Source organism: Lathyrus oleraceus, chromosome 4, assembly GCF_024323335.1.
Source record: "Lathyrus oleraceus cultivar Zhongwan6 chromosome 4, CAAS_Psat_ZW6_1.0, whole genome shotgun sequence".
In the NCBI taxonomy this organism is placed as follows: domain Eukaryota; kingdom Viridiplantae; phylum Streptophyta; class Magnoliopsida; order Fabales; family Fabaceae; genus Lathyrus; species Lathyrus oleraceus.
In genome coordinates this window covers 67,192,717-67,264,805 of record NC_066582.1, presented here as the reverse complement: position 1 = coordinate 67,264,805, position 72,089 = coordinate 67,192,717, and the positions used below count along the sequence as shown (strand labels likewise).

Genomic DNA, 72,089 nt, shown 5'->3' with positions numbered 1-72,089 from the left:
GAGCTACATACAATGCGGGGAAGAGAGGTTCATTAACGAAAATGCAAATATTGTTGAGTCTTATTCATAAAGAGAAATATATGTGCTGGACAAGAAATAGGGAATACTCAAATGTTATTGCTGATATCTTCTGGGCACATCCTGATTTAGTAAAGTTGTTGAATATGTTTCATTTGGTGTTCATTTTTTATTGTACATATAAGACAAGTAGGTAATGTGAATCGTGATCATGCATTGATATCATTTCGACATACTTTGATTTATCAGACTTTTGATTATTTGCATCGTGATCATACACGTACCGACTACCACTGCTTGAGATTGTTGGTGTTACATCAATAAAATTGACTTTTTCGGTAGACTTTGCCTATTTGGAGCATGAAAGGGAGTAAAACTTCAAATGGGCACTGGAGAAGCTCAAAGAGTTGTTCTCTTCAGAGAAATTGCTACCAAATGTTGTCGTGACAGATCGAGAACTTGCATTGATGAGTGGAATTGAAATTGTGTTTCCAAATTTAACTCATCTGTTATGTTTGTTCCATATTTCAAAAAACGTTAGCATGAAATGTAAAAAGTATGTTAAATCAGAAATACATGAGCATGTCATGGATCTATGGAACAACATCATGTATGTGTAGTGGTAAATTTTTTGAGATTAAGCTATTGATTAACTTAACTCATAAAGCAAGAGTCGCCACTGCACTTTTATTATTTCCAAAGGAAAGGGAAAAAGGACGAACAAAACCCAAAAAAGTTTTAAAATAAAACTAATAAAAACAGAGATAAGGGTTTGGGGGTTGGTTATGTAAAAAGAAGATATTAGCACCCTAAACATCTATAATACTCTATAGGAACCTCTTTGAAAATCTGTGCATTTTGACTTTAAAATGGCGTTGTTTGCAAAAGATTGGGGATATGAGAAGATAAATATTTTTCATAATTTTGTGTTCGCCAAGACTTCCTAAGCCTAGTGCCTAGATACCCACAAAGTGTAGTGGAGGATCAAAACCTCGTAGTTTGTGGTAAAAATAACAAAAATGTTTGTTTGATTTATTTTTAATGAAAATACATTTTGTCATTTTAAGGAGAACACTCAACTAGCCACCCATAAGTATGAGAACTTTGCATCACCATGAAGAAGAGCTCCAACTTAGATAAAGATCAACAAGTAAGCCACTATCTCTCTTAGGTGGAAAAGGATTATCATCAATACTATGGGGATAGGAAAATTATATCTCAACTATGGAAATGACTCATGTCTAAACTTTGAGAAAAAGGTTTTAAAAGAAAAAGTGCACAAAGGGCACAAAATAGTTTGAATGAGTTATGTATTTTTTAAGTCTTTTGAAATTGGTTTGAATATGCTTAAGGTATATTAACATTTATTAAGAAAAGATTTTGAAAAACCACTTGTCGAAAGTCAAGGTTTATTGAGAAAGTGGTTCAAGTTTGAAAACAAAAAGGTTTTTGAAAAAAAAGAGAAGACTTTGAAAATTAAAGAAGGGGAAGAGATGAAGAGACTATCCTAGAACATAATGTATAAACTAGGGAGGAAATATCTAACCAAGAGATAGTAAGCTTTATGATATGAGTCAAGTAAGATTTCCCTCCTTTGGATTAAGCCTCAAGCAAGCCAAATAAGCAACGAATAATTTATGTGTCAGATGAAACTAAAGTAACTAAGCCACGTCTTCAAAAGAAGCCCAAAGTCAAAGGTACCAAATGAATCCCAAGGTCTCAAATCACAAACTCCCAAAGCAAGGGTCAAAATCCTAGTTCTAAGTCCATAACTCCACAACAATGCCAATGATAGTAACCTCAAGTCCATGAATTAAGAGAATAAATTTTTTAGGGGGTTTTTCCTTTATTAATATCTTTAAAAGAAAAAGAAGTCCAAATGGACAAAGGATAATAAAAAGAGCATAAACATAAACAAAGGTCCAAGTGGACAAAGAGCAAATATTGTAAGCACAAATAATATGATATGAGATGCTAAAATAAAAGCATAAAGTGAATAGTAAGAAATAAATGACAAAAAATAAAGAGTATAAGATAAATAACATTAAAATAAAGTTAATACAATAATATGTTAGTAAGTTATGTTAGTAATCAAAAATAGAAAGATAATTTGTCATTTTTGGGAGAACACTCAACTATTCACCCACAAGTATGAAAATATGGACCTCTATATCACCATGAGAAGGGCTCCAACTTGGATAAAATCAACAAGTATGCTGCTATCTCTCTTAGGTGAAAAGGAAACAATATTTTTCACACAATACCATGAGGAGTAGGAGACTTACAATCTCACTTGTGAAAATGACTTACTTTCCGAATCGGGACAAATTTAGTGCTATGTTAAGCAATCGTAATTTGACTTATGTAGAAGTCACAACTATCTGAGGCCGATCAATAATAATATTTGTGTTAATACATGCTAGAGAAATTATATATAAATCATTCTCCTAAAGCCATGTCACCCAAAAAAAAGGATGGATCAAACACAAAGGATAGGAAAGTGGTTTATTACATCAATCAATACTTCATGATACTTAGGACAAACTTATGCATCAATCTAAAGTACCTTAAATGATCCATGATCAATTAGGAGGTAGATTTGAAATGATGAAAGTTCATCAAGTACCAATTCGCACATCATGAACAAGATGGACATAAACCATCCAATTGATCAAGAGAAAAAAGGAAGACAGAGAGATGAAGAAGAAAAATACAAGAAAAACCAAACCCAGATTGGATCAAAGGATTGATCAAGTCATCATCAAAATCAATCATCCATCTTGGTGGATTAGGGTTTTCACCCCATCAACATACAAGATCCATTGAGTTTGACAAAACATGTGATCAAAATAGCTAAGATCCAAGGCCAACAGAAGTAAACAAAGGTCAAACAAGCATAAAATGCATCTAAAATATTTTTAAAATGAATTTTAAAAGGGAAATAAAAGAAAAAACCCATAAAGCCTTTCAAAACACCAAATAAATGGCCAAGAAAATTATGGAGGGTTGGAGATAAAATAAGAAACATAAAATAAAATTTTCAGAATTTATAAATGCATAAAAGTATTTTTTAACCAATTAAAAAAAAGAAAAAAAAAGAGGAAATTCAAGAAAAATAGAAAATCAAGAAAATATAATATGGAAAATAAAAATCAGACGAAGAAAAATAAAATAAATTTTTAGGAATTATTTTGGATAATAAATGAATTTTCTATGAATTTTTAAAGAAAATGCAATTTAAAATAAAAAAGAAAAGGAAATAAAAAATAGAAAAAACACATAGGTGTTGGATCTTGGCTCATTAATTGACGTGGGAGATCCAACAACTATCAGGCTAGGGCGCATGGTGGAAAATAGCCATAATAAAACATGGAATCACATTCAAAATGGACCAATCAAAACATTTCAAAATGCCAACATGGACAACCAACTCAGATGGCCTGAAACAACTCCGGTTATCTTCTCCGGTGATCCCTCACCGGAGTTCATCGTTTGGCAAAGTAAGAACATGAGATTACCATCAATGTGATCGTTTCCTCATCACGAGTTTAACCTCATGCTCAAAATTCATTTATCTAAACTGAGCATAGAGAATTTCAAAGAAGTTTCAGCAACAAGCAAATCACGAAAAGTAAAAAATTAAATGATGAACACTATCAATCTACACCAGATAAGTTAGGGGAAAGCATCAGAGAGTGATAAACTACATTTTGGTAACTTGTTTGAGTTCAAATGATGCTCAAAACTACCTTGTCCAAATGATGATCAAAGGTTGAAGAAGCTTAATCTGGTCAGGGCACTTCAGAAGGTCTTAGAGCTTGGGAATTGTTGCAAAAGCTTTAGAGAAAACCGAAGGTGATAATAGAATCAATAAATTGAATTGAAACAAGCTAGAAAGCAAAACACGATAGCTCAAATTTCTGGAAACATTTAAGAGTGAAGCAAAGGTTTTTTGGCTCTCTAAAGCTTGGGAATGAAGCAAATATGTTGCTCTATTTATAGGAAAGTGATTGGTGATCTCATACGTGCCAAATGATGCTCAATTCATGCAAAATAAATTTGCTCATGATGTGAGAAAAGTGTGACTTGCAAAACCATCAAAACTTAGCCAAGCGTTTATGAGTTATTTAACTCCTAGAGACTTGATTAATCATTTTTAGGTCCAAAATGTGTGGTAAATTGGCTTGTAATTGAGGATTAGTGAAGTTCAAAATTCTGATCATGATGATTTCTTCAGTTCTAAGTCACCATGTTTAACTCAATGGGGCATCTTGTTCATGAGGATTTTTGATCCCATTCTTCTTGAAATTTGTTGACATTATATCAAAGATCACAATGTGCCAAGAAAGGTTGAATTTGGATGCTTGAGCACAAAGTTTTGGCATGTTGAAGTTGGCACAAAAATCTGGTAATGCAACTTGGAAAATTCTAAGTCCCAAATGGCTCAAAATAACCTATAATGTCTCAAAGAATTATATGGACTTCCAAGCATAATTTGACTTTGATCCTTGAATAAAACTTGAGGGCATCACAAATGATATTGTGCAAAAAGAACCAGTCTCAATTGTTGAAAACTGAAGAAGTTATAATCCTTGAAAGTTGAGAAAAACTCACTTGAAAATAGGTCAAATTTCACCAAGTCCACAAATGACATATAATGTCTTCAAACTTTTGATGATCCTCCAAGAATAATTGGCTCTTTTCATATAAATATAAGTTGTAGAGGATATTGAGAAGAGTCATATTAAAAACTAAGCATTCAAAAATGTTGAGGATTGAAGAAGTTGTGATCCTTTGAACTTTGACTTCAAATGTTGACTTTTTTGTCAAACATCTTGGAGTAAACTTGTGTGCTTGGACTTTTCTTGTATTTCATGGTACATGGATGATCATATGAATTAAAATTAAGGTGTCCTTGATTGTATTTTGATTAAATTGCTCAAGGTAACTTGTTAAAGAAGGCATGGAAATAAACACACAAACCTTTGACTTTTCTTGAGAAATAAGGCACAAGACTTTGAGATACTCTTGATCAAAATAAGATGGAAAGATGCTTGAGAACCTTAGAGATCATGTTTGGAGAGATAATCCCCTTAAGAATCAATGGTTGAAAACACTTTAACTTGAGGAATAAAAAAACCCTAGTTGAGGAACCATGCTTGATGCTTTTGATGAAAAGCCCCACCTTGCACAATAAACTTAAAGAAAACAAGACATATTTTTGATATTTTGATTAGTGGTTAGATAAGAAATGAACATATAAACATAAAGGTAAAACACCAACAAAGATGTGCTTGACGAGCCTTGCAAAAGGCAAACCCAAAGATGAGAGGGAGATGACAAATATGTGACCTTATTTGTATGCAAGGATGCAAATGATATGTGGGATATTAGGATTAAAAATTAGGGTATGACAGTATGCTAATAGAGAAACTGAGTTTGTCACACAGTTGGAGCACTTTGAGACAGTTTGTGCTGGTATTCTGTTGTTTGTTAAGTATGTGATTGAAACATGGTTAACACCTTATAAAGAAAGGTTTGTTTCATCTTGGACTAACATAGCCACTCATTTAGGTAACACAATAATGAACAGGGTGAAGTCTGCTCATTGGAGACTAAAAAACATGTTGACTACAACTCGGGAGATTTATGCTGAAGTTGGGATGCTGTGAACACGATGTTGAAGTTGCAGCTTGGTTCAATTAGGGTCTCATTCCAAAAAAGTATTTCCGAAATTGAGCATCGGTATAACACTTCATTCTATACAGACTTACACGGTTTTGTTTTAAGGCAGTGTATACAACATATAGGGAATGGACTAGAAAGGGTAAAATTTGTTAGTACAAGCAAAAACGCATGTGGTTGCTTCCTGAATAACACACAGGTTACCTTGTGCGTGTCAACTTTCCGGTTTCCAAATACAAGGAAAACCTGTTCCTTTAGATCCAATTCATGTTTTTTGGAAGAAATTACACATTGAATGGTGTCAATCATGAAGATATTAGTACAAAGCTGATTTTAGGAGCAGAGTGTGAAGGGTTGAATACATATTTCAATTCATTGGATATTGTAGGCTAGAGGGTTTTGAATAAAAAGGTTAGGGAACTAACACATCCATCCACAACTTCGATGTGTCCACCTCCGGTGAAGTACAAGCCAAAGAGTGGAGTTAATAATAATAGAAAGGGTGAAGAGAGTGATGTCCATTATGATCCTTCACAGTGGGAGTATGGTGAGGGATCGCAAGGGAGTTAAACTATAAAGAGAGCATGCGTGAAACTAATAGGAAGTCAATGTTCAAGTATGTCAGGTCAAAGTCAACCTTCAAGTCTGCCAGGTCAAAGTCAACCGACCACTGCATCTTCAAGGAATCTTTACTTGTCTCAATTTCCTAATTCTTGCATCCATACATTGATGACATTGTTGATGTGGGTGATAATGGAAATCGTGGTTTTCGGGCTATTGCAACTTTACTTGGATGAGGCAAAGAGTCATGGTCGTTGGTTTGGACGCAGGTAGATACTCAAGTTCATCAACACCCTAAATTTGTTTTCCAATTTGTTTTATGACACGATCTTTGAAGTTAGAAATGCATTAAAATTAGAACACTCGGGTGTGCAGGGTTGAGAAAAATGGATGATGATTTTTGATATGGGTTACACTCGTGTCGTATTTGTCTCCTGCTAAAGAGACTTAACATTACCTTTTCCCCTCTTATATTAGCTCCACCTATGTATACGAGCAAGCATAAAATCATTGATGTTGGTTTTGTTAATGATAATCATTGAGTTCAGGTAAAATTGAAACCTGATAGTCCATTGCCACTGACCGTTGGAGACAGAACTGTACTAAAGATGCAAAAGCATGAGAATCAGCATATGCCAGATGGATTAGGCACTAGGAAGATGAAGTTAGGAAATCATTATAAGTAGTATTATAATCTTGTACGTAGAATAACTTTTGTGGCAAATTTGTATCTATAATATGTGATGACTTTTTAATCGAACCATTTATGCAGGCCGTTGCACCCAAAAAATTAAAATTTCTTGTTTTTGAGAATTCTGGGAGTATATAGGAAATTTGACATAATTTGAAATTTTTGGTATATCGGAAATTCAAAATTTCCAGGACTTTTAACCATTTTATGCAAAAGTCATGATTTCCAGTATAACTCTTCCGCAAATTTTGAAATTTCCAGTACATGTCTTTCGGAAATTTGAAATTTCTAGTACCTGTCTTAGAACAACGGTAATAACATGTAAATTCACAAAATTTCTGGTATCCGCTTAAAATTTTCTATACGAAGCTGGAAATTTCAAAATTTTCGGAATTTTTACAAGGGTATCATGGTCATTTCGCTCCAAACCGGGGGGTGGGCGATGTGCCAGGTTTAATTGGGGGGGGGGGGGTGTCAAGTTAAATGCTCCTACCTTAACGGATATGAAGTTGTCATTAGGTTCCATTGGAGGTTTAATACCAAATCCTTATGTTAAAATAGACTTTCTCACTTATGGGATATTTTTGTTAAGTAAGTGCTTTTATTTTAAGCTTTATGGTACTTCGAATTTGATGTGTTATCTAATCGGTTTTATGAAAGGATGATTAAGGGACGTGTGAGTTCTAGTACGAGAAACATAAACTACAATTGGGAGGAAAAGTAAATGTGCGGATTGTATAATCTTTATGGACCATTGGATTAAAGACTGTTGCGTAGGAATTCGTCTCGCAATAGTAAGGTTACTTTCTAATTATATTATATGTGATTGAGTGCGTATGCATTATTATGCATAATTGTGTGCCTATTTGGAGTTTTGTGATACATGTATGCATGATTGTGTTCCTAATGTTAGACGACATGCTATGATCTAGAGGAGGAATGGGGGGGGGGGGTGAATAGATCCCTAGTTAAAAACTTTACAAAAATTATGTTTTGGAAATTTAACGGCTAGCGGAAGTGACCCGGATCGAATCGTCTAAATCGAACCTCTATCGAAAAGCTCGGATATGCGTATATAGAATCGAGTTATGATAATGAGAACAAATTTGATCAAAATAACTTTAACCATAATCACTTGAATGCTACTCTAATAGTAAAGTCTATTTCCAATGACAAAATACATAAAAATACAATTGAGACAAATTATCGAACATCTTATGTGCAATCAATTTCGTTTAGAATTTTATATAGTTTTGTTGATTTGCAAATCCAAACACAATATAATAGATTGTGATCAACTCAACAAAAATGTTTTCAAAAGGTTATCAAAAAGTTTCACCAAACGTATTGATCGTGCAATCGACGAATTCAATAACTTACAAATGAGAAGTAAAAGAGATAGAGACAGAGAGAGAGTACACAAGGATTTGTTTAGGCAGTTCCCCACTCGGCCTCTCTATGGGTACGTCTTTCCTCAATTCGAACTCGAATCGAGATAATGAAAATTAACTTTACTTTGAAAAATTCGTTTACAAGAGAGATGTAGCAATGTAACCCTATAAACCCTATGTTTGGTGTTGATTATAACATTTTCTCTTCCTTTGATCCGAGCTTGATCAATTCACCCAACAATACCAATTTTATTCACTGTCTCACGTTACTCATTTGCAAGAAACCCCCTTTCTTTAAAGCTTTCACTTGACCAAATCCAAATTGTGAATTGTTGTAACTCAAGATTTACCAAGATGATCCATCTTCTCATGCTACTCATTTGCAAGAAACCCCCGTTATTCAAAGCTTTCACTCGATCGAATCCAACTTGCATAATCTTTTCCAAAATCTTTAAATCACCAATTGATCTTGAAGGAAAACCCCAACTTGGTTTTCTTATTTGAAACCCCAAAGATCCTTAACTCAATTTACAATTCAACAACCTAAATTGGACGTTATCAACATTGGTTCTAGATGACACCCTAACAAAGAATGATTTTGTGTAGTTTGTTTGTGTGTATGCATATAACGTAGGTTAAATATGAAGAGAACTCTTTGATTTCCTGGTTTTATGTATTGAAATGATGCACGTATGAAGTACATATATGTGTGCGTGCAAGTTGGAGGTAAAAGGAATACAAAAGGTTTGAAACAATCATGAATTTTTGGAAAAATGCGTTGCATGTATCGACCTATGTAAGTCATGTGTCGACACATTCGATGCATGTGTCGACCTGTATAGGTCGTGTGTCGATACATACATGTGGCACATCAAATAGAAGCTACAAACTTTAAAATTGACCTATATGCGTGGACTCATAAGTCATATGTGTCGACTCATAGAAGAATTTTTCTTCTATGTGCCGACCTGAAATGCTTTATATGTCGACTTATCAAGCAGAAGCTACAACCTTTAAAAATGATCCACATGTGTCGAATCATAAGTCGTACCTTTCGACACATTGACCTGTTTTTCACATGAAAACCTATTTTTAATGCATGAAACTTTTCTAAACCATGTCTAAAATGGTTTTATTATTCATAATGCTAAGATGCATATTAAGACTCAAAGGATACCGTCTAATATACATAAATTCTAAAGTATTCTAGTTTTGACATCATATAAAATACATCTAACGAGAAGTTGCACTAACATACTCCCCATTTTTGACGATGGCAAAACTTGAGACGATGCGTTTCTTGTTTTCATGAAGGCTTCCCCTGAATGTATGCATCCCAACTTCATCTTGCATATGCTTATCCCCCTTTGAGAACATCAAAAAGAGACAAAGCAATTCATGAGAAGATAAGATCATCAATAAAACAACACTCAAATAGAATGATGTAAATATTGGAAATGCCTAAACATAAATAAAAGCACTTAAAGCAAAAATATAACATGGTTGCCACAAACCATGCCAAATAACATTTACAATAAAAATGAAATATGAAGGATACAATGAAATCAAAAACTCTTGAGTTGCTTCAAAAGAGACACGTTTACGTGACATATACTTTTGGTGCTCCCAAATGCTGCGCACGTATGTGCTCTAGCAAGGTGATATTTAATTTTATCACCACTCAAGCCAAAAATGGAAATGTTATTATAACAATGATACACCACAATAATTCCATTAACATTATAATATTTTCAAACATATTTCATGTCGGAATAGATAAATAAAAATCTCACATATATCATGCAAGAGCTAATAATATATAACATGCTTATACACAAAGAACATGTTTCAAGTATTGAAGAAGAATAACATGAAGTCACTATAAGCATATAAATTGAAATGCATAAATTGAATTTTTTTGAAGTGAACATCCATGAAATGTTTCATACATCAAGCATATCAAGCATTTGGGACATAGACAACATGCAAAAGTAAAAGGCTTACTTTCAAAGAGAGAAAATGGAACAATACTACCTCGCATATGAATTGATGAAGGATGCACTTGTATGTGAATGAACTTCAAAGGAAAGTTAGAGCAAAAGTATATAAAGTGCCTACAACAAATCATATTTACGCAATATTTAATATATCAATTATGCTCAATTCCATTCGAATGTTGAAAAATGGTTCAGTCGCAAGAGGTTTTGTAAAGATATCCACAAGTTAATTTTTGCTATCAACATGCTCAATACGACATCTCCTTGTTCAACATGGTCATATAGGAGGTGGTGACGTATCTCAATATGTTTAGTGCGAGAGTGTAACACCGAATTTTTGGTTAGATTAATAGCACCAGTGTTATCGCACATGATAGGAATACATTGTAGTTTAGTATCAAAATCAAGTAGTTGTTGTTTAAGCCACAATATTTGAGCACAATAACTATCAGCCGCGACATATTCCACCTCAGCAGTTAACAAAACAACAAAAACCTATTTCTTGCCATGCCAACTTACTAAGGAGTTTGAAACATGTGGCAAGTTTGATAGTACTTTTCTTATCCGATTTGCAACTGACAAAATTGGAATCGATATAACCAACCAATTACAATTGTTTCTCTTGAAATACCAAATCCCATACTTATATGTACCATGGAGGTATCTAAGGATACACTTTACGACTTATAAATGCGATGCCTTAGGAGCCGATTGATAACAAACGCATATACACACGTTAAACATAATGTCTGGCCTAGATGAAGTAATATATAGAAGAGATCCAATCATATCTATATACTTCTTGACATCAACATCATTACCATTTTCATCTTTTTCCAAGTTTCCATTTATGGGCATTGGAGTGTCAATTAAATTTGCATCTTCCATACCAAATCTCTTTAGCATATCATTGCAATATTTTGTTTGACACACGAATATCCATTTATTGAGTTGCTTGATTTGAAGACCAAGGAAGTAGTTCAACTCCCCCATGAGACTCGTCTCAAACTCAATCTACATTAGCTTAGAAAACTCCTTGACTAATTGCATGTTAGTGGAACCAAATATGATATCATCGACATAAACTTGAACTAGAATAATATGTTTTACTTGAAGCTTAATGAAAAGTGTAGTGTCTACCTTCTCTCTAGAGTATCCTTGATTGATTAAAAACTTACTAAGTCGCTCATACCAAGTCCTAGAGGCTTGTTTGAGACCATACAAAGCTAGTTTTAGTTTATAAACATGATTAAGATACTCATTATTTTCAAAACTGAGAGGTTGTGAAACATATAATTCCTCATTAATATATCCATTAAGGAAAGAACTTTTCACGTCCATTTGAAGTAACTTGAAATTTTTGGAGCAAGTATAAGCTAGTAAAAGATGTAAAACCCCGAGGCGAGCAACCGAAGCATAAGTTTCATCATAATAAATGCCCTCTTCTTGGTTATAACCTTGAGCCACTAGCCAGGCTTTGTTCCTAGTTATCACTCTGTTTTTGTTGAGCTTATTTCTAAAAACCCATTTAGTGTCAATAACTTGATGATCTTGAGGATGAGGGACAAGGTCCCAAACATCATTTCTTTTAAACTGGTTTAATTCATCTTGCATGGCAATAAACCAATGCTCATCAAGTAAGGCATCTTTGGCGGTTTTAGGTTCAACTTGTGAAACGAAGGCAAAGTGATAACAAAAATTACTTATCTTGCAGCGTGATGTCACGCCTTTGGTGATGTCTCTAAGTATGTTGTCGATTGGATGATCCTTGGATGTTTGATGCGTACTTTTCGCAAGTATACGAAATACGTCAGAGTAAAATAAAAGATTATCGATCCCATAGAGACCAATGTCAATCTATCGATCACTATCGTTACAGTCTTTATCTAATGCTAATCAAATAGGTGTATAGAGTGCACATGAATTAAAGATAATGAAGAATAAATTCAGAGAAAATGATACAGGAATATAATTCACATTGATTAAATAGTACTCTTATTGTTTCTAAATAGAATTACCTATGAGGCAATATTTTCTTCCTTGAAAAGGAGTTAATAAAAAAGGAACCATCACGTTAGCGTAATCGGAACCAGACCTAACCTCTAATTTATACCAGCCGCTCATGCTGCACTGGTCGCGTATTGCATTAAAGTGAAAAAATACTTTTTTATATAATTACCTCTAAGGCTCAATTGAAAAGTGCTTTTTCTTGGAAACTTTTAACATAAAAGGTTTTCCGGCATATGCTCTGCCAACCGGATCCTAAACATATAAACGCGTCCGAAAATAGTTTTAAAATCACTATTAAAATCTCCTAATTAATTTAACAAAGCGCTCTCGATATTTTTATCAATTAAAAACTAACCAAGTTTTATCTTAAATGTCAGACGACTTTCGATCTTACCCGACTTGATCATGGATCTACTTTTGTAGTAACCGATCAAATTAAACACATAAAACTGTATTAAAATAAAAAACAACCCCTAAAGTATTCATACAGATACAAAATGCAGAGTACTGTCGAAACGACGATCCTCACATTCCAGCACTAAGGATTTAGCTGGACATGCTTATGTTAAACAACATAGCATATAATTGATTCATGGAATAAGTCATTTAAGGAAATAAAGTGCTAAGTGTGCAAATGGTTTTAAAAGTGAACAACGGGAATGATACGTTCATATCATGGTTGGAAAATAAATCTGATAAAATAAATCTGACAAGTAATCATGCAAGGAAAATAAACAAATTAAAGGCAGTGCAATGAAATAAACAAATTAAAGGCAGTGCAAGGAAATAAACAATTTAAAAGCGAAGTGAGAAATAGATAATAATAATGCGAATTGTATTAAAAACCTGCTCTAAATTAGAGACTTGAATCTGGTACAAACTTGAAATAAATATGACTTTAAAGTAAAATGACGACAAGATTAACTTCTACTCTATGATGCTCCAAACTCGATTATAACAATGTTGCAATAATCCTCCGATGTGAAGAATTATTGCTTTAACGGTGTGATTCTATGGTCTATCCTGCAACTAGACTTGGATACCTACAACTAAAGATCTAAATCCTATTTATAGTGTAACAGTGCCTTGGAAGTTACTAAAGATCTAAATCCTACTTATAGTGTAACATGTCCACTTTCTACAACCGCCCTTGGTTGGGCGTTAAATGGGAAGATGGCGCCCGCCATCTAGGCATGGCGTCCTCCATGTGTACAAGGGGTGGAAGACATGGTCTTGTGACCGTTGGAACGTGGGTGAGTGCTTACACATCATGGATATCCCCATGGCCAACGCCATGTGTGCATTTTCCACTAAAATTCTCTGATTCTTGCTCTTTTTGCTTCCTTTTTCCGTGAAAGGCTTTATTTAGGCAATGTACCTGAAAACAAGATAAAAGACAAGCATAACACAATAAAATAACAATAAAACTATAATGATCATGTGCAATCCGAGACAAATACGTAGTATATTTTAGTGTTATCAAATTCTCCCACATCGGTACAACGAGAACAAGGTAAAACAACACTCAGGATAGCCATATTATGAACCATGAGGTGATATCCTCCCTCTTTCCTTACCTTGCATAATCGCACGACTCTTAAATTTTTTAAATTAATTATGCGGTGCGGTAATGGTTCTAATGTAGCTAGCTCAGTGTCTAGCTCTAAAGCTCGTGCAATGGATGTAATCAATCCTCCAAATGATATGGTCCCCTTCTTTTTCACTACAACACACATGTGTGCTATCATAAACCTTCTTTGTGTGAGGGAAGCCTGTAAAAAGATAAATTCTTTGGCATTTAATTTATTTGAATTCTCCCGGCCAAAAATAGTGCATACCAACAAAAGTCGAAAAATACGTATGACCGAGTTGTGGATATCTGAGGCCAAGTTTCCTTCGAAGGAAACAATGTTGTGGCCTATCAGATTTCTCCACAGTTGGAATGCCTCAGTCGACCAATTGGAATTAACCGGTGCCTCACAAATAACACCTTTCCCATGAGGGAATCTTAACAGACCTACAAGGTAGTCGGTAGTGTACTCATATTCCAAATTAAACATTCTAAATTGCACCGTACCGACAATACTAGTAGTGTTAGGACTAATATTATAAATTAGGGAACTCAAGAATTCCCAGGCCAGCCTCTCATAGATAGGTTCTTTACGCTAAAAAATATCATGCAATCCTAAGTTATCAAGCATGTAGAAAACACTATGGTAAATACCTAAGTTATACAGACAGTTTTCATCGATATACCTCGTAGCAAAAATTCCGCGTGTCTGCAACTCTTCAAACTATCGCCTCTGCCTATTCCCACCTTTTCCCTCGCGAAAAATAACTTCTCCATCTCCAATTTCTGCCATTGTTGATGTTTGTTGAAGAAAAATGGAAGTTTTAGTGAGAGATGGTGAAATGGGGTTTTCGTGGATTTTGGGTGAAATGTGAGGTTTTGATTGATGGAAGGTGAGTGGGGTAGTGGGGATGGTAATGGGTTAGTGAGGTTGAGTGTTAATGAGGTTGAGTGAGTTTTGAAGTAGGTTAATTGTGGAGGAAATGGGGTTTGGAGAGGTTGAAGATGAAAGGAATTGGGGAAAAATGGTGTTTTTTGAATCTGTCCCGAAATTAGGCTCCAGACCCCATGGCGTTCGCCAAGAGGTAGATGGCATACGCCATCTTCACAAAATGGCTATTGGTCCATATTCTTCTTACGGATTTTGAGCTTTGGCTTGATTTGGTTTCTTATCCGGGGGTGTATGTAGCATCTTCTAAAGTTCTTCTTTGTATTGGTACATGCATGAAACATCAATGCCATTTTAACAAAATAAAAATGATATTTAATATAAATAATGACACATAATTTTTTAAAATTTTCACCGATAAATGCATAATACTAATATAATTTCATAATAAGTGTATTATATGCAAAGTACTGAGATAACTGCATGAATAAGTGTATCTAATATTGAATGCGGGAAATTAAATCTAATTTGCTGGAATAAATAAATCTAATCATAATAATGGAAATATGTCTATAATGGTAAATAAGATAATAGTAATAAAACAATAAATCTCCCCCACACGTAATGTGAGTAGTGTCATCAATGCTTCCAGTAACTCCTCTAAAGTGATCTGCGTCGGGTACCCTGTGCCTTTGCTAGCTGGCGTCGAAGACTATAGATTTCCTGATAAAGTTAATCTGTCTCTGTGGAATGTGTAGCATCTGAGACCTCCATCTGTAAAGTCAGTTCAGTAAGATCTTCTCATAGGGAAACCATCTCTTTGTGCATAGTGTTGAGCTCAGAGTCAACATCGCGCCGCTGCAAATTAACATTAGTGGAATAAACCGTGGTCCTTTCTGGGAGAGGTGTAGGGTAGTATTCAGGAACAGGAGGGGTCTTGGGTTTATCAGGTGTCTCATCCCGAGCTTCTAAGGTATATGTCCAATTTTCTTTGTTATGGACATTTGTTCTTGTTGGGTGCGGTAAACCAAAGTAGTGGATAGTTTCATTGTCTATCAGGAGCTTATAATGGATGGGACTGAAAAAGACTCCCCTCACTAGGCCATGGTCCAAGCAATGGTTCAGGTCAATTAAGGTACAACCACAATAGGCAGTCATGTGAGATAGTTTACTAATGAGACCTAACGCATATGCTATGTGGGTCATTGTTCCTCCTACATGTATAAGTCCCTCAGAGGATCTGGAAGTAAGGTTAAGGTTATCAATTAGGAAATTTCCAGAGGCTATAGGACGTGACTGTGTGGTACAACAAAGCATAAGTATCTCCTCAGCACTAACATGGTGATCGGTATCACTCTTCCCAAAGAAGGTCTGGGCTAAGATCATTTGGAAGTATCTAAAAGTTGGGTTATAGATACAGTTTGAAAGATAGGTGGATGGGTCAGGGCTTCCCCTACTTGTGATATCACTCCAAAACTTATTAAGTTTGTCTTGCATGACATCACCAGCAAGGAGTTCATGCATAACATCAAGGCCACACTGAAATCCTAGCAGGTTAGCAAAATCCTTATGGTTGAAGGTGTACTCATTTCCAAACAGTCTGAAGTTAATACGACCTCTTTTGAATCCTCTACCAATGTAAGGTTCATAGACGAGTGAGCTAAGAAATTCTAGGGTAAGGTGTTTGTAGGTAACATTTATGGCATAAGAATATTCCTCCCATTAAAGTTAGTGGCAAAGGTATCTCACACTTGCTTCAAGACCTAAGGCTTCTAGGCAATTGGGTTCAGGATATCTTCTTGGTAACAATGGTCACTAAGAAAGGACCACATATTGTTTCCTCTGAGTATCATCTCTTAACACAACATGCATATCGTCGAAGCTTCGCATCCTGAAAAATATGGTTAGTGGAGAATATACTATGGAGAGGGATGAATCTTAAACCTGAAACATAAACATCATATAAGTCAGTCCTGTTAAGCAAATAATAAATTAAATAATTCACCTTTTGAAAATAATGGATGTTGGTTCTAGGTGTTGGCAGCAATTTTGGTAAAACCTAGAGTGTTCACAAGTTGTCACAAGTGTTGTCTTGACATAAGATAACATGTACCTGCAGGATGTTTAAAATGTGAATATGCAGGATTTTACTGAGATGTCAGACCCGATGTCATGACATCTGTATACAGAACATCCAGTCTGAATGTTATGTATTGTGTGATTGTGTTTTTAATGCTAATCTATGTATGATTGGAGAGATGATTAAACGCGTTATTCAATCATTAATTATAACCAGATTGACTTATTTTCCAACAAGATATAATCAGCTGTCATGAGAAGATATGAATGGAAAATAGTTTTAGGGTTTTATGATGTCCAAGCCCAGCCAATTGCTTCTATATAAAGGACATGGAAAACCTGGTTTTATACATAAGAAATAACGAGCGAAATATTGAGAGAGAATAAGGGTTTGAGTCTTGTGTGGTTGTGTGAATTGTAAGCCATTCATTCATCCATAGATGATTGAATTGGACTGATTTTTGAGTTGTAATTTGTCCACTCTAAGCTTTTAAGCATGAGTGCGTGTTTACTTGATTGAAGCTTTTAAGCAAGATCAAGTATGTGTCTTTAAAGAGTGTCTTCTTTTCATTGTAATTCTTGTTTTATATCACTGCTGTGATTGAGGGGGAGTGAGTAGGATCTCATATCTAAGAGTTCTTAGGTAGAAGTCACACGGGTAGAGATTAGGTGAAAAGACTGTAATTTGAAGTTGTTTACTGAGAGTCTTTGAACTGATTCTGTTTAGTGGATTTCCTTCCTGGCTTGGTAGCCCCCAAACGTAGGTGAGTTTGCACCGAACTGGGTTAACAATTGCTTGTGTCTCTTGCATTACTGTTCTTTATCTTTAATCCTGTTTGTATTGTTCAGATATTAGTGTAGTGACATTACCTTCGACATCTCATATCTGATACCAGAATTTCAATTGGTATCAGAGCAGACATCCTGCTCTGGTTCTGGGTGAGATCTAGGGACGTTACTTTCTGGTACTATGGATAGAGACGGAGGATCTGTTCACAGACTATTTTGGATGGATCCAACTATGACTATTGGAAACCTGGAATGGTAGCCTATCTAAAATCTTTGGATAATAAGGCTTGGAAGGCTGTCTTAACAGGCTGGGAACATCCAGTTGTTACTAAGGAAGGATAAGCTACAACTGACAATAAGGCTGAGGAACAATGGACCAAGGAGGAGGATGATCTAGCCCTTGGGAACTCTAAAGAATTGAATGCTATATTCAATGGAGTAGATAAGAACATCTTCAGATTGGTAAACAACTGTGAGGTGGCTAAAGATGCTTGGAACATTCTCAAAACCACTCATGAAGGCACCTCTAGAGTGAAAATGTCTAGACTGCAGCTGCTCACTACCAAGTTTGAAAATTTAAGAATGAAAGAAGATGAAAATATTCATGAATTTCATATGAATATCCTTGAAATTGCTAATGCCTCAGGAGCCCTGGGTGAGAAGATGTCAGATGAAAAACTAGTGAGGAAAATACTCAGGTCACTCCCTAAGAGATTTGCCATGAAAGTGACAGCCATAGAAGAGTCTCAAGACATTTCCAATATGAGAGTTGATGAGCTAATTGGATCCCTCCAAACATTTGAGATGGGAATGTGTGATGGATCTGAAAAGAAAGTCAAAAGCATAGCCTTCATGTTAAACACTGAAGAGAAAGAGGAAGAAAGTGGTCAAGATAGTGATGAAGATCTGGCAAATGATGTAGCATTATTGGGAAGACAGTTCAACAAATTTCTGAAAAATATGGATGTAAGGTCTAAGTCTAATGTCAAGAACATCTCATCTGACATCAGTAAGTCCAATAATGCTGGAAGAAGAACAAGATCTGATGAAAAGTCCAAAGAAGGAAAAGGAGTTCAGTGCCATGAATGTGATGGGTATGGACACATTAGAGCTGAATGAGGAACCTACCTCAAGAAACAGAAGAAGAGTCTTGCTACTACTTGGTCTGATGAAAGTGAAACAGAAGAGTCTGCAAATCTTGTGACTGCCTTGACTGGAAGATGGGGTTCTGATGAAGACTCAAGTGATGATGAAGTAACCTTTTATGAGTTAGCCACTACCTACAGAAAGTTGTGTCACAGAAGTGAAGAAGTGTGTCAACAAGTTCAAAGTCAAAAGAAAGTGATAACACACCTGGAGAATGAGAAGGTAGAACACTTGGAAACCATCTCTAAGTTAAAAACTGAAGCAGTGTTCTTGAATTCCAAACTAGATGAGATGACAAAGTATGTCAGAATGCTAAACAATGGATCTGACACCTTAGACAAAATTCTCTAGACTGGACAAATGACAGGAGACAAGTCTGGCATTGGGTTCAATGAATCCAAACATGAGTGCAATCACACTGGTAGCAAACCAAAATCCAAACCTGAGTGCAGTCACACTGGTAGCAAACCAAAGATGTCACATCATATGTGTAAGACCCCAATTTTGACCCTAAGATCCCTCATGGCATCATAACATAGCATTTGCATTGCCTCAAGGATCATAAGCATCTTGGGTCCCCTTACCTTTGGGTGGGACCTCTTGTGAGTGGTTTGAGATCACCAAGCATGTTTGAATTGTATACCATTGCTTTTCTTATTTTGTTTACTAACCAAAAGCACAAAAATATGTCAGTAACATCTTTTGTTTGTAGCTTGAGCAATCACAAGGTCAAAAGCCTCTAGGAGATCATAAGTACAAAGATATGGCCAAGAGGAGATGAAAGCAAGCATGGTAATGGTTCCCAAAGCTCTCATCCATCAAATATGCCTCCCTAGCATCTCAATTCATCATTTTTGATCAAATCAAGTCAAAGAGTTTGAGGTTTATTTCCAAAGGAAACCCTAATTCATCTGTGTACCACAATGCTTTGCTTTTGAAGCAACCTCAGCCCATGATCAAATACAATCAAGGGAAGTTATTTAACTCATCATTTCATGCATATTTGAACTTATTTGAGTGTCCTCAATCATCAATTTATCAAGATATGAGTCCTGGACTTGAGAAGTTGATCAGTCAATTCATCTGACTATTTTGAAATGCACTGAGACCTAACTTTTTATGTGTTGGTCAAACTGAGATGATCCCAAAAGAAACAATGTTCTTAAGAACAATATGAACAACTTTCATGTTCATCAAAAATTTATTTGAAGCTTGGAAGTTCATCATCCATTCCAAGACATTATAGGTCATTTTGACTGAAACCCTAATTTTGGGTCAACTTCCCAAGAACATAACTCATTCATTTTTTTTCTGATTTTGAGGTGGAACCATATGAATTGGAAAGCTTAAGATGTCTACTTCAAATGTTATGTTGAACAAAATTTCAAAATCTCAAAGGAAATACATGTGATAATGCAAAACATTATAGGTCACTTTGGACCAAATGCATTGAAAGTCACAAAAGTCCAACTTCAAGTGCCCATAACTCTTTCATAAAAAATCCAAATGATGCAAAATTTAAGTCCATTTTTATTGTCTTGAAAATATCTACAACTTTGATGTTGGAGGTTTTTTCATTTGGGACTTGCATCATCAAAACAAAAGGGATTGAACATTGGCTAAATTTGGAAACCTTGCCTTTGCATGTTTTGTACATCACACTTTAAACTCAAAATTCACTAATTTACACACTTCAAATGGATTTTTGCCCAACATAAAATTTGTTCCTTACATCAAGACCTCTCCAACCATTACTCACATGCTCATGTTTGGATTTGGCAAATGGCATTTTCGAAGAGGAGAAGTTTTAGGCATAATTATGCATAACATGTTGGAACTTATTATACAAGCTTGTGCATTGCCAATTACACGTCCATTTCAGCTCAATTATGTCTTAGATTGCATTTGGCATTGAATTTGGGCCTTTTGAATGATCATGCAAGCCCATGCAAAGAGTATCCATTTGCCATGCACACAGATTGGATCACACTTGCCTTGCCTCTCCATCTATAAATAAGAGCTTCATTACATTCAATTTGGATCCATGAATCAACCTGAAGTGCTGCAGAAATCAAAACCGAGCCACACCTAAAGGAACTAAGTTCAATTCGCTTCAAATTTTCAGATCTAAAATTCAACAAAATCTGGTTGAATATTTAGATCTAAAGTTCCTAGACCTTCATTATCCAATCCATAGAACTTCTGTTTGGCCAAAGGAGGCAAGGGAATCAACTCAAATCTTCACAATTCAAAGGTGGTTCTCAACTGGTTTTTTCTTCGAAACTCACTAATCCTTGGTCCATTTGCTTGGCTGTTATGTTGTCTGAAGTCCTCTCTATAGAGGCATCATTACTGTGCATTTAATTTTTGAAATTAAGCAAGTTCATGATGAACACCATCATGCTTCCATCTCTGATTTCTCCATTTATAGGAATCTAGAGTGGAAGTGAGTGGTATAGGAGTGATGTACATCACTTCCTCTTTCGAACGGTACCTAGATCGCCCGTTTTGGTGAGCATTTGCGTTTTTGCAATTTTTGAATCTCACCGGAGAAGACGGTGGCTCCGGTCACCGTCCCTTTGCCAGATGGATTGTGGACCATTGGATCTGATCTCCAGTTTGTATCCCAACCTTTGGATCTTATGACCTTTAATAATTGTTTGTGTGACGCATTGACCTGAAGCCTACCATGAGCGCGCACTTCTGGAGCGTTTGATCAGCCACGTCAATTAATGAGACTTGATCAGACGCTCCTTGTTTTTTTGAATTTTTTAATTTCTGTTTTAATTTCTTTTATTTCCATTATTTTCAAAAATTCATATCTTCTTCATTTTAATTCCAAAAAATATGGGACCAATTGCATTCTTCTTCAAATAATTCCTAGTTTCTAATTTTGATTTTTAATATTTTTTATTTTATCATTTGATATTTTTTGTGAATTTTCTCTTTTCTGGTTATTTTTAATTCATTTTAAATAGTTTTTGATATTCAAAAAATACAAAAAATATTTTCCTAACCTATTTGAATGATGATGGATCTATGAAAAATATTCTCATCAATTTTTTAATTGATTTGAGATTTATTTGAGATTTTAGTTCAATTAGGTTATTTTTATTCATTTTTAATTGATTAAAAATAGTTTCTGACTTTTAAAAATGCTGAAATTTTTTGTCAAACTTTGTTTGACCTTGTTGAACTTGGGGTAAATCACTTGGACCTTTCAAGGTTGATTTGAAGTGGTCTTGAAGTTTGACCTTTCTTTTATCTTTTAATTCAAGTTTATTTTAATATTAAAAAGGCCAAAAAATATTTTGCTTATTGTTTGACCTCCAATCTTCATCCCATTTCTGGTTTCTCATTGTTTGACTTTGACTCTCAATGTCACTAGGTCAACATACATGGATTAGTACATTTTATTCCACCTTATGCATTTTAATCTTTCCATTCCCTTTCCATTATTCATCTCTTTCTTCTTCTCCTTCTTTTTCTTTTTTGATCAATGAGTTGAAGGTTGATAAGTTAGTATTGATTAGGGAGGTTTAATCTTCCTTGATTCAAATCTAATTCATCTTGATCAATTGATCAAGTGAATGGCTTTGCATTAAGGATAGGTTGCTTCTTAAATCATCTTGATCAATTGATCAAGTGAATGGCTTTGCATTAAGGATAGGTTGCTTCTTAAATCATGCAAAAGACTTAAACCAATACAAGATCAATTCTTTTCTTCTTTTTGGCATGGCAAGTTGTTGGAACTTGGTTCACTAATCAAGACTTCTAACTTGTGTTGTTGCCTACATTATTATTGACCGGGCTCAGATAGTTGTGACTTCTACATAACTCCAATTACGATTTCTTAACATAGCGCTAAATTTGCCTTATGGCACACTAACTACTAACACTAACCATTAACAATTAACATTTACTTTTGCTCTTTACTTTTATGCAATTTACTATTCTTGCACATATTATTCATTTGCTTTTCCCTTTGCTCACTTGAGCACATGTTTATGTTAATGCAATTTGCCTTTTGCTCATTTAAGCACATAATTGTGTATATACTATTGTGCTTGTGTTTTGTTTTGATTATTGTGAACCAAGTGCAAAGAAATGGACAAATGGACTTAGTTTCTAGGACATTCCCTATGCAAAAATTGGAGTAAAAGGACCTTAATGTTGAAGATGATCATGAAGGACCAAATCTCTGAACTCACTCTCGTCCATTCTTGATTTGCTTCATATAACTCTTTGATGTGTGTGTTCTTGTGCTAGGGATTCCACCTTGATTCAAATTTGAGGAACCATTGCCATGAGCTTCTAAGAGAAAGAGTTACAAGATGCCTTGAAGAGCCTTCCAAGAGTTCTTTTGATTGATGATTGCTTGAGTTTATGCTTATGTGATTGCTTATTCCAAAGGATGGGAGCTACTTGAATCATCCATATGATCTCAAGACAGGAACTCCTTTTGTGGTTTTGTTTCTTATCCCTCATCTCTTGTATGCTTAGGATCTTAGCCCTTCTTCTTCTTCTCTCCACTCTAACCCAAGCCAAAACTTTTTGTGCAAACATTTAATACTTATTTTCAACATTAGAAACCTAAGCCTTATGCTTTTGATTTTCAAACTTTCTTTTCTTAATACTCATTTTGAATTGAATCTCTAAGTTAACTTTGACCATATTTTGTACATACTTTTCATTGGTAAATGTAACCTATTCAAATGTCTTTTTTTTGTGGTTTCAATGACCACTCTCTTAACCAAATTTTTCATAACCTTTAGCTATTAGGTTTGAGTTATCCTTGAGGTAGGTGTAATACTCACCTATATCCTTAGTGATGGACAATGAGTCTTCCATGCTTATTATATGGTTAACCCCTCACTAGCATGTTGAAGCTATCCTCACATGGCGGATTTATGGTTTTAGGTTGAGTTTTCTCCCTTGGATAACAAAAGACCTTAAGGCTTTTGGACCAATCAATTCACCAACTCATCTTGAGATTTTTACCCCGAACTACGAGGTTTTGATCCTAATCTTTTTTAAGATGGTACGTAGGCAATGGGTTTATCCATCCAAACACAAAATGTAAATAAACTTGTATATTCTCTTCTCATCTCTTCAATCATGTTTGCACAAACAAATTTTCACAAAAACAACAACTTTACAACAAGTATGAAAAGGGCTCCCTAGGAGTACCTAGGATGTTTTGGGTGCCTAACACCTTCCCATTGCATAATCAACCCCCTTACCCAGATCTCTGACTCTCTTTTACTAGTTTTTGATTCGATAAAACTTTTAGGTTTTTGTTCGCTTTCTAACCATTCCTTTGGATAAATAGAAGTGCGGTGGCGACTCGACTTGTATGATTTACCTTGGATTTAGTCAATATCTCTAATGGTAACGAATACCCCGCTACAGAAAAGTGGCGACTCTTCTGGGGAAAATTTGCCTAGTGGGTTTTGCCTACTTTTCACATTTGTTGTATTGTATTGTATTATTGTTTTGTGATATATTTTTGTGCAATTTGGGATTACTGTATTGTATGTAATAATTGAATTACTTGAATATTAATTCTTTGTATGCTTGGTGATCTTTGTGAGATGAGTTCTATACCCGGACTCGAGTGCACTTAGGATAGGAGAATGGCATAGTCTTGTTGACTTGTGTGGAGTTATTCCTTAGCAAGTTGACATGCAAGTTCATTCACTTGGTGGAGGTCGTGTTGGGATCAATAATGTCACACAAGTAGTTGTGGTTAGACATTAATCTTTCCAATATAGACCTTAGAAGCCAAGGACCTTAGTTTACCAAGTCCATCTTGGCCTATTCTTAGGATGTAGTACGAAAGTTGTTCAAGTGTAAGATTTGATACGACTGTTACGCGATACTACACTTATAAGAATCTCTCTTGAGAATATTTTTGGAATACGAGTAGTCGTCTATCCGATAATATCCGAAAGATGGGATAATGACTATGGGAACCGCTTGTAGAACATGTTTGGCAGGTTAAACCCTAGTACACTCCCTTTGGGTGGTTCTTAACCGAAACTCCATGCTCGTGACTTGCAACAAACCCTTGATTCATGGTTGATCCGTTCATGTATCCTTAATATCAATGGAACTTGGGTGTTGATAAGGTGTAAACCATAATCCACCAAAATGGATGATTGATATTAAGGATAACATGATCCATCCCATGACCTTTGTTTGGTGTGCTTTGCTTGATCCTTGAGTGTGTTTGTTGCATTCATGCATTCATGCACCCATTTGCATCCATATCATCAATAATGAAGAAAATTTTCAAGGAACTTAAGAGGTCTATTTGCAAATTTTCAGACATGGAAAGACAAAGAAGGAATACAAAGAAGTACAGTTTCAGACAACCAGATTTGAAAGAGCTAAGGAATTTGACATCCTATGTACTAGATCCTTTGGGTTTCAAGGCTCGTTTTGGGAAGCTTCTTCCTCTTCTAACTACTCAGGTGGATGAAGGGTTGATGAGTGTATTGGTGCAGTTTTATGATCCTTTGTACCATTGCTTCACATTTCCGGATTTTCAGCTTTTGCCCACGCTCGAGGAGTATGCCTATCTTGTGGGTATACCTATTCTAGACCAGTTGTCGTTCAGTGGCTTGGAGAGTATTCCTACTTCTCAAGAGATAGCAGACACGTTGCATATAGATGAATCTCTGGTTGGTGCTCATATGACTACCAAAGGTGTAATTCAAGGTCTCCCTTCTGAGTTCCTCATTGCTCAAGCTACTATGTATGGGAAGGCCATGAGTGAGGACGCCTTTGAAACCATATTTGTACTTCTCATCTATGGGTTAGTGTTATTCCCCAACATCGACAAGTTTGTGGATGTAAACGCTATTAGGATCTTCTCTACTCTTAATCCCGTTCCAACTCTGTTGGGTGACACTTATTTTTCTTTGCATATGAGGAATGCAAAGGGTGGTGGTGCCATTGTGTGCTGTTTGCCTCTATTGTATAAGTGGTTTATTTCTCACTTACCGCAGACGGTCGCCTTCAAAGAGAACAAGGGATGTCTACGGTGGTCCACGAGACTTATGTCTCTCACTAATGATGATACTTCTTGGTACAACCGTGTGTATGATGGTGTGCAGATTATCGACTCTTGTGGTGAATTCTCTAATGTACCTCTTCTTGGTACATGTGGTGGGATTAACTACAACCCTGTTTTGGCACGTCGTCAGCTTGGGTTCCCCCTAAAGGATAAACCTAATAACATTCTGTTAGAGGGTGTGTTCTTTCAGGAGGGTAAAGATCCCCAAGGCTTGAAAGCTAGGATGATCCGCGCTTGGCGTAAGATTCATAGGAGTGGAAGGAATGAGTTGGGTCCTAAGAACTGTGTCGCTTTGGAGCCTTACACTGCTTGGGTTAGGAAGAGAGCGTTTGAGTATGTCATGCCGTACGAGTATCCGAGACCTACACCTTTGGTTATGGTTGGGCCTTCAACCCTCCCTGACCAAGGAGTAGAGTAGTTGAGAGACAAAGACCGTTCACGTGCCTGGATCCGCGAACAAGAAGAGTTGCTTCAGCAGATCAAGCAAAAGGATGCTTTGATCGAGTTCCTCGAGCATCATGTTATTGATGATCCTAATGATGCATGGACTTCTCCACTTCCTCACTCTTCTAAGTTCTGGAAGAGGAAGTACGATCGGCTCGCCAAGGAGAAGGCAGATATGGAGGCAGCCTATGAGGAAGAGGTGAAGAGGCTTCGCGCTTCTTATCTTCCTGTGTCCCGAGCTTTAGATGATTGTTTCTAGGGATCCACGGGATGATCATTTTCCTTCTCTCTTGTATTTTTGTCTAGCTACCCATGCTGTACTTCTTTGATGTAAAACTATTTTCTAGATATTAGTGACAAGATACTTTCATATATGATAAATGTTTAATACTTCCAAATATTTGCAAATAGAACTCAAAAATTCCTCTGAAATAAAAACAAATCATATGCACAAGCATTGCATGCATCATGTGCATAAGCAGGTTTTGTTCCCAGCTCCTTGTCCTTTGGTCTAACTCTGTGTTCTTCATTTATTTTGAAGACAAGCTGACTCACCGGTACTACACCAGAGCCAATTCTTCGAGACTGATGGATCATCTAGAACAAGAGAACTGCGAGCTGAAGGAAGAAGTAGCCAGGTTGACTGCCTTGATGGAGTCATTCTTGGCCGCTCAGAGCCAATCTTCTCCAACGCCATCAACTCCTCCCCAGAGGACGGTCATTTCTGAGATCGTGACTTCTACTGTGCCTGCTGCAACGACTCATTTTGCACCATCTATGCCAGCTGGGTTCCCTTGGGGAATGCCCCCCAACTTTGTACCAGAGGGTTTCGCCCCAACTCTTGCTTCTTTCCCGGCATCTAGCCCGGTCCTTTCAGTGCCACCTCCTGTTGTGCACACGTTACCAAGGGTTGAAGACACCATCTATCATTCTGAGCCATCTAAGGGCCCAAACGTTTATGAGAAGATGGATGATATGAAAGACCAATTCCTTGAGCTTCGCAAGGAATTGAAAAATTTGAGGGGGAAAGACCTCTTTGGTAAAAGTGCTGCTGAGTTGTGCCTTGTGCCCAATGTGAATATCCCTATTAAACTCAAAGTGCCTGACTTTGAGAAGTATAAGGGAAACACATGTCCTCTCAGCCATCTTGTGATGTATGCTCGCAAGATGTTAACGCAAACTGACAACGACCAACTGCTCATCCATTATTTCCAGGACAGTCTGTCCGGTGCCGCTCTCCGGTGGTACATGGGTTTGGAGAGTTTGAACATCCGCTCTTTCAATGATCTTGGCGAGGCCTTCGTCAAACAATATAAATACAATGTGAATATGGCTCCTGATAGGGACCAGTTGAGAGCAATGTCGCAGAAGGATAAGGAGGCCTTCAAAGAGTACGCCCAGAGGTGGCGCGAATTGGCAGCTCAGATAGTGTCTCCCCTAGAGGAAAAAGAGATGACCAAGATCTTCTTGAAGACCTTGAGCTCGTTTTACTACGAAAGGATGATAGCCAGTGCTCCCTCAGACTTCACCGAGATGGTGAATATGGGGATGAGATTGGAAGAAGGGGTCCGTGAAGGACGCTTAACCCGAGACGAAGGCTCTTCAGCAAAGAGATATGGAAACTTTGCGAAGAAGAAGGAGGGAGAGGAACATGCCGTGTCTTCCCATATCAAAAGAAGACCCTCTGTGAAGAGGAAGATTGCTCGCCCGGTCAACAATCAGCATCAGGTGGCTCATATAGCACCTATTTTCAGGGAAGCTCAACACTATTAGCAACCGCAAACTCAGCAATATCAATAACAACAACGTCCACAACAGCAGGCCTATCAGCCTCGAAATAACAACAATGCCAACACCAACTATGAGAGGAAGAGGGTCACCTTTGATCCAATTCCGATGACTTAAGCCGAACTCTATCCGTCGTTGATCGATAGAAAGTTGATCACGCCGCGAGACCCTCCTGCTGTACCTGCCAACCCTCAGTGGTGGTACAAGCCTGAGCTTCATTGCGTGTATCATTCCGGTGCTCCCGGACACGACATAGAGAACTGTTATCCCTTGAAGACCAAGGTGCAAGACCTTGTGAGAAGCGGGATTTTATTTTTCGAGGATGTCGGTCCAAACGTGAAGAAGAACCCATTGCCCGAGCATGGGAAGTCTGTCAATATGGTCCAGGGCTGCCCTGGCAAGTACAAGGTTAAATATTTCAGTCATATCCGACAATCACTGGTTGAGATACATAGATTGCTATGTGACTATAGCCATTATGAGCATGACCATGATAGATGCAGAGTCTGTTCCGTCAATCAGAGAGGATGTCGCCAGGTGCACAAAGATGTGCAAGAGATGTTGGACGAAAGAGTCATTGAGATCCTTCAAAATAGAAATGTTGACAAAGATGAGCTCGAAGTCAATGTGATTTCCCCGGTATTCCGGATACCTGAGCCTGTTGTCATCAAGTATTAGGGTAGCAAGCAGAAGGCTTCTCTTGCTCTCGTCATCAAACCAGCCGGACCTGGACCATACTCCTCCGAGAAAGCGGTTCGATATCGCTACAACGCTGTGGCAGTAGAAAATGGTAAAGAGGTGTCATTGCCCTCTTCATCTGTTGTTAACATTACTGATGTTAGTGGTTTGACCCGTAGCGGTCGTGTATTTTCAGCACCGTCGAAGCCTCAAGCTGATGTTCGAGGAAGTGTTGATGCTAATTTTGTTGAGCGCCCGATTGGGAATGCCGTGAGCACTCCGAATCCGGCACTTGTTGTTAAGCCCCCCTCTACGTTAAGAACTCCTGCTTCTGCTGGCTTGAGTGGCGATACGAAAGAAGACTGTGATGAGATGCTGAGGCTCATCAAGAGAAACGAGTACAACGTTGTAGACTAGCTTCTACAAACGCCATCCAAAATATCTGTGTTATAATTGCTTTTGAATTCAGAACCACACCGAAAAGCTCTACAGAAGGTTTTGGATGTGGCGTACGTGGATCACGATGTCACGATAGAACAATTTGATAGCATTGTTGCAAACATTACCGCTTGTAACAACTTGAGTTTTTGTGACTCTGATCTCCCCGAGGAGGGAAGAGACCACAACTTGGCATTACATATATCTATGGGTTGCAAAGATGACGCTGTAAGACCCCAATTTTGTCCCTAAGATCCCTCATGGCATCATATCATATCATTGCATTGCCTCAAGGATCATTGGACACCTTGCTTCCTTCCCTGTGGGTGGGTTATCTTTTTGAGAGTGATTCCTTATCACCAAGCATTCCTTGCATTTGTATGTCATTGCTTTTCTTTTAATCACTAACCAAAAGTACAAAAATATGTCATCTAACCTTTGTCTTGCAGATGAAGCAATCACAGGTCAAGACAGTCAAAGGCAGTCATTGAGCAATTGATGGTGGCCATTCTTGGGAATTTGGACCCCACAATCATTCACAAGAGTTCATATGAGCTATGATGTCATTTTGAAGCAAAATCCCAAGTGGTAAAGGCTTGAATTTCATCAGAACATTTCCCAGTCAACTGAAGGCCTAGAAAGTCAACTGCAAAGTCAACTGTGGATTTGGAAGTGGGAAGTGATTAGAAATACTTCATTCATGTTCAAACAAGTCTCATTTGACATTTCAAACACTCACCTTGAAGAATTTAAAGTCAGGTCAAAACTTTCCAAAAATAGAAAGTGACCTATAATTTGAATTTGCCAAAAATGGAAAGGTTTTAGTTCAACTTCAACTTCAAATTACATCATGAAGAAAGCTTCAAATTAAATTTTGTTGAACATGAAAGTTGTAGATCTTTCTCTCCCATTTCCAAAAAGTCCAAGATCATCAATTTCTCATGTGTGGTTAAGGAGATATGATCAAAACATGGCAAACTATGCATGGAACTTCAAATGGGCATAACTTTCAAACCAAAGCTTCAAAATGGGTGGCTCTTTTTGCATTATTCTTCTCTTGACCTCTATTTTCCAAATCATGCATCACATTACATAAATTTTCATCACATGATCATTTGGTAATTCATTGGTTTTTTTGGAGGGAAATTTTAAAATTCAAAATTGGTGCATTATTTGAACATTTTGCTATTGCCATTAGCTCCAAAATGGGATTTTAAGTGAAATTAAAAGGATTTCGTGCACTGTTCACACATGCATTTCATGCATAAGGGTGAAAGACCAATTTGCACTTACACTCCATAACTTGCTAATTTCATTTGCATTTGATCTAAACCTGATTAGAGCATGATTAGCATTGCATATATAAACTAAAACCTAACTGTTTTCAGCATTAACAACAACTTTCAGATCTAGATCCAAAACTCTCAAAAAAATTTCTCTCAAATTTTCTTCAAATTTCTTCACATCAAAGCCATTTCCATTGCTTGATTCTTGATCCTGAGGTATTATTGAGCAACTTTGCACGTGGAACCAAGAGAAGCAGTGCAAGATTGAAGCATACACAAAGCTTCAAGCAACAATGGTGATTCCAAATTTTGGTAGATTCGCGCATAATTGAGCCTCAATCTCTATTCCAATCATCCATACAAGCATCATAGAAGAGATTTGGAGCATCACAAGGCCTGGATAACACGATTCAACAGTTCTTCTCTTCAAGAGGTCATGACTCGATCTCTTTATTTCTCAAAATTATTATGATGATGTTGTAGATCTTGTTACGCTGGTTATCCTGAGCTTTGAACCATGAATTTTGGTGCAAAATTAAATGAGTTAGGTTGATTTAAAGTTTCATGCATGATTTTTCCATTGCTCGATTCTCTTTGTATGCGTTGATTCAAGCTTAGCTATGCATGTATTTGTGATCTAGGATGAAGGATCTACATATTAGTGTATTCAATTTTGATTTCTAGAACAAATGTTCTTGAGGCGTGGTACTGTTCATGAGAAGCACGATGAAGAAGATGATGTTCTTGCTTTGGCAACGGTTTTGATCCATAGGCCACGCTTTTCTGTTGCTGTATGTGTTATTTTAGGGTTTGTTCATGCATTGGTACACGTAGGCGCTCGCTTGGCTTATTGATTCGCTCAGATGCGTTTGACCATGCACACGCAAGCATTAACCGGCCAGGTCAATTAATGAAACGCAGAGTTTCATCCTTGGCGCGCTGGACAATTTAAATTGCGCCTGGCTTCGATTCCCCGTTGCAACATTATTTCAAAATGCTTCATTATTTTTCTCATTTCCCTCCTTTGCCATGTACCATGCTTCACATGTTTGTTTTAATTTTTTTTCTCATCTTAGAAAAATCATATCTAATTGAAAAATCATCCAAAAATTACCAGGTTTTTTGCATTGTGTTTCTTTTTCTGTTTATTATTTTTTGATCATTAATTTCAAAGTTGTGCTTGGCTGGATAATTTTTTGTGCTAGAATGTTTGAACATGTATGCTTATTTGACCTTGCCATGCTTATACATTTGTGAAATACTGGTCTTTGATCCAATGATTCTGAAAATTTGCATGATAAAACTAGACAAATTGCTTGACATTTTGGTGTTGATTTGGTATTTTTACCATTTATCATTTCTGTTTTATGATCATGTTAAGTTGGTGTGACAATTTGTGTCACACCTTTTGATGTTCAACTTATATGATGTGTTTGCCATGTCAAATGATCTTCAATTGTCCTGATTTTTTGTGTGATGCATATTATGAGTGTTGTGAATGAGCATGAATTTTGTTAGAATTATTTGAATCATTTCTGATTTATTTGAGATTTTTCATTCTGGTTGATCACATTTGAGCTTTTAAATTGCCTTGAACTTCAATTGATCATGAAATGCTTTTGGTTAATGATATTGATGTGAGACCTTTTGGAGTGTTTCAAGATGTGTTTGAAGTTGATTCATGTTAAATTTCAGCTTCTGTTTTGAATTTTTTCTCCATCTTTGACCCTAGGCTTTGACCTAGTGGTTTTCCTCTCACATTTGAGCTTTGATTTCAGGTTGAACATCCAAGTTCCATAGTTGTTGATGCTTCATCATTTGAGCATTGATGTTTGCCTTTGATTACTAACCTTTGTGTGTTTTGTAGGTTGATGTTAACTCATTTGAGTTTGACTTTTGGCTTACACATTTTGTACATTGGGATTGTTGGTTGCTTATTGACTGTTGTTTGATTGTCTGAATATTGTACTGATTTGTTTGATGTTTCCACAGGTACATAAGTTGCTTTAAGTTCACTTGAACTTTGCTTTTGCTTGGTTGCTTAACCACTTAGGTATAACCTTTAATCTTCATGTAGTCTGGAAGACCTGTCCTGTTATGTGGGCAGGCACCTGTCTGAAGTCCTCCTTAAGAGGCAATGCTTGTGTTTGTTTATCTTTGTGCCAAGCAGGAAAAGTCCTCTTATGAGGCAATTGGCAGATAAAAGAGATGTGTAATCCATCTCCTGCTACTCAGTGTGTCATCCACTTTGCTCACACAATCTATTGATGCATTGTGGATAATAACCCAAGATCTTATAGAGTCTACTTGTGGAGAAGAGTTCCTACTTTCTGAACTCCCACACTTTCCATTGTTTAAAGCTCTCCCTGACCAGGGATAAGAGCTATGAGGCACACCCCTCATCTCCATTTCATCTGCTTCACCCTAACTCTCAATGTTAGGGTTAAGAGCTCAAAATACCCCATTCCAGTTGGCTGTAAAGCCTAACCTTGCTTGAGCCTAATTGATTGTATATAGTGTGTGCTAATTGACTTGTTTGTCTGCTTACTTGATTCATCTGTGCATATTTGCTTGAGTGTGCCTTGGTGCATTTATCCTCATCACTTGTATATCATTTCATGACTTTGCTTTGTAGCATTTTGCTTTGTCCATGGAGGAGACAAACATAAGTCCATTAATTGGCAGTTGTTTCCCATGATATGGTAGGAGACTAGTATAAGTCCATTGATTGGCATCTGGTATCCATGTTTCTTTTTGTTTTAGGAGATTGGAATAAGTCCATTGATTGGCATCCGGTATCCATTTTGTTTTGTGAGATTAGTGTAAGTCCATTGATTGGCATCTGGTATCATTATTTCTTTGTTTTAGGAGATTGGAATAAGTCCATTGATTGGCATCCGATATCCATTTTGTTTTGTGAGATTAGTGTAAGTCCATTGATTGGCATCTGGTATCATTGTTTCTTTGTTTTAGGAGATTGGTGTAAGTCCATTGGTTGGCATCCGGTATCCATGTTTTGTTTTGTTTTAGGAGATTGGAATAATTCCATTGATTGGCATCCGGTATCCATTTACTTTGTGTATCTGTTATTTGCATTGTTGCCTATTCCAAAGGAATCACTTGGATCATCTACATATGATCTCAAGAGGTGAACATCTAAGAAGTTTTACTTCCTCACCCTCCCACCTTTTTGTTTCTTTAAACCTCCATTTGCATGTCAACTCAAACCAGAAAAATATTGTGCAAACATTTTCATTTCTTTTCAAATTAGAAACCTAGGCCTTAAGCCTTTGATTTTTCAAACTTCATTTTCATAATACTTCTTTTGAATTGAATTCTAATCATACTTTGACCACTTTTGTGAATAAATCATAATTGGTTAATTTCACTCATTCAATTGTTTTGTGGCTTTGTCCATTCTTGATAATTTTTCATACATTAGCCATAGGTTTGATTTATCCGAGTTGGTTGATGTTAATCTCACCTTTTGTCCTTAGTGATTGAATTGTAAGACTTCCTTGCTTATTATAGGGTTAACCCCTCACTAGCAAGTTGAAGCTTTTCTCATATGGTGGACTTGTTGTTTGTATAAGGTTGAGTTTTCTCCCGTGGATAACGAAAGACCTTAGGGCTTTTGTTTTAAAATCAATCCACTCATATTTTGGAAATCTTTTAGCCGAACTACGGTGTTTTGATCCTTACCTTCCATGGAAAGGTACGTAGGCAACGGGTTCATCCGTTCAAACACAAAAATAATAACTTGTATATTCTTTTCTCATCCCTTCAATCCATGTTTGCACAATAAATATTTCATAAACAAATAACATTTCGTACAACAAGTGTGAAAAGGGCTCCCTAGGAGTACCTAAGACGTTTTGGGTGCCTAACACCTTCCCATTGCGTAATTAACCCCTTACTCAGATCTCTGATCTTTTCATTAGTTTTCTATGTGTAAAACTTCTTAGGCTTTTGTTCGCTTTTTAGCCATTCCTTTGGATAAATAAAAGTGCGGTGGCGACTCGATTCTTTGTATGCTTTGCTTTTGATTTAATCAATAAATCATAAAGTGACGAATACACCGCTACAGACGCCATGTCCAATGTTCTGGTGGACACTGGGTCATCATTAAACGTATTGCCAAAATCCACTCTTGTGAAGCTGTCATATCAAGGGCCTCCCATGAGGCAGAGTGGAGTAGTTGTGAAGGCTTTTGATGGGTCTCGAAAAACTATGATCGGCGAGGTTGATCTCCCAGTCAAAATCGGACCAAGTGATTTTCAGATTACCTTCCAGGTTATGGATATTCTCCCATCGTATAGCTATCTTTTGGGCAGACCATGGATTCATGAGGCGGGCGCCGTGACATCCACCCTACACCAGAAATTGAAATTTGTAAAGAATAAGAAGCTGGTGGTGGTAGGGGGAAAAAAGGCTCTCCTGGTTAGCCATTTGTCTTCCTTCTCTTATATAGATGCTGATGATGAAGTTGGAACCTTGTTCCAAGCTTTATCTATTGCTGAGCCTATTAAGAAGGGAACTTCTTCATTTGCTTCCTACAAAGATGCGAAGTTGGCCATTGAGCATGGCGCAACTGCTGGTTTGGGGCAAATGATCGAGTTAAAAGACAACAAGTCCCGGGCTGGCATAGGTTATTCTTCTGGGGTTTCCAATACGCAAGGGCTGTTCAAGAGTGGTGGATTCATCCACACCAGTCAAGACGAGGAGGCTGCTGCCATCTTGGAAGAGGACGAAGAGGATTCTGGCAACTTCGTCATCCCTGGAGGGATCTGCAATAATTGGGTCGCTGTGGATATTCCAACAGTTATCCATGAGTCAAAGTAATGTTCATTGTGTTTAAAAACCCTCTTCCCATGCCAAAGGGAGGAGTGATGACATTGTTGGCGCATAAATACAATGATATTTTCATTCAATAGATTCATGTTAAATGTTTGTTTTTCCAATTATTTTCCCTTTTCGCTTTTGCATGAAATTGGTGATCACATAAAACCTCAAAAAATAGAATAAAATCAATCTTTTCATCTGCATAATGATTTGCCTTGTTTGAATTCTAAAAGCTCTTCATATCCAAAAACATTATGCAGGTTGATTAAACCCATTGAACATAATGATCCAACACCATCTCCCAACTTTGAATTCCCTGTATTTGAGGCGGAAGAAGATGATGATGAAGAGATTCCTGACGAGATTCCTGACGAGATTACCCATCTACTTGAGCATGAAGAGAAAATCATTCAGCCGCATCTTGAGAATCTGGAAACAGTCAACTTGGGGTCTGAGGATTGTGTGCGAGAAGTGAAGATTGGGGCACTCCTGGAAGAGTCTGTTAAGAAGGGGTTGATTGAGTTGCTACGAGAATACGTCGATGTATTTGCCTGGTCATATGAAGACATGCCTAGTCTAGATACTGATATTGTACAACATTTCCTACCTTTGAAACCTGAGTGCGTGCCTGTGAAATAGAAGCTCAGAAGAACTCATCCTGATATGGCAGTAAAGATCAAAGAGGAAGTTCAGAAGCAAATTGATGCGGGGTTTCTGGTGACTTCTACATATCCTCAGTGGGTGGCCAATATTGTGCCATTGCCTAAGAAAGATGGAAAAGTCCGGATGTGTATGGACTATAGAGACTTGAATAAAGCTAGTCCGAAAGATGATTTCCCTCTACCACACATTGATATGTTAGTAGATAATACAACTAAATTCAATGTCTTCTCATTTATGGATGGTTTTTCCGGATATAATCAGATTAAAATGGCACCCGAGGATATAGAGAAGACAACATTCATCACACCTTGGGGAACATTCTGTTATCGAGTGATGCCTTTCGGTTTGAAGAACGCCGGAGCCACGTATCAACGAGCTATGACCACCTTGTTTCATGATATGATGCATAAGGAGATCTAGGTATATGTTGACGATATGATTGCTAAGTCGAGAACGAAAGTTGAGCATGTAGGGCACCTGTTGAGGCTTTTTCAGCGTTTGAGAAAGTATCAGCTTCGTCTGAATCCCAACAAGTGTACATTTGGAGTCCGTTCCGGTAAGTTATTGGGCTTTATTGTCAGTGAAAGAGGTATTGAGGTTGATCCTGCAAAGGTCAAAGCAATACAAGAGATGCATGCGCCCAGAACTGAGAAGCAAGTCCGAGGTTTTCTTGTCCGCTTGAATTACATTTCCAGATTCATATCCCACATGACTGCCACATGTGCACCGATATTCAAGCTCCTCCGGAAAGATCAGTCTCATGATTGGACCGAGGATTGCCAGAAAGCTTTTGATAGTATTAAGGAGTATTTGTCTGAGCCTCCGATCCTGTCTCCGCCTGTGGAAGGGAGACCCTTGATTATGCATCTGACTGTTCTTGAAGACTCAATGGGTTGTGTCCTTGGTCAGCAAGACGAATCAGGGAAGAAAGAGTATGCTATCTACTATTTGAGCAAGAAGTTCACTGATTGTGAGTCTCGATACTCAATGCTTGAGAAGACATGCTGTGCTTTGGCTTGGGCCGCTAAGCGCTTACGCCAGTATATGTTAAATCATACGACTTGGTTAATATCCAGAATGGATCCAATCAAGTATATCTTCGAGAAGCCTGCTTTAACAGGGAGGATTGCCCGTTGGCAGATGTTGTTATCTGAGTATGATATTGAGTATCGAGCTCAGAAGGCTATTAAAGGTAGTATCTTGGCTGATCACCTGGCACATCAGCCGATTGAGGATTATCAGTCAGTTCAGTATGACTTTCTGGATGAGGAGATTCTATATATGAAAATGAAAGATTATGATGAGCCTACGCTCGATGAAGGGCCAGAGCCTGGTTCCCGTTGGAGCATGGTATTTGATGGCGTAGTAAATCAATATGGAAATGGTATTGGGGCAGTGATTATTACTCCTCAGGGCACACATTTCCCTTTCACAGCAAGGCTAACTTTCAAATGCACGAATAATATGGCTGAGTATGAGGCCTGTATTATGGGGTTGGAGGAGTGCATTGATCTAAGGATCAAGCATTTTGATGTATATGGTGATTCGGCCCTCATTGTTAATCAGATTAAGGGTGAATGGGAAACGAATCAGCCTGGCCTCATTCCATATAGGGATTATGCGAGGAGGATTTCAACATTCTTTACTGAGATTGACTTCCATCATATTCCTCGAGATGAGAATCGGATGGCAGATGCTCTTGCTACACTTGCTTCGATGATTATGGTTAGACTCTGGAATGAAGTTCCCAATATCACTGTGATGCGCTTGGATAGACCAACTCATGTATTTGCAGTAGAAGAAGTAAAAGCTGATAAGCCATGGTACTATGACATCAAGCATTTCCTTCAGAGCCAGATTTACCCGCCTGGGGCATCTGTGAAAGATAGGAAGACTCTGAGGAGATTATCAGGAAGTTTTTACCTCAATGGTGATGTACTCTACAAGAGAAACTTTGACATGGTTCTGCTTAGATACGTGGATAGACACGAAGCAGACCTGTTGATGGCTGAGGTCCATGAGGGTTCATTTGGTAGTCATTTCAATGGACACGCCATGGCTAGAAAGATGTTGAGAGCAGGTTACTATTGGCTGACAATGGAGTCGGACTGTTGCAAATATGTGAAGAAATGCCATAAGTGTCAAATTTATGCGGATAAGATTCATATTCCCCCGACACTTCTGAATGTGATTTCATCACCATGGCCTTTCTCCATGTGGGGAATCGACATGATTGGCATGATAGAGCCAAAAGCGTCCAATGGACAAAGAATTATTCTCGTAGCAATTGATTACTTCACAAAGTGGGTTGAAGCGGCATCATATGCTAATGTGACCAGGCAGGTGGTTGTGAAGTTTATCAAGAATCAACTCATATGCCGTTATGGTGTGCCAGATAAGATCATTACTGATAATGGATCTAACCTGAACAACAAGATGATGAAAGAGCTGTGTAGCGAGTTCAAGATCACGCATCATAATTCTTCTCCTTATAGACCCAAGATCAATGGGGCTGTTGAAGCTGCTAATAAGAATATCAAGAAGATTATCCAGAAGATGGTCATCACGTATAAAGATTGGCATGAGATGTTGCCGTTTGCTTTACATGGATATCGTACCTCTGTTCGTACTTCAACAGGGGCAACCCCTTTCTCTCTCGTTTATGGCATGGAGGTCGTACTTCCAGTAGAGGTGGAGATCCCATCAATGAGAGTCTTGATGGAAGCCAAGTTGACTGATGATGAATGGGTTCAGAGTCGTTATGACCAGCTGAATTTGATAGAAGAAAAGAGATTGACTGCCATGTGCCATGGTCAATTATATCAGCAAAGAATGAAGGAAGCCTTTGATAAGAAGGTCAAGCCTCGTGTGTTCCGAGAAGGTGACCTTGTGCTCAAGAAAGTCTTGTCTTTCGCGCCCAATTCCAGGGGCAAGTGGACTCCAAACTATGAAGGTCCATATGTTGTTAAGAGAGCCTTTTCAGGCGGTGCTTTGATACTCATAACTATGGATGGGGAGGATTTCACTCGTCTTGTGAATTCATATGCAGTCAAGAAATACTTCGCATAAAAATAAAAACAGAATAGCTCCCTAAGTTGAAAACCCGAAAGGGCGGCTTAGGCAAAAATGAGCGTCTCGGTGGATTGAAAACCCGAAAGGGCGATCCAGGAAAAAGTTAGAGACATATAAAAATGAATGTATGTATCCCGCTAGATTGAGTACCTCACCCTGGGGAAATCTAGGCAAAAAATAGGGATTTGGCAAGTAACTGCGTCCTGACAAGACTTTGTTCTACAACCGTCTTCCGTCAGAGATTCTCACTCATTCATCATCAACCAAAGCTTCAAATACATCGGATTCAGAATTGATGGAGAAATGGTCATTATGTTCAATGTAGCCCTTTTCCAATATATATCACCAATTTCAAATTCGTAAAGATCTATGGAGTCTTGCCATTTGCAGACTACCATTCCATCAAATAAACTTGAGCCTTTATCCAATTATTTGCACTCTTATTTGTTTCTATTCAAAAAATGTTTTGCATGTTTTAATTGAAAAAAAATGTCATTGTTTTAAATAATCAAATTTTTCATAATTTATTTTTAAACAAAGTGAACATTCACAATGACATAAGGATACCGGGAATGCCTTCTGTGCTCTCCCAAGGATGGTAAGATTCTTGATAGAGTAAGGCAGTTGTTCATATTCCTGGCATGTTGGTGTCCTCTTCCTCCTGAGCCTTTTGTGGTTTCTCCCCCTAGCAGAGTGTTGGGAAGATTTATTCCTCCCTCATTCTTTCAGCAGAATAGTGATTCTTCCTCCTCGGAAGATGTGATTTCATTATTTGGGACAGTGTTTGATGACCTTTGGAAATTTCTGATTTGGTGGTTGTTCCCCGCAGAGTTCTATGATCCCCTCTGATGATTTCCCCAGTAGAGTGTTTCCATGGCGGATTTTTGATGATCTTTGCCCCAGTTGGAATGACTGATGCTCATCCCCTGCGGAGATCTTTGTTATCCTGACTTTCTCTCTTGAGATGTAGTACCGGATGTTTGTACTTGTTCGATGGACTTGTTGGTGTTAGAGATGCGTGTTTGTCAGCATTCATCATACATAAACTACGCATGTGTGCATATAGTTTTCAAACATTCGGATATTCATGATTGCATTCTTTGCCATATATCTTTGTTTGCGATCCCCTGCTAGTTGGTAATACATTTCCCCAAGCAGATGTCGGTGTCTGAACTCCCCATATAGAGTCTGCCCCTTAAGCAGAAAGTGTTTAACTTTCCTTCCATATTCCCCACCGAGTTATATCCTCGTGGATGATGGTTGTTTCTGTTTCCTCCCCAACACATATATTGGGATGGGAGTCCCCATTGAGTTATATCCTCACCGGGACGAGTCTTGATTCAACTTGCCTCTTTAGTTTGATCCTAGATTGGCTTCTTGTGACTGTTTCCTGCGCTTCCCTATGGTATAAATGAATAATTGCTCAGTAATCAGTAATCATTCATCTTATCCCCGACGGAGTCTGTGGTTTTCTACCCTCATACCGGTAGTTGTAAACCCTATTTCATCCCCGTGCAGAGTTAACCTTTTGTTCATCCTAATCGATGATGGTTACCTTTCCGTGGTCTTCTACCCAGTATCCGGTAGATATAATCCCCTCCTTGACGGTTATCATTATCCAATATTCGGTATTGATAAGTCCTTCACCCCCGGTGATATATCTCTTGGATAATTGCTTTGATCAAGTAATTTATCCCCAGCAAGCCAGCTTTCATTTACCGATTGCCGGTAATGGTTGTTGCTCCCCTTGAATGTTCATCATTTTATACCTAGCTTCGGTATCCCGATGCCTTCCTTTGTCGGTTGATTTATCCTTTATTAACCCAGTAACCGGTTGTGGATAATCTTCCATGCGAGTATATTATCTACGTTCTGACGGTAATAGATAATATATCTCATGCACTCTTTGGTCGAAGCATTTTGTTTTTCCCCAGTTGAGTAGGATTCGTATTCCCTTTTTGGAATCGAATGTCCATCCTATAATCGAGTTTGCTTTTAGCCCTCTTTCAGATGATGAGTGTCTTGGGAATATTCCCCAACTCACGTTTTGGTTGGTCACCTATTATATGCCCAGTAACCGGTATCCTTGGTGTTCCTTCCTACTGCTCCCTATTATGACCTTATGTCCCCCTGCGGAGTCAGATTTTCCTGAGCTGAAGGGTACCTTTCTTTAGGTCTTCCTCAGATGACCTCGGATGTTTGATATCTCTCACCCTTATATTGGTGTTCGAATCACATGTCTCCTTGAGCTTATTACTCAGTAACTGATAATACCTCATCCTGGTGTTTCCCTAGTGGAGTCCCGTAGTGGATTTTCCCCACCTGAGTCCGGATTTTCATCCGAAGTATCCGAAGTGGATAAATTTTTGCTGTATTGGCATATTCCCCAATACATGCATCTTCGAGTCAGCTCGAGTCTTTCCATGGATTTACTCCTTTTGGAATTCTGTTCCCCAAGCTTTGAAGTCGTGACCTGCTCACACATTTTATTCCTTTCTTATCCCCATGAGAGTCCCAAAGTCTCTGTCCCATGGAGTAAATTACCCATATGGATTATCAGTTTCCCCTGATTTCTTTTCCTTCTTTGTGGACACATATCTCCACAAAGTGTTACCTTTTGCATACATACATTTGCATCATGAGGTCTCTTAGGGACCAAAATTCGTCTCTTTGTTATTATTTAAGCCCATTCTACCTCGTCGAGACGAAGATTTTAACCTTCACTTTTCCGGCTAGAATGACCTTAAATAGGGGCATCTGTAAGACCCCAATTTTGACCCTAAGATCCCTCATGGCATCATAACATTGCATTTGCATTGCCTCAAGGATCATAAGCATCTTGGTTCCCCTTAACTTTGGGTGGGACCTCTTGTGAGTGGTTTGAGATCACCAAGCATGTTTGAATTGTATATCATTGCTTTTCTTATTTTTTTTTACTAACCAAACGCACAAAAATATGTCACTAACATCTTTTGTTTGTAGCTTGAGCAATCACAAGGTCAAAAGCCTCTAGGAGATCATAAGTACAAAGATGTGGCCAAGAGGAGATGAAAGCAAGCATGGCAATGGTTCCCAAAGCTCTCATCCACCAAATATGCCTCCCTAGCATCTCAATTCATCATTTTTGATCAAAGCAAGTCAAAGAGTTTAAGGTTTGTTTCCAAAGGAAACCCTAATTCATTTGTGTACCACAATGCTTTGCTTTTGAAGCAACCTCAGCCCATGATCAAATACAATCAAGGGAAGTTATTTAACTCATCATTTCATGCATATTTGAACTTATTTGAGTGTCCTCAATCATCAATTTATCAAGATATGAGTCCTGGACTTGAGAAGTTGATCAGTCAATTCATCTGACTATTTTGAAATGCACTGAGACCTAACGTTTTATGTGTCTGTCAAACGGAGATGATCCCACAAGCAAAAATGTTCTTAAGGACAATATGAACAACTTTCATGTTCATCAAAAATTGATTTGAATCTTGGAAGGTCATCATCCATTCCCAGACATTATAGGTCATTTTGACTGAAACCCTAATTTTGGGTCAACTTCCCAAGAACATAACTCATTCATTTTTTTCTGATTTTGAGGTGGAATCAAATGCATTTGAAAGCTTAATATGTATACTTCAAATGTTATGTTGAACAAAATTTCAAAATCTCAAAGGAAATACATGTGATAATGCAAAACATTATAGGTCACTTTGGACCAAATGCATTGAAAGTCAAAAAAGTCCAACTTCAAGTGCCCATAACTCTTTCATCAAAAATCCAAATGATGCAAAATTTAAGTCCATTTTGATTTTCTTGAAAATATATACAACTTTGATGTTGGAGGTGTTTTCATTTGGGGCTTTCATCATCAAAATAGAAGGGATTGAACATTGGCTAAATTTGGAAACCTTGCCTTTGCATGTTTTGCACATCACACTTTAAACTCAAAATTCACTAATTTCCACACTTCAAATGGATTTTTTCCCAACATAACATTTGTTCCTTACATCAAGACCTTTCCAACCATTACTCACATGCTCATGTTTGGATTTGGCAAATGGCATTTTCGAAGAGGAGAAGTTTTAGGCATAATTATGCATAACATGTTGGAACTTATTATACAAGCTTGTGCATTGCCAATTACACGTCCATTTCAGCTCAATTATGTCTCAGATTGAATTTGGCATTGAATTTGGGCCTTTTGAATGATCATGCAAGCCCATGCAAAGAGTATCCATTTGCCATGCACACGGATTGGATCACACTTGCCTTGCCTCTCCATCTATAAATAAGAGCTTCATTCCATTCAATTTGGATCCACGAATCAACCTGAAGTACTGCAGAAATCAAAACCGAGCCACACCTAAAGGAACTAAGTTCAATTCTCTTCAAATTTTCAGATCTAAAATTCAACAAAATCTGGTTGAATCTTTAGATCTAAAGTTCCTAGGCCTTCATTATCCAATCCATAGAACTTCTGTTTGGCCAAAGGAGGCAAGGGAATCAACTCAAATCTTCACAATTCAAAGGTGGTTCTCAACTGGTTTTTTCTTCGAAACTCACTAATCCTTGGTCCATTTGCTTGGCTGTTGTGTTGTCTGAAGTCCTCTCTATAGAGGCATCATTACTGTGCATTTAATTTTTGAAATTAAGCAAGTTCATGATGAACACCATCATGCTTCCATCTCTGATTTCTCCATTTATAGGAATCTAGAGTGGAAGTGAGTGGTATAGGAGTGATGTACATCACTTCCTCTTTCGAACGGTACCTAGATCGCCCGTTTTGGTGAGCATTTGCGTTTCTGCAATTTTTGAATCTAACCGGAGAAGACGGTGGCTCCGGTCACCGTCCCTTTGCCAGATGGATTGTGGACCATTGGATCTGATCTCCAGTTTGTATCCCAGCCTTTGGATCTTATGACTTTTAATAATTGTTTGTGTGACGCATTGACTTGAAGCCTACCATGAGCGCACACTTTTGGAGCGTTTGATCAGCCACGTCAATTAATGAGACTTGATCAGACGCTCCTTGTTTTTTTGAATTTTTGAATTTCTGTTTTAATTTCTTTTATTTCCATTATTTTCAAAAATTCATATCTTCTTCATTTTAATTCCAAAAAATATGGGACCAATTGCATTTTTCTCCAAATAATTCCTAGTTTCTAATTTTGATTTTTAATATTTTTATTTTATCATTTGATATTTTTTGTGAATTTTCTCTTTTCTGGTTATTTTTAATTCATTTTAAATAGTTTTTGATATTCAAAAAATACAAAAAATACAAAAAATATTTTCCTAACCTATTTGAATGATGATGGATCTATGAAAAATATTCTCATTAATTTTTTAATTGATTTGAGATTTATTTGATATTTTAGTTCAATTAGGTTATTTTTATTCATTTTTAATTGATTAAAAATAGTTTCTGACTTTTAAAAATGCTGAAATTTTTTGTCAAACTTTGTTTGACCTTGTTGAACTTGGGATAAATCACTTGGACCTTTCAAGGTTGATTTGAAGTGGTCTTGAAGTTTGACCTTTCTTTTATCTTTTAATTCAAGTTTATTTTAATATTAAAAATGCCAAAAAATATTTTGCTTATTGTTTGACCTCCAATCTTCATCCCATTTCTGGTTTCTCATTGTTTGACTTTGACTCTCAATGTCACTTGGTCAACATACATGGATTGGTACATTTTATTCCACCTTATTTATTTTAATCTTCCTTGATTCAAATCTAATTCATCTTGATCAATTGATCAAGTGAATGGCTTTGCATTAAGGATAGGTTGCTTCTTAAATCATGCAAAAGACTTAAACCAATACAAGATCAATTCCTTTCTTCTTTTTGGCATGGCAAGTTGTTGGAACTTGGTTCACTAATCAAGACTTCTAACTTGTGTTGTTGCCTACATTACTATTGACCGTCATCAGATAGTTGTGACTTCTACATAAGTTCAATTACGATTGCTTAACATAGAGCTAAATTTGCCTTATGGCACACTAACTACTATCACTAACCATTAACAATTAACAATTAACATTTACTTTTGCTCTTTACTTTTATGCAATTTACTATTCTTGCACATATTATTCATTTGCTTTTCCCTTTGCTCACTTGAGCACATGTTTATGTTAATGCAATTTGCCTTTTGCTCATTTGAGCATATAATTGTGTATATACTATTGTGCTTGTGTTTTGTTTTGATTGTTGTGAACCAAGTGCAAAGAAATGGACAAATGGACTTAGTTTCTAGGACATTCCCTATGCAAAAATTGGAGTAAAAGGACCTTAATGTTGAAGATGATCATGAAGGACCAAACCTCTAAACTCACTCTCGTCCATTCTTGATTTGCTTAATAAAACTCTTTGATGTGTGTGTTCTTGTGCTAGGGATTCCACCTTGATTCAAATTTGAGGAACCATTGCCATGAGCTTCTAAGAGAAAGAGTTACAAGATGCCTTGAAGAGCCTTCCAAGAGTTCTTTTGATTGATGATTGCTTGAGTTTATGATTATGTGATTGCTTATTCCAAAGGATGGGAGCTACTTGAATCATCCATATGATCTCAAGAGAGGAACTCCTTTTGTGGTTTTGTTTCTTATCCCTCATCTCTTGTATGCTTAGGATCTTAGCCCTTCTTCTTCTTCTCTCCACTCTAACCCAAGCCAAAACTTTTTGTGCAAACATTTAATACTTGTTTCCAACATTAGAAACCTAAGCCTTATGCTTTTGATTTTCAAACTTTCTTTTCTTAATACTCATTTTGAACTGAATCTCTAAGTCAACTTTGACCATATTTTGTACATACTTTTCATTGGTAAATGTAACCCATTCAAATGTCTTTTTTTTATGGTTTCAATGGCCACTCTCTTAACCAAAAATTTCATAACCTTTAGCTATTAGGTTTGAGTTATCCTTGAGGTAGGTGTAATACTCACCTATATCCTTAGTGATGGACAATGAGTCTTCCATGCTTATTATAGGGTTAACCCCTCACTAGCATGTTGAAGCTATCTTCACATGGTGGATTTGTGGTTTTAGGTTGAGTTTTCTCCCTTGGATAACAAAAGACCTTAAGGCTTTTGGACCAATCAATTCACCAACTCATCTTGAGATTTTTACCCCGAACTACGAGGTTTTGATCCTAATCTTTTTTAAGATGGTACGTAGGCAATGGGTTTATCCATCCAAACACAAAATGTAAATAAACTTGTATATTCTCTTCTCATCTCTTCAATCATGTTTGCACAAACAAATTTTCACAAAAACAACAACTTTACAACAAGTATGAAAAGGGCTCCCTAGGAGTACCTAGGATGTTTTGGGTGCCTAACACCTTCCCATTGCATAACCAACCCCCTTACCCAGATCTCTGACTCTCTTTTACTAGTTTTTGATTCGATAAAACTTTTAGGTTTTTGTTCGCTTTCTAACCTTTCCTTTGGATAAATAGAAGTGCGGTGGCGACTCGACTTGTATGATTTACCTTGGATTTAGTCAATATCTCTAATGGTAACGAATACCCCGCTACAATATGTCACAACATCATAAAGAAAGAGAGCAGAAAGGGAAACATCAAAGATGGAGATGTCATTACTGTGGAAAATTTGGCCACATAAAACCATTCTGCTATAAGTTGTATGGCTATCCTAGTCCTTCTCATCATCAACATAGACCCAAACATCACATACCTGTCAACAGAAAATAATGGGTTCCTAGGACTGGTGTTACAAACCTGATAGCTCACACTTCCTTCAGAGTTTCAGCCAAAGAAGACTGGTATGTTGACAGTGGGTGCTCCAGACACATGACTGGAAACAAAAACCTGCTAACTGGCCTTCATCCTCATGTCACCAGCTATGTAACCTTTGGTGATGGAGAAAAGGGTGAAATAAAAGGGAGTTGGTAAGCTTAACTGTGTAGGAGTCCCTAACCTTGACAATGTCCTACTTGTTAAGGGACTGAATGCAAACCTAATGAGCATCAGTCAACTATGTGACCAAGGTCTAACTGTAAACTTCACAGAAACTGAATGTCTGATTACTAATAAATAAAATGAAGTGATCATGAAAGGAGTCAGGTCTAAAGAAAACTGCTATATGTGGAGTTCTCAAGAAACTGGTTATTGATCAATGTGTACTCTAGCCAAAGAAGAAGTGAAGATATGGCATCAAAGATTGTGCCATCTGCATCTTAAAGGAATGAAGAGGATTATATCAGTTGAAGCTGTTAGAGGAATTCCAAACTTGAAGATTGATGAAGGAAGAGTTTGTGGGGAGTGTCAGATTGGAAAATAGACAAAGATGTCACATCAGAAGCTCAGACATGACACCACTTCCAGAGTGCTGGAACTTCTCCATATGGACTTGATGGGATCCATACAGGTGGAAAGTCTTGGTGGGAAGAAGTATGCTTATGTAGTGGTGGATGACTTCTTCAGATACACCTGGGTCAATTTCATAAGAGAAAAATCTGATGTATTTGAAGTCCTCAAAGATCTTTGTCTAAGACTTCAAAGAGAAAAAGAAAGTCATGTTATCAAAATCAGAAGTGATCATGGGAAGGAATTTGAGAACAACGAATTTGATGAATTCTGTGCATCAGAAGGAATTAGTCATGAATTCTCATCTCCCATTACTCCTCAGCAAAATGGTGTGGTAGAAAGGAAAAATAGAACTCTCCAAGAATCAGCCAGAGCTATGATTCATGCTAAGAAATTGCCCTACCACTTCTGGGCTGAAGCTATGAACACAGCCTGCTATGTTCACAACAGAGTAACCTTGAAGAAAGGAACTCCTACTACCTTATATGAAGTCTGGAAAGGGAGAAGACCTACAGTCAAATACTTCCATGTGTTTGGTAGTAAATGTTATATCTTGACTGATCGTGAACAAAGAAGGAAGATGGATCCCAAGAGTGATGAAGGAATATTTCTGGGCTACTCAACAAACAATAGAGCATATAGAGTCTTTAATTCCAGAACAAAAGTAATGATGGAATCTATCAATGTTGTGGTTGGTGATCAGCAGACTGATGTCACAGACGATGTTGAGACATCCCTAAATGATCCCCCAACTGATTTCCCGGACAAAAGTAATGAGAATGAACTCACTCAAGCTGAACCTGAAGCTGACATAATTAATAAGGGACCCTCTATCAGAATTTAGAAGGATCATCCTAAAGATCTCATTATAGGAGATCCGAATAAAGGGGTCACAACTAAATCAAGGGAAGTGATCTCACATGGCTGTTTTGTGTCCAAGATTGAGCCTAGGAATGTCAAGGAAGCCTTGACTGATGAATTCTGGATCAATGCCATGCAGGAAGAGTTAGGCCAATTCAAGAGAAATGAAGTATGGGAACTGGTTCCAAGACCTGAAGGAATAAATGTCATTGGAACAAAGTGGGTGTACAAGAATAAATCTGATGAACAAGGGGTGGTTACTAAAAATAAAGCAAGATTAGTAGCACAAGGATACACTCAAGTTGAAGGAGTTGATTTTGATGAAACATTTTCCCCTGTAGCTCGCCTTGAATCCATTAGACTATTGCTTGAAGTGGCATGTATTCTGAAGTTTAAACTGTTCCAAATGGATGTAAAAAGTGCCTTCTTAAATGGCTACTTAAATGAGGAAGTATATGTTGAACAACCTAAAGGATTTACAGATCCAAATCTTCCAAAGCATGTGTACAAGTTGAGAAAAGCCCTCTATGGTTTGAAACAAGCTCCTAGGGCTTGGTATGATAGACTCATAGTGTTCCTCACTAACAATGGATACAAGAAGGGAGGCATTGACAAGACCCTATTTGTTAAGAATAAAGGAGGAAAACTCATGGTGGCTCAAATATATGTGGATGATATTGTGTTTGGTGGGATGTCAGATCAGATGGTCGAACATTTTGTTAAACAAATGCAGTCTGAATTTGAAATGAGCCTTGTTGGAGAGCTAGTCTATTTTCTTGGGCTACAAGTCAAGCAGATGGAAGATTCTATCTTTCTATCTCAAAGCAAATATTCCAGAAACATTGTTAAGAAGTTTGGCATGGAGAATGCAAGTCATAAAAGGACACCTGCTCCTACACATCTGAAAGTCTCCAAAGATGAAAATGGTTTTAGTGTAGATCAATGTCTCTACAGAAGCATGATAGGAAGTCTGCTATATCTCATAGCAAGCAGACCTGATATTGCTTTTGCTCTAGGTGTTTGTGCTAGATATCAAGCTGAACCAAAAGTCAGTCACATAAACCAAGTGAAAAGGATATTGAAATATGTCAATGGTACCAGTGACTATGGGATGTTGTATACTCATGGATCTGGATCTATGCTGAATGGATACTGTGATGCTGACTAGGCTGGAAGTGTTGATGATAGGAAAAGCACATCAGGAGGATGTTTATTCTTGGGGAACAACTTAATATCATGGTTTAGTAAGAAACAAAATTGTGTATCCCTTTCCACTGTTGAAGCTGAATACGTAGCAACTGGAAGTAGTTGTTCTCAACTGGTTTGGATGAAACAGATGCTGACTGAATACAATGTCACACAAGATGTCATGACATTGTACTGTGACAACCTGAGTGCTATAAATATTTCTAAGAATCCTATTCAGCACAGCAGGACCAAACACATTGATATTCGTCATCACTTTATTAGAGAACTAGTGGAAGATAAAATCATAACCCTGGAGCATGTTACTACTGAAATGCAATTAGCTGACATATTTACAAAGGCTTTGGATGCTAATCAATTTGAATGTTTAAGAGGAAAATTAGGGATTTGTATCCATGAGAATTTATAGCAATTAATTTGGAGTGGAAAAGGTAATAAAAATATTGTCTGCCCACTTAAAAGAAAGTGCCCCATTTATGGTAAATCATTACCTAGTATTGGAACTACCATTTATAGCATTTTCACACGCAACCTCAACTCAACCATTTCCATCTTCCTCAAACTTCATCGACCTTCTCTGCTAGGGCAACAGAAATCCTTTCACAAGCTCAACAAGATGTCACAATATCCTTCACCTTCTAGTTCTAAAAACAACAAACCTGAAGAGATATGAGGCCAAGGTTACTGATTCCATAGCAACAGATTCTGTTTGTAAGAAAGGAACTCTAAGGGAGGAGTACGTGCTGTTTGCAATATCCCATGCAAACCAATTTGATTCACTGCTAACTTTTCTTGACGAGCTGTCCGACTTTTCTCGGTTTAAGACACTAGAAATAAATCTGCAGTGTTGTCTGTTAAATCATCTAGCAGACCTTGTGAAAGTATATTCAAGCTCCAGGCTTGAGAATCTATTTGGCGATGTGGGTTATCACTTGTCTTCATTGAATTCGTACAAAGAGTATGACATCTACAAAAAATGCTTGTTGCACCTTTCATGTTGGAAGGGTCTCTATGAGTGCCTAAATGAAGTTTCTGTGGACATTTCGAGCCACATATCACAGGCTGTAAGATGCTTAGGGAAGGCTCTACAGGGTTGGATATTGGATTTCCTGAAGGTTTCACAAGAGGAGTCTGGGATGTTCTCTTCCTCTAATTGAACTAGGAAAAATGAAATTCTTACATATTGAGCTCCAAATCACAAGGAGTCTGGGATGTTCTCTTGGAAGTTGCAGCTGTTTTGTATCATGCAGAGATAGGTTTTAAAAGACAGCGGCTTATTGATGCTCTTGAAATTAGTTGTGTGTCCAGTTTTCCTTCTACGACACTGCAGTTTATTGGTCTGCTACCTGTTACCTGTTGCAAATACATGCCTTTTATAAATGTTGACCAACAAACAGTACTGAATGATCTACCAGTCACACTTGTGTCTCTTCTAGCAGATAAAAGCTGAAATGTTGTGGTAGAAACTGTTGTTTCCCATCTTTTTTCATCGACAAAACGCATATATGATTGGACAATGCAGCCTCAGACAACTACTCGAGTATGGATATTTCCATGCAGATCCACATCCTGAGAACCTTTTAGCAACGCCTGATAGGAGACTTTCTTTTCTCGACTTCGGAATGATGAGTGAGACACCGGAAGATGCGCGATCTTCTATAATTAGTCATGTTGTTCACTTGGTTAACCGAGATTATGAAGCTATGGCTCGTGACTACTATGCTCTTGATTTCTTTTCATCAAACGTCGATGTTTCTCCAATTGTGCCAGCACTTATAGACTTTTTTGATGAAGCACATAATTATATTGTGAGTGAACTTAACTTCAAGACACTAGTGGATGGTCTTGGGAATGTTCTGTATCAATTTCCGTTTAATGTCCCAGCTTACTATGCTCTGATATTGAGGTCTCTCGCTGTTTTAGAAGGTTTATCACTTAATGCCGATCCCAACTTCAAGGTGCTTGCAGCTTCATACCCGTATTTCGCTAAGCGGCTTTTAACATATCCAAATCCATATCTGAGAGATGCTCTTATTGAGTTGATTTTCAAAGATGAGAAGTTTAGTGCAAGTGGAGTAGACTCGAACACTTGCTAATCCAAGGCATAATGGACAGTGATTTCTATGCTAAAGAGGCCCTACAACCTGTTGTAAAGGTACTATTGAGTCCCGACGGTGAAGTTATCAGGACTCTTGTTATTAAAGAGGTTGTTCGCGTATCAGAAGCTTTTACTCTCAGTTTAATTTCTGATACATACAAGTCAGTTCCCGATTTTATGAGGACTCTAGTTTTCAATGGCAATGCAAATGGTCCCCTTATGTTGTCAGAATCCAAAATGCCAAAGCATGAGTATATTGAATATTTTGGTCCAGATTATGCCCTTCATGTTGCCCCAAGTAACATGGAAAACGAAAGTATTCGACTTTTACTCGATAGTATCCGATCTAAGCTACTTAAGAATCTCTCAAAGCTGCAACATGCTCCCAGTGTTAAACTTCAGGAAACACCACAAGTACCTGAAAACTAACAGAATTTAAAGAGAATGAGCAAAAATAACCAGCAGTGGATAACCATTTACCGGCGGTAAAAATCCGCAAGCAACAAAAGGGAATCAAAACATTTTCAGAAGAAGGTACAAGGTACAAGTTATCTTTTTCAGAATAAACATCAAAATGGGGTAGACAACTGACGACACCGCAAGCACTCCCAATTTCAATACTCTTTTGATCTCAGTGGCCAATTCCAAACCCTAGGAGGGTGAATATAAAAGCAAGAACACTCTCTTCATGGAGAGGCGGCTACCATTCAAAAAAGAAAAAAAAAAGAGAATTCAAGAAGACTGTTCACACAGAAAAATAACCCTCCATACTCCACGCTTCAACTGTAAAAACCACAAATCCCTTAAACTCTCCGCCGCCACTCTTGTTACAACCAGAAAGGCTACAACCGGAACCGTCGCATCACGACTCGACATTCTTCCGGCAACGACAACAACCTTCGAGCTCAATCCATTCTTCATTTTTTTAGCACCAAACCTTGGCTATTGGGGTGAGGGCATCCTCCCTAAGTCTCCACTGTAGTCACCAAATCCGATCTCTTTTGCATAGGTAATGGTTTGGTTACGTGTAATCCATACGCCGTATCAGTCATGGCAGGTTTTTTTTATTATTGTTTGTTTTTGAATATGCTTGTTGAGTTTCTTTATACTTGATGATTGTGTCACTTCAAAATATGTTTGGATTTCTGTTTGAAAGGCTTCGTGATTTCGGTTTTGTGCCGGCGAAACATGTTTCGTGGGATTTGTTGTTGTTTTAACATCACCATGAAGCATTCGTTTCCTGTTGGATAGCCTGTTGTTTCTCTGTTTAGATTTTCTTCACTTATGCATCTTTTTTCCCTTTTATTATTTTTCCTTGTCAATTTCATCATCAGTGGACTGGTGGTGGAGTTCGATACCCTGGTGCTGCATTTTTTTTGAGTTCCATTCCATTTTCTTTATTTAACACTACGTCTTAATGAGAGCCTTTGGGTTATAACAGGGTCATGAGTTTGATCCTTGTACAATTCATATTCCTAATCTTTTATTTTTATTTTTATTTCCTGACTTTTGTTAATTTTTACAATTGCCATTAATTTATTTTATTGTTTAAATATCGATTTTTAATCTATGGATTCAACAATTCTCATGTTGTTTATCCATGATTATTTTTATCGATACATTGATAGAATTTCGCCGCGTTATGATTAATCGCATATGACATTTCAATCATTGTCAATATGTGCAAACCGACTTTGAGCACATTATTTAGGTTTTGTGTGTCCCTCAATTTCCATCCGTGCAAATCCCGATCTTACTTTTTTTCGATTTAATTTTTAAGTGTGTTGTAAATATAACTTGTTGTGTTATTTATTTTCTTCACATGGCTTACTCTTGGGCCTTCTTACAATGAGACAGTTCTCTTGCACTTACACTCATACATTGCATTATTTGTTGTTTAGGCCTGATTTAATTATTCCAGTACTTTGAATCCCCATTTGACAAAATGTACCCCACTCCCCAGATGTGTAATAATTTTACTGCTTTTCATTTCTTTATTTGTTTGACTGTTTAGTTAGCTACTAACACAAGAATAAAATCAACCATTTCCAAAAAGATCAAAAAATGAGACTCGATCCAACGTCGAGTATTTTCTCAATAAACAAATCAATCCATTTCTTCCTCCCATTCTATCCCATTTCTTTCGAACCTTCATCAAATGCTTGATCCAACGTCAAACCATTTTTCATAATAAAAACTCAAAAAATATTAATTTATATTTAAGACCTTTTCAATAAAGGTGGAAATGGAACGTGGTGGATACCACGCACTCTTGAGACTAGGGTTCGAGATGGATGTCTCGCCTATCTTAGCTCTCGCCATCATCCAAATTTATCTATTCTGTTTCTCTCAAACACTCATTCAAATCTTTCTCAATCGCTCATCAAACGCTTGATCCAACATCGAGCCATTTTCACAACAAAAACTCAAAATACTTAATTCCTATCTAAACACTTTTCAATAAAGATGGAAATGGAATGTGGTGGATACCACGTACTCTTGGGATTAAGTTTCGAGCTGGATGCCTCGCCTATCTTAGCTCTCGCCATCATTTAAAATTGTCAATGCGGTTTCTTCAAACCCTTCCTCAATCAAATTCAAAAACACTTAATTCTTATTAAATACTTTTTCAAATAAGATGGAAATGGAACGTGGTGGATACCACGCACTCCTGAGACTAGGATTCTAGATGGATATCTCGCCCATCCAAGTTCTCGCCATTACTCAAAACACATCAAACCAATCAATTTCTTTTTCTCGCCGCCGTGCGATTGACCCTTAAAACCTTTTCTCAAACGAAAGGTACTTTGTTTCAAAAGAATACAAGGCAATGTTTCTCCACCTGTTTTGGGTAGTCCATTAATGTTTTTGTCGATTTGACACAAAGTAGCTTTCGCTAAAATCGACCAACAAACAAACATTTTTCTACCCAGAACTACGTAAGCCTTGATTTCTCTACTGAGATACGTAGGAGCAGGATTTGTAAATCTTGTCAGGCCCACTAATAAAAAACTTAGGTTTAGTCCTTCGTCAAAAATTCAAAAACATTCTCCTCTCTTTTACTCTTTCTTTCCCACCTAATAACTTAAAGCCTAACATTTTAAAACTAACACTAACGCGCACAACTGACCTAATGGTTCCCGTTGAGTACAACGGACGTGAGGGGTGCTAATACCTTCCCCTCGCGTAATCGACTCCCGAACCCTGATTTGGTTGCGACGATCAATATCATTGTCGTTCTTTCTTGGGTTTTATCGATATTTCCCCTTTTCTTTTTAGGAATAAATAAAGTTCAGTGGCGACTCTGTTCAGTCCATCATTGTGAGCGTGCGATTGCGCTTCGCTAGGTCGTGTCTCTCTCATTTTCCCGAGGTACGACACCTATCACACAAGAACAAACAATCAAAAAGTTGAAAATGCAATAAGAGGAATGGACAAAGAGAGTTTAGATTAGGGGTCATTTCAAGTCAACTTCAAGATTTAAGCATTCTAAAGGCATGAGGCCTAGTTGCTCTTCAACAAATTTAGCATTCTAAAGGCATGAGGCCTAGTTGCTCTTGAACTCCATTAAGCATAGGTAAGGTCCTAATTCTAAGTCCTTTCTCCTTTTTGCATTGGGTTCACACAAACAAAGACAAAACAAGCACAAGGCAATAATATATTTACACAATAATTTGCTCAAGTGAGCAAAAGGAAAATAGCATAAACATAAACATGAGCTCAAATGAGCAAAAGGAAAAAAAACAATATGAATAAATGAGCAAGAAATTAAATTGAATTAAAGTAAATTGCAAGAATTAAATGCTTGAATTAAAAGTTAGTAATTAGTAGTTAGTGTTAGTGTGCCATAAGACAATTTAGTGCTATGTTAAGCAATCGTAAGTGGACTAATGTAGTAGTCACACCTATCTGAGGCCGGTCAATAAAACTATAGGCAAATAAACACAAGTTAGAGATCATGACTAGTAAGCCAAGCTCCTACAACTTGCCATGCCAAAAGAAAAGAAGAAAGACATTGTATGGATTTCAGGCTCTTTGCTTGACCAAGAAGCAACATATCTTGGACACAAAGCAATTCACTTGATCTTTGATCAAGTTGAATTTGATTTGGATCAAAGAAGGTTAAACCTCTCATATGTCAAGGCTAACCACAAATCATTAACTCATTGGTCAAAAGAAAAAGAAGAAGATGAGAGATGAAGATTGAATGTACAAAATTGAAATTCAAATGACATAACCAAAAAACAATGATCAAATATGGATGGAATTAACATCAATCAATGGTAAACAGAAGTGAAATGATGATGAGAAGTCAAGAAAGGTCACACATATTTTTGGTATTTTTTTGGAATTAAAATAATGCATAAAATAAAATGAACAAAGTAAGGTCAAACTTCAAATCCAATTCAAATCAACTTGGATAAGTCCAATTGGATCATCATAATTCTAACATGGTCAAACAAGGTTTGACAAATTTTCTCAACATTTTTCGAAAATAGAAACTATTTTAAAATTAATTAAAAGCATTAAAATATAACACAAATGAATTAAAATCTCAAATAAATCTCAAATCAATTAAGAAATTGATGAGAATATTTTCATAGACTTATCATGATCCAAATGTGTTAAGAAAATATTTTTGGAATTTTTGAATATCAAAAAGTATTTAAAATGAATTAAAAACAATTAAAAACAAAATAATTCACAAAAAATATTAAATGGAATCACAAAAATAATTAAAAATCAGATTATGAAACTAGATTTTAAAAGATTTTTTTTGCAATTGGTCTCATATTTTTGTGATTCCAAATAAAAGAGTTATGAATTTTTGAAAATAAAAGGAATTAAAGAAAATAAAACAGAAATTAAGAAAATATGGAAAGTCCACAGCGCTTGGATCAACATTCATTAATTGACGTGGATGATCCTAAGGCTCTCAGGCGCGCGCTCATTATGTTCCACAGTCAAACACATCATACGTTGGATTTAAAAAAGTCATAAAGAGCAAAAGCCAAGATTAGATCCTGTAATCATCATCCAATGGCTCAGAGTGGTTCCACGTAGGGACGGTGGTGGAAACCACCATCTTCTCCGGCGAGCCAACAGAAACCGGCCACCAGTTGCAGGTTTTGCAACCTCAACCAAATTGCATGATCTTTATACCAAATTAAAGCTGGGGTGATGTACATCACCCCTGTAACCTTGGATTTCTCTCAAGATCCCTATGGAAGGAGAAATCTGAGATGGAAAATCCAGGTGTTCAATCTGAAATGCATCAATTCATGAAATTAAAGCCACCATTGGCTTGCCTCTCACACGAGGACTTCAGAGAACCAAACAAATACAAGCAGAGCACAATATATGATGATATTCGAATCAAAATAGTTGAGATGTAAACCTTTGAAGTGCAGCTTTGATGAGCACGATCCAACCAAACTCTTGCTTGCAGCTTGATCTTAAGGTATGGTATGAGTGCAAGGCTAAGGAATAAGTGTTGAAGATCAACTGATTTTGTTAAAATTCAAACTTGAAAAGAGAAATGAAAATTCAAAATTCCTTTGGTGAGAGGTTGGGAATGGATTTCAGCAGAGGTTTAGGCGCCTTCAGGTTGAGAAATGAATGAAGCAAGGTGTTTATTTATAGCTGCAGCTGCAAGCAAAGTGTGACAAACTCGTGTGCATGAAGCTTTGGGTCCTCTATGCATGGGCCTGTACAGGCGCATGTGAGGCCCAAAAGCTGATGGTTTTGCAAGCTGATATCATGATGAATTGATTTGGATGTGTGGTTTGCATTACAATTGCTTGTGCATGAAGTTTCATCATTAAATGCATAAATGGTCACAAATATTCCTCTCTTCGAAAGTCCTACGTAGAAATTCCAAACATAAGCATGTGGGTAATGATTGGAAAGGTCTTGACATAAGGAACAAAATCTATGTTGGACAAAAATCCATTTGAAGTTTGGAAAATTGTGAAAACTGGTCATGAAGTTTTATGCACAAAACATGCCTTTGAAAATTTTGTCAAAGTGACCAACTTCAAGCCCTTCTATTTCAATGATGCAAGCCTCAAATGGAAAAACCTCAACCAACAAAGATGTAGATATTTTCAATATTATCAATTTGGACTTAAATTTTGCATCATTTGGATTTTTTATGAGAAAGTTATGGGCACTTAAAGTTGGACTTTTTCAAGATTCAATGGCTTTAGTCTAAAGTGACCTATAATGTTTTGTATTATCACATGTGTTTATTTTAGGATTATTAAATTTGGTCCAACATAACAATTGAATGATACATCTTAAGATTTCCAATGCAATTGGTCTCACCTGAAAATCATAAAAAATGAGTGAGTTAGGTCCTTGGGAAGTTGACCTAAAGTTAGGGTTTCAGTCAAAATAACCTATAATGTTTTGAAATGAATGATGACCTTCCATGTTTCAAATGAATTCTTGATTAACATGAAAGTTGTTCATATGGTTCTTAAGAACATTGTTTCTCTTGGGGTCATCTTCATTTGACAAACACATCAAGAGTTAGGTCTCAGTGGATTTCAATTTGGTTAGATGATTTGACTGGTCAACTTCTCAAGTCCAAACTTCCACTCTTGTTGAATGAATGATTGAGTATACTCAAATAGGTTCATATATGCATAAAATTATGAATGAAAGAACTTACCTTGATTTTATTTAATCATAGGTTGAGGTTGCTTCATGAGCAAGGCACAATCAATGCACAGTTGAATTAGGGTCTCCTTGGGAAACAATCCTTAAGCCATTTGGTTTATCTTGATCAAAATGACAAATTAAGATACTTGGGAGACATATATGATGATTGAGAGCTTTGGGAACCATTATCATGCTTGCTTTCATCTTCATCTGGCCATTTCAATGATCATAGGAGCCTTCTAGGAGCCTTGGATCTCATGATTGCTTAAGCTTCAAAATAAAACAAGTTAGTGACATATTTTTGTGCTTTTGGTTAGTAAAAAAAATAAGAAAAGCAATAATATACAATTCAAGCATGCTTGGTGGTCTCAAACCAACTCACACAAGTCCCAACCTAGGGTTAAGGAGCCATACATGCTATGATCCTTGAGGTAATGCAATGAGCAATGATATGATGCCATGAGGGATCTTAGGGTCAAAATTAGGGTCTTACAGTAATATTCCACCGGTTGGTGAGCAAGATAATCCGCCAACACACTACCCTTGTTGGCCTTCTGAGTGACATATTGGATGTCGTACTATGATAATAGCATTTGTCATAGGGAAATTTTGGCGGTGAGAGCTAGTTTCTCAAATATGTATTTAATGGGATCCATCTTGAAGATTAGCCATGTTGCGTGAGTCCGCATGTATTGTCTGATACGTTTAGCAGCCCATGCAAGTTCATAACAAGTATTTTTGAGTAGTGAATATCTGGTCTCACAGTCGTTGAACTTCTTGCTCAAATAATAAATGGTGTGCTCTTTCTTGCTAGTTTCGTCTTGTTGCCCCAACACACAACTCATAGATTCATCAAATACTGTCAAGTATATGATAAGAGGTATTCCTTGAATAGGGGGTGTCAAGATCGATGGTTCTTGCAAGTATTCTTTGACTTTGTCAAAAGCTGCTTGATCTTTCCTTAGAAGTTTGAATATTGGTTTACACGTGGCAGTGAGATGTGAAATGAATCTAGCGATGTAATTAAATCTCCCTAAGAAACCACAAACCTCTTCCTCTGTTCTTGGTGCATGCATGCTCTGAATGGCTCTGACTTTGTCAGGGTCCCCCTCGATCCACTTTGGCTCATAATGAAACCCAATAATTTTCTGGATCGAACCCCAAATATGCATTTATTGGGGTTAAGCCTCATCCTAAATTTCCTCAATTAAGCAAAAAACTTTTGCAAATTGGTAATGTGATCCTCTTCTGTTTGGGGTTTTGCAATCATACCGTCAATGTATACTTCGATCTCTTTATGAATCATATCATGAAAGAGAGTCACCATTACGTGTTGATACGTTGCCCCAACATTTTTCAATCTGAAAGACATTGCCTTGTAGAAGAAGGTCCCCTAAGGGGTGATAAATATGGTTTTCTCAATGTCTTTCAGGTCCATTTTAATCTGGTTATACTCGGAGAAACCATCCATGAAGGAAAACACCGAGAACTGAGCCATTTTATTGACCAATAAATCAACGTGAGTTAATAGGTAATCGTTTTTTAGGCTCGCTATATTCAAGTCTCAGTAGTTACCACACATTCTAACTTTTCTGTCCTTCTTCGATACCGACACAATATTGGCAACCCATTCTGGGTACTTGGCTACTGCTAAGAATCCAACATCGAACTACTTTAATACCTCCTATTTGATCTTGAGAGCCATATAAGGGTGAGTTCTTCTTAGCTTATGCTTGACAACATGACATTCTTCTTTGAGCCGAAAATTGTTTACAATGACGTCTGTATCCAACCCCAGGCATATCCTGATATGACCAAGCGAATACACTGACATACTTACGAAGGAGCTCTATCAGTCTTGTCTTTACTACATCTTGAAGGGAGGCGCTTATCTTCACTTCCTTCTTATCCTCATCAGTTCCAAGGTTGATAACTTTGATATCTTCCTGGTTCGATTGAATAACCTTTTCTTCATACTTGAGTAGTCTAGCTAGCTCTTGAGGGACTTTACAATCTTTATTGCCTTGTCTTTTAGTTTGGTTAATTAGGCAATCAAAGTCATACAGGACCATAGAAGTATAGTTATCAATGGTCTCGGTTGTGTGTCTGCATGTTATGATTTATGCAATTTATTTAGAAAGTGTCTGCATAAAACATTGCCATCTATTGTATAAGAGAAAATGCGAAAGAAAATGAGCATAATTGAATGCAAAAATGTCTTTTATTGATGATAACCAAAGTTTTAAATAAGGAGGCCCTATAATATGCCACTATGCCTTGGGTAGAGCATGTGGTTTTGATTAAAAAAAATAAAATTACTTTTGATAATGAAAGACTTGTGGGATCTCCATAACCTTACAATTCTTCAGCTCCTCGTCGGGTTCTGCCTGATGTATCTAACTGGATACCACCTCATTGTAAGCGTCATTTTCGATCATTGCAATATAACCACCAAAGATGTGACCGACACTAGTAAATGTTTCTTCCATCAGAGGAATTTTATTTTTTCCAGATTGATCAGTTGCTTTATCCAAGGATGGTTGATAGCCTAACCCAAACTTATCCTTCTTTTTTTTCCACCTCTATCAGCTTACCCCAACCTTGGGCATTCCAAGTTTCTATGATGGCCTTAGCACCTTTCCAGGAGGCCATTGATAGCTCAGGTTTTGGTGGCTCTAACATTTCCTGAACTCTCAACACATTGACCACTTCCAAGAACTGGAAGGGTGTTTCAGTAAAGTCTTTCTCACCTCCAATCACAATCATCTTGTCATTCGTGATGAACTTCAATGTCTAATGCAACGTTGGGGTAATTGCGCCTGCAACATGAATCTAGGGCCTTCCAAGTAGACAACTATACCCAAAGTGAATCTCCATTACCTAGAATGTAATAATGCAAGTAGTTGGACCAATTTTAATTGACAAGCCCACCTCCCATATTACTGCTCGTATCAGGCCATTTAATGCCTTCACTATCAAAGGACTAGATTTCATACCCACTTCTTTAAGGGGTAACTTCGCCAAGGTAGTTTTAGGAATGACGTTCAAAGAAGAACTTGTATCCACTAAAACTCTTGATAGTAAGGAGTATTCACATCTCAAGGAGATATGCAAAGCTTTATTATGATCTTTCCCTTCAGAAGGCAACTCATCATCTTTAAATCCCAGGAAATTGCCAGTAGTAACATTGGCTATTACATCATCAAATTTATATACTGTGATATCCTTTGTAATATGTGCAACGCATAAGACCTTCATCAACGAGTCTCTATCTGCTTCAAAACTAAGCAATAGTGACAACATGGATATCTTGGAAGGAGTTTGGTTCAGTTGGTCGACTACTTTGTAGTCGCTCTTCTTGATCATCCTAAAAAATTCTTTAGCTTCCTTCTGAGATGTTTCAGCTTAAGGAGACAATGGTTCCTCTTGTGAGACAGTGTTGGGAGTAGGCATTAGAATATTATTAACAATTTCCTTCCCTTTGGCTTTGGCAGAAGATTCAACAATTCTTGGTGCGAATACCCGACCACTGCAAGTTATTCCCCCTGGCCCCACAATAGTTGTCACATTCGGTTCATTGATGATCTAAGATTGATCTTCACGCCTCTTCTTAAAATCTTTGGGCTCATAAATCCAAGGAACGACTCTTTCACTTTGATATGGAAACGATGCTAGAATCTGTATGACCAACGAGGTGATTGGGATCTGAACTTCTGATGCTAGGTATGGAATATCTACCACAACCACTATCATACCCTTATTTTCATCCTAGCATATCACCTGATTCATTAATATCTCATCTCATTAGCATAGAATTTGGTTCTTGGGTCTCAATCATGGTTGACCATGAATAGAATGAAAGGCATTGATAATTAGCATTTCTTGATACCCTACCTTTTATCAAAGTGTGCAAGATGGACTTGAGAAGGTCTTGGTCCTAAGTCAAAACCAAGAGGAACAAAGGATCATAATCAAGACTTATTCATCATGGCATTAGGGTTTCATCATGGTCAAAGAAGGATCCATTTGCTACATTGGTTCAAGTATGGTTCATGAGTTTATTTCCATGCTATACCATTCAAGCTTCAAGATAACATCATTCTTAATCAAGGTTCAATCAATACTTACTCATTTTGTCCTCAAATGGTCATCATTGTGCCTTGGGATTCAATAAATTATCAAAGAATACAAGTTAGTGCATTATTGGTTGGCCTAGTTTCCAAGTTTGGCCTACCATTTGGTCCAAACCCCAAAACTTTCTCATTTCTCAACCTTTTGAAGATCTACTTTGAGGCAAATGTCATAAATGAAATCCTCTATAACTCTATTTCAAGACTTAAACCTTAATTCAACATATAAAGACCTTAAATTTTGAATTGGACAAAATAAGTCAAGTTGTCAAGGCAGACCCCAAACCATGTCATGGCCACTACTTTACACCTATGTTGTTTTCACCTTAAATCTCCTTTTGACCTAATTCTTTTTGCATCTTGTTAAGATCGTGGAAAAAAGTGTTTGGCCTAAAATGCACGAGCCAATTTTATTTGGCCCAAGCCTAAACATGGTGCCATGCTAAGCTATATGCACAGACCAGACCAAGCCAAACAACCATACACCTTCGCTCCAAGTCAACAAAACTTTATGCATTCAATCCCAAGCAACCAAGGTTTATGCAGAAGCATTTTCAAAGCAACAATTGAAGATCTATAAATTATGAAACACATGATCCATGTGCAGCAAATACATGGAGAAATACATGAGAAACACCAAAAAATTCCAAAATACGGATACATGGATAATACAAGCAAAAGTACAAAATTGGAAGAGATTCTGGAAGGGTGGGGACCACTGATGATTTCTAAATCATTTGGCATGAATTTAATGAGATTTGCATCAGATTTGCACTTGGATAACTCATCAAAATTCCACACATGTGACTGAATTAGATCACGAGAATTAGCCTTCAACTTGGCACGTATGAACCTCACTCACATTTCTTATAAATATAGTAACATTCCCCTGCAAAGATCAAGCTCGAAAGACATCGATTAATGCAGAATTCATTCCTCATTTCACGTTGAAATGTAACATATAGGTAGAACTCCTGAGCTATCTCTAAAACTTCCTGAGCATTCAAACACGTTCACTCATCACCCCTGAAGCTTACCATATCAAGAGCCATCACTAAATTTCCCTCACCAAAGCTCTGCAACTACGACGAAATCTGCATTTGGAGTTTTTCCGGAAAGGTAGAATACTTCATTAAATCAACTGAAACTTGTTACCAGTGTATTTTCCATGATTCATTGAGCATTTCCCCTAACATCTAAGGATATATTTATGTTTATCCATCATTTAATTTTTAATTTAGGTTTTGTGTTCTTCACGATGTAAGCTTAAATTCTCCATGCTCAGGTCGAATCAATGAATTTTGAGCATGGAGGAAGCATCAGTGATCCAAGCGAGTGCAATGAAACCTTGTTTGCATAGTGAAGCTTTGAGATGTATAGTTTCTATTTCTATTTGGAGGTTGAAGACTAGTGACTTAGCTCCCTCTATTTTCTTTTATTATTCAAATATTTCAAATTAATTTGCATGATGTGTTTTGGTTGTCTGATGATAGATGAGGTGTCTGAGCTAGCCATGTGAGGGCTGGATGACTCAAGAGCACGTGCTCCTTCAGATCTGGGCCTTCCCTTATGTTTACCTTAATTAGTATTCAAATCCAATGGTCTAGTTGAGTCACTTGGAAGCACGCATGTGCTATTGGATCAGATCCAATGGATCTGATCAACTGAGCTTCTTTCCTTGATTTCTTGGTCAACTATGGAAAATGGAGTGGGCCTCTAACGTGTTAGGCTTTTCTTTTCACTACTTGGACCCTCTAATTCAGTTCATACCCCCTCTTTCATTTTATTTTTGTTTTCTTGTTTTTATTTTAATTGTTTTGTTTTATTTTCTTTTTTAATTCATTTTTCTTTTATTTTCACATTTCTGATTTTATTTCTATTTTGACTTTATTTATATTATTTTTATCAATTATTTTTATTTTCTTATTTTTGATTTTTTCTTTATTTTTGCAATTAATTTCATTTTATTTTTAGTATTATTTGATTAATTTCATTTTAATTCAATTTTGATTTTATTTTAATTTTTGGCAATTGATTTCATTTTATTAGTAGTATAATTTGACTAATAGCATTTTAAATCAATTTTAATTCTATTTTCTATTTTGCAATTTAATTTTCATTTTATTTTTAGCATAATAATTGGATTAATTGCATTATAATTTGATTTTAATCTTCTTTGTTGCTTGCAATATTAACTTTCCCCAATCTAACCACTAACTTCTATCTCCTTGTTATATTTTAACTTGTCTTCATCTTTTGCGATTGCTTGGTTGATAAGATCTTTCACACTTTAAATCATTGATAGATGGACGTTTCAGTTGATTTAATCTTCTTTGATTCAAACATGTTGATAAATGATCATTGGATCATTTTTGACACTTTGAATCAATGATAAGTTATCCTTTAATCCGCCATATTTTGAGTCATTTGACTTGTGGATAGAGAACCCTTAGGTGATTGTTTTTACAACATAACACCCAACTTCTAACATATCACCTTTACTTTTGCACTATAACTTCTACTTTCTTGCAATTTATATGTCCTGTCATTTACTTTATGTTTCGAACTATCATTCATCATCTACCTCATCTTTATGCATTTTATCTCATCTTTATGCTTTCTTATTAATGCTTTGGTTTTGTGGTTAATTCTTGTTATTTAATCCATAATAAAAAGAATAAAAACATGATAAAGTAAAAAGACCAAAAATATTAATTTGTAAGACTTAATGTTGGACTTAAAGGACTCTTTTAGGACCCATGCTTGGACTTGGACCAATGTGATTTACCCATGCATCTTGGAGTTTCTTTGGACTTGTAATCTTTTATTGCAAGAATGACTTTCACTTATGGCACTACCCTAGGGAGACATGTTGATTCCATTATCCATTTGTTAGCTTAGAACATAATGCACACACAAGACTTTCTCTTGGGCTACCTTACAACGAGAATTTTTATTTCTTGCATATGTCCCTTGTATTTTCCATGTATCCCTCTCCCCACTTTGGTGTACTTTTTTTTCTCGCTTTCATTTGACGGTTGTTGCTTGTTAGCCAATCTTAGGAGTTAGGATCGTCACCATATTTCTTAAACAATAAACAAACCATTGATCCAACGTCAAGCGACATTTTCTTAAATAAAGTTCAAAACACAATAAAATACAATTTAGATTGCGCATTCCGTGTAGTACTGCAATTCAAATCAATCATCTTTTCACAAAGAACCTAAAAACAATATCAACTCATCAAAACAATTTTACGCCTTAGAGCATCACTCTGAAAACCCTTTATCAAGCTAAAAACAACCAACAAACAATCATTTTTTACCATAAACTACGAGACTCTGACTTCCTTATTGCACGAATGAGGATACGTAGGAACGAGGGCCCAAATCATTGGCGAGCAAACTAATAAAAAACCCATTTTCACTCTATAAACCTTTAACAAATAAGCATCAAGATAAAGACAATCATTCAAGTGAAAGATAATCTAGATGGTTCCTATCGAGTATCATAAATGTGTGGGGGTGGTGGTGCTAATACTTTCCCCTTGCATAATCGACTTTCGAATCCGTTCATGGTTACGACGACCATTCTTTTGGGATTTTCTCGAAAATTTCCCTTTCCTTTGGAAAAATAAAATCCGATGGCGACTCTATATTTTTTCGCATAGCGATAGCCACCTATTTTCCTTCTTTCTGGCGAGGCGTCCGATCTGGATCGTACCTTGATCAATCAGTTGCTGGATGCAGCTCTCCATGCCTTCATCAGTATTTGTACCAGAAGTACCATCATATTTAACACCATGGTTTGTTGAGATCAAACCATGTTATAGCGGTAAATTGATGACCATCAAGCTATAGATAAACTTGACGTCAGTAAAACCATAGTTGCTACCGCGCTTTTATTGTTTCCAAAAGAAAAGGGAAAAGTACGAAAAAAACCCAAAGATAAGAAGTTTTCAAATCAAAACTAATAAAATGCCAGAGATTATAGGTAAGGGGGTTGGTTACACAGAGGGAAGGTGTTAGCACTCAAAGTGTCATAGGTACTCCTAGGGAGCCCTTTTTTATGTGTGCATATGTTTTTGGTATAAAAGATGTTTGATAAAATAAATAGTGTGGGGATGAGAAAATAATTCATTAATTATATTTTTGTGTTTGACAAGACCTTTGGTCTTATGCCTACGTACCAATATAAAAATGAGGGATCAAAACCCCGTAGTTCATGGTAAAAATTTCAAAGAAGTTGGTGAATTGCTTTTAACAAAAGTTTAACAATAAAAGGCATAAAAGGCAAAAAATTTGAATGGGGTTGTTAGTTATTTTTGTCTTTTGAAATTTAAGTCAATATGGTTAAGTTTATTTACAAATTTGATTTAAGAAATGAAGTTCAAAAATTCAATGGCATAAGGCCAAAGTTTCTAATCATTAAACATGTCTAAGTTTGAAATCACAATCAAAGAATTTTTGGAAAAGAGAGAGAGATTTTGAAATTAAAGAAGTGGGAGGAGATGAAGAGACTACCCTAAGCAAAAATTAAAAGTTGAGAGTTGAAAATATTTGGCCAATAGGATGCAATCCAACAGACAAGAATGTCATACAGAAACCCATTTTCCTTTGGACTTTAATCAAGCAATAATCAATAAGCAATGAGAAATATCCAAACATCATGAAGATCAAGGCATCAAATAAATATGGCCATATCCAAGCAAGCACTCCAATAGCTAGCAGTCTTCAAATGTATTCCAATGTATCAAATGAAATATTCCTTGATCAACTTAGAACAAATCATCAGACATAAACAATAATAACAAAATAAAAATTAAGATCAAAGACAAAATAGTAGATGAAATTAATGATGCTCAAAAGTCTTGCATCAGATGAAGGCACGATTCAAGATAACTCAGTCTCAAATGTTGCCATTGGCCAAGTCCTTTAGTATAGGGAATGTTGCCTAATCCTAAGTCCAAAAGTTCAGATTAAGTCCCAATAGTCAACCAAATGTTTTTTAGGGTTTTTGTTATTATTAGGTGTTTTAAGGTCCTAAGACCATAAACAAAATAAAGATAAAGCAAACAATATATACAATCAAAAGATATGACTCAAATGAGCAAAGTGAAAATGGCTTGAAACATAAACAAATAGCATGAAATAAAAATGGCTATGAATGATAAAGATGCTGAAATTTAAATTGCATAAAGTAAATGACTTGAAAGTAAAGCAATATTAATAGGAGTTAGTCAAGGGTTAGTCAAATGTTAATGGTGAATTTTAATTGATTAAGCCATTCTTTGGAGAACACTCAACCATTCATTCATAAGTATGAATCCTTAAACCAAGACATCTTCCATGAGAAGGGCTCCAACTTGGATAACTCAACAAGTATGCCACTAGCTCTCATGAAAGAAAAAAAGGTCAAGTTTCCATACAATGTCATGAAGAATGATAGACTTACAATCTCACTTACTAGAATGCTATGCCTTCTTGATCAAATTTAGCTCTATGTTAAGCAATCATAATTGGACTTATGTAGAAGTCACAACCATCTGAGGCCGAGCAATAAAAATATAGGTGTTAATGCATGCTAGAGATTTGGTACAAAGAACCAAACTCCTACAACATACCACACACTAAAATAAAATGGGAGGGACCTATCTCAGTCATACTTGTATTGATTCATTTGACACAAGGTCATTGATGAATGAATTAGCTTTTAGACATTAGAGATTTCATTGGTCAAATAAGGGAATAAGGAAGAATAGGGATGAAGATGAAGAGAGATGGGGAAATAGAAACACAAATTGATCATGAGAGAAATTTCATCTGATCAATACCATTCATTCATTTTCGGAGATGAAATGTACATTTCATCAATCCCCTAAATCCAATGGTTTTGATCAAACAAAAGTCAAATCAACCATGACCAAGGCCCAAACAGAAAGTCAAACATCAAAAGACCATAAATATGGCTCAACAATATTTTTAAATATTTAATCAATTAAAAATCTCATTAAAAATGAATTAAAATGCATTTTAATTTGGACAAAACCTCAAATCCCTTCAAAACACCAAATAAATGGCCAAGGGATTTATCTTAGGTTAAACAAGGTCAAAGGACCTTAGACAAAAAATTTCACAATTTTTAGAAAGTAAGAAGTATTTTAAAACAATTAAAAATATGCATAAAACATTTAATTCATGAAAAATACCAAAATTAATCCAAAAAATAATTTTAATTCAAAATATGGAAGATACAAATATTTAAAGATTTTTGGTAAAAGTCCCATATTTTTTGGATTAAAAATGGATTTATTATGAATAAAATAAAATAAGTGGATTAAATGAAAATCCAGAAAATACAAAAAAAACAAGGGCCATCAGATCTCCCTCATTAATTGAGGTGGCAGATCTGATGGCCAAACACACGCTTCCATCATGTTCTTCAGTCAACGCATGTACATGCGTGGTAATCAGGAAGGAGGGCCATGATTAAAATATGGATGTGAGATCAGATGGTTCAAGTCATGCCAACATACCACCGGAGACCTAGCTCTGGTCATCTTCTTCGGTGGACCTCACCGGGCTGGTCCACCACAAACCACCATAAAAATGAAAATTAAGGACATGGTTTTAAAAGAAAAATGCTCAGGAGCACGAATCTGACCTCCATTTCTTCCAATTCCAAGTATATTAAAAGATACATGGATTTGAAATTTGAGGTTCATGATATGAGTTACTTCGATTTGACCTCAAAGAAACTCAATCTTGTTGCCTACATTGGTAGGACTTCAGCCAACCAAAAATCAAAGAGAATGGTGAAGAATTGAGAGAGAATCGAAGGCTCAAAGTTTTTGAAAAATCACCTTCGGGTAGCTTGAATCTTGCTTCCAATTGGCCTTGACTCAACTCATGAAGCTTGCCAGAAGTGAAATGGATCAAAGAGAGGCTTGGATTCTTGGAGTTTCAATCTCAAAACAAAAGGAGAATTGAAACTCGATTTCAAGTGAAATCTTCAATTTTATCCTTTAATGGAGGCTAGGGAGGCAACGGTTCAAAGCTTGGGCAAGCAGTGATCCTCTTTCTGATCATAATGGCCATGTATTTATAGGGTATCAAGTTGCTTTTCACACACTTTGAAATTTTGCCAATTTTAACAGCTTTGGTGCATGGATGCATGGAAAATGATTTGGGCCCAATTCATGATGTGATCACATTCCAATTCATGCATAATAGATCCTGCAGCATTAACATGTAAGCATTCAAAAGGAAATGGACAATTGAATTCAAATCTTTCCAAAACAAACCTATGAAAGGAACCATGCGTAAGTCCCTCAAATCTTGTCCAAATGAAGCGATCTTTGAGTTTTTGGAAAAGTGACATCAAGGGGAACAACTTTGATGTTGAACACTTTTCGGTTTGGAGCTTGGATAATGATGAATTTTGAGGTGGAAGTTTGAGAAATCAAACATATTTGAAAAATTTCTAAGTACCAAGTCAAATGACCACATCTTCCACCTTGAATAATGTTTGCTATGAGCTTCAAATTGAAAAAGTTCCTTCATAAGAGTTGTATCTCTTTCATCCGTCTTCAATTTGGTCACAAATTTGACATCATTTGGATTATTCATGAGGGAGTTATGCATTTTAGAAGTTGAGGAAAATTGCTTGTTCAATAATGATAGCCCAAAATGACCTATAATGTTTCCTCTTGGCACATGCTCTTGCAAGTTGAATTTGAAGTTTCTCAAAGAATAAAAGTTGGAGAAGACATCTTTTAATTGATCATTAAACTTGTATGAACTTTATCTTATGAAAATTGAGCAAGTTATGGTCCTTGGAAGTTGACCTCCTAACTAGGGCACAAACAAAATGACCTATAATCTTTTACCATAAAAAGTGACTTTACAAGCAAAACTAGCTCTTGATGTCAACACGAAAGTTGTTTGGAATGTCATAAAGAGTAACTTTTATATTGGAATCATTTTCATATGACAAAAATTGTAGGAGATAGGGTCTAGGGAACCCCAGCTTTGACTAGTTGACTTTCTCTAGTCAACCACCTCGAACCAACTTGCAAACTTGAAGTTCTATTGACCTATAGAACTCATGGGGGATCATATATGCATAAGGTGATGTATAATGAAGTATCCCTTGAAATATTTGACCAATTGTTGAAGAAACTTGCTGAGGAAGTCACACAAGATACTCAGATGAATTAGGGTTTCCAAGGCAAACAAGCTTCAAACTCTTGATGAATTCTTGATCAAAATGATAAATGAAGAACACGGGGATCTATATATGATGTTTAGAACCATTTTGAATCATATCTTGATTGATCTCCTTGCACCTAGGGTCTTAAACCTTAGATGTGAGCTTGATAGGGCATAGATGGAAGCACACACTACCTACAAAAGAAATAAAGCTATACATTAACATATTTTTAGTATTTTGGTTAATAAACAAAAGAAAATAAAGTATGATACAATCAAATAGTGCTTGGTGATCTCTCCCAATGCAAACCCAATAAATGAGGGGTAAGGAGGATGCCAAGGTGTGATCCCAAAACCAATACAAATGATGAGATAGCATGAGGGATCTTAGGGTCAAAATTGGGGTCTTACACATGCTTCATCAACTGTGCCCTCTATCAGAGCAATAGGGGTTTGAACCTCTTCAACCTTGTCGCTACCGGGGTTTTTGGATAACGAAACCGGGACATCCGCCTTCTAGTTTAAAGAGAAAATAGGAGAGTCGCCACCAAATTTTATTTATATGCCTCTATCGGATAAGAGAGGGGAAATAGTCGATAAAACCCTCGAAAAGAGGTGAACCTGGGAAGTGCAGAGATAATGAATCAGTATCACAACCGAGATTTGAGTTCGGAAGTCGGTTATGCAAGGGGAAGGTATTAGCACCCCTCATGTCCATGGTACTCGATGGGAACCATTTGGGTTGTTTACCTATGTGGGTATTTATCATATTTATTGTTTTTATTTTCAAAAGAGTGTATAAAAATGATTGGACTCTGGGAGTTTATGTTTATTGTGCTCGCCAAGGATTATGGCCCTTGTGCCTACGTATCACTCATCGGGGATGAGGAATCAGAGATTCGTAGTTCAGAGTAGAAAATGTTTGTGTGTTGGTTGATTTTACCTTTGAGAAAAGGGTTTTCGGAGTGGTTCCCTAAGAAAAAAAATAAGTTTTGGTGGGTTGAGTTGATTTTACCTTGAATAAGGGTTTATGAAAATATTTGTTTTTGATTAGATTGTACTAAAGTCTATGGACAAAGGTGATTATTCTAGACAACAAGCCAAGCGTCTTGCATCCAAAATAATCAGAGTAAGGGTAGGAATGCTCCATTCTTACTCATTCTCCACCACTTAAGGCTCGTGGCGTACAATACTAATCATAATTTTATTGTATTTTTGAATTTGATAATGAAAATGCCACTTGACATTGGATCAAGGGTTTGTTTATTTGGTTATGAAATTGGGTAACGCAACAAGTATGTAGAGTAACCAACAAGAAAGTAAAGTGTCTCATTGTAAGGTAGCCCAAGAGAAAGCCTTGTGTGTGAAAAAGTGACCTAACATAAACAAAGGATAATAATCTTACAAACATGTCCCCCTAGGGTGGTGCCATTATGTTATTCTTACAACCGGAATGTAAGTACAAATGAAACCCGAAGTT

The 72,089-nt window shown here is 36.9% G+C and overlaps 1 protein-coding gene across 1 annotated transcript; it reads left to right on the top strand.

The window, feature by feature from the left end:
* Window positions 1-51,010: 51,010 nt before the first annotated feature.
* Window positions 51,011-51,601, top strand: LOC127136050 (protein ACTIVITY OF BC1 COMPLEX KINASE 3, chloroplastic). The gene has a single exon (XM_051062655.1). It carries the CDS (start codon window positions 51,011-51,013, stop codon window positions 51,599-51,601), a length of 591 nt encoding a protein of 196 aa, XP_050918612.1.
* The last annotated feature ends 20,488 nt before the right edge of the window (window positions 51,602-72,089 follow it).

What these genes read in the sequence shown, in the direction of transcription:
- LOC127136050 (XM_051062655.1), top strand. Translation starts at nt 51,011, where the DNA reads ATGATTGGACAATGCAGCCTCAGACAACTACTCGAGTATGGATATTTC.